This window comes from Tursiops truncatus, chromosome 1 (genome assembly GCF_011762595.2).
Source record: "Tursiops truncatus isolate mTurTru1 chromosome 1, mTurTru1.mat.Y, whole genome shotgun sequence".
NCBI classification, from domain to species: Eukaryota; Metazoa; Chordata; class Mammalia; order Artiodactyla; family Delphinidae; genus Tursiops; species Tursiops truncatus.
The window spans coordinates 32,173,197-32,241,469 of record NC_047034.1 but is presented as its reverse complement, the minus strand read 5'-3'; the positions used below and the strand labels follow the sequence as shown (position 1 = coordinate 32,241,469).

At 42.9% G+C, this 68,273-nt stretch overlaps 1 protein-coding gene across 1 annotated transcript; it reads left to right on the top strand.

The window, feature by feature from the left end:
* The first annotated feature begins 55,418 nt into the window (after positions 1-55,418).
* CHIT1 (chitinase 1) lies at positions 55,419-67,484 on the top strand. Its single transcript, XM_004330326.3, is given in 12 exon segments — positions 55,419-55,443; positions 56,706-56,735; positions 58,989-59,190; positions 59,772-59,828; positions 61,421-61,586; positions 61,793-61,917; positions 62,587-62,710; positions 64,681-64,866; positions 65,177-65,290; positions 66,588-66,714; positions 67,239-67,396; positions 67,398-67,484. Coding segments are annotated over 12 exon segments (1,401 nt in total).
* The last annotated feature ends 789 nt before the right edge of the window (positions 67,485-68,273 follow it).

The following is a 68,273-nucleotide window of genomic DNA, read 5'->3' as shown; positions in this document are numbered from 1 at the left end:
TGTATCCCTACTCTGTGCAAAGTGGTCCAACATTTAGGTCAGCAGGTGAAATGTGCATAGGCAGCTGAGGTGGAATTCTCAGGGCTGGCTCTGCCTGTGGCCTCTGGGGGTCTCCTGAGGGCAGGGGTAATCTTACTGTAAGAGGATTACTATCTCTGCCCTCCCCTCCCTCACTAAGGAGCTCTTATCATGGAGGGCTTTGGGTAAGGATTTACTCATTCAGCACTTACTATGTGTCAGGTGCTTTTCTACACATTGGGGATACAACAATGAATAAAACAGACAAAAAGTCCATTCCTGGTGTGGGCAAGGGGGTGGTGGAGGTCAGATAATAAACAGGATAAATAAGTAGACTATGTACATTCTATGTTGGATTGCACTGTGGTAAGTGCTAAGGAGGAAAATAAAGCAGGGGACGGGGTGAAATTTGAGACCAAGTGGCTGGGTTGTGACCTTGGGTGACCTCCCACCCCAAGGAGGTCACTCTCTGATGGGTGGCTCTCATTTGAGTATAAAGAAGAATTTCTTGGTAGACCCGCAGCTTGCAGCCCAGGCCCAGGCCCAACCTCAGAGAGTCTGATAGCAGGTCTGGGGCCAGGCGCAGAAAGGTGATGCCATGGGCCCACTCTGAGGGGTGTTGCTTTCTTGGGGACCAAGTCCAAGAAGGATGGCACTGATTTTTTTCCCTGAGGAAGTTCCTGTGGGAACCCCAAGAAAACTGGACAAAAGGCAGCTTCAGCAGTGTCACCCAGCCCTCAAGCTATGGGGCATCTCCTCATGCCACTCCTTCTTCCTGAGGCCTAGACGCCATCCCTGACTCTCCAGAGAAAAGGAGGAGCTTGGAGTTCCCAGCCAGACCCTCTACTGGGCAGGGCACAGCTGGGTTGGGCTGAAAAAGGGGGAAATCCAGTCTGAGGACAGAAGCATGTTTTGGGGTTCTGCCTCCTGTGTCAGTCCTAACTGCTCAGGACCAGTGAGCAGTGGCCCAAGCTCAGCCCAGATGCTGCTGTCCCGGTATTTTACAGCAATCTAAATTCTCATCTTTGCAGTCTCAGGGCACCCAACTCTTGCAACAGAAGGGAAATAGCCTAGTAAAACTTCTTGGAATGATCTATTTATTCAACAAAGTACTTACTGAGCACGTACTTTGTGCCAGACATAGTTCTAGGTGCTGGCAGTACAGCAGTGAGCAAAACAGACAAAATCTCTGCCCTCTTAGAGCTTATATTCTACTGGAGGCAACAGATGGTGAACAGATAATAAAAAATATATTTCTATTAATGATAAAGGCTAATAAAGAGGGAAGCGGGATAGAAAGTGTCAACAGCGAGCATAATGTTGAAGATTTAGATGGACTGGCCAGTGGAGGTCTCCTGGAGAAGGTGACTTTTGAATGAAGACTTTAAGTAAGCCAGGGAGGCATGAGGCTTTCTGGAGAAATAGAATTTCAGGCCAAGGAAATGGCAAGTGCAAAGGCACTGGGGCAGGGTGGTATGTGGCAGGTTTGAGTTATAGCACGGTGGCCAGTGTGGCTGAAGCTGGGAAAGCAAGGGGGAAAGTGAGGAGATCGAATCAGAGGTAGCAGCAACCTTGTTGGCCACAATGGGCACTTGGGCTTTTACTCTCACTGAGGTAGGGAAGCCAAAGGGGAATTGTGGCAGAACAGTGACCTGATTTGACTTATATTATTAAGGGATCGCCTCTGGCAGCCGTGTTGAAAATAGATAAGTGGGACAGGGATGGAGGCAGGGAGACCAGGGAAGAGGCCACCAAAATATGTCTGTGGGAAATGATGGTAGTTTGAATTCAGCTATTAGCAGTTGAAAGGTAAGAAGTGGCTAGATATTTTAAAGGAAGAGCCCGCAGGATTTGCTGATAGACAAAGCATGGGTTGTGAGAAGAAAAGTATGTGCCTATGCCAGGTACTATAGGAAATCCCTTATACGCAATATCATTAAAATTTCACAGTAATCATATAAATGAGGTTCTATTGTTATATTCTACCTTACAGATTAGGAAACTGACAGAGAGTCTAAGCAACTTGAAAAATCCTGTGGCTAGCAAGTGGTGGAGCTGGTATTTAAATCCAAACTTCCACCAAAAGCAGACCCTGAGCTCTTAGCAGCTACAATGTAAACATCTCAACCATTCATTCAACAGCTCTCCATTGCACATCTACTCTGCAGCAGGCACTGGCCTAGATGCTAGGGAGGCAGAAATGAGTAAGAGACAGTTCTTGACCTTGGAAATCATATGGTTTGGAGGAAGAGACAGATATGAATAGAAATACAACAGTGAGATAAGAGGGCAGAGTCTTAAGCCCTCAGAGGAACAGGTAACTCTGCCCACTGGGGACAGGTAAGAAAAGACACCCCAGAGGAGGTGATGTGTGGGCTGGTTCTGGATACCAAGTAAGACTCTGCCAGAAGAATAGGGGGTAGAAAAGCACTCCTGGCTGGGGGAACAGTGTGTGCCAAGGAGGGAAGTATAACGGGGTCTGGGGCACTCATAGGACTGGACGTAGAGTGCTTTGCTTTGGGGGGAGTTCAGGGAGGCAGGAGAGGAGCTGGAGTAGTTAGCTGGGCAGTCAGGCGTGCAGGAAAAAGCTTACCCTGAGGACAAGGGGAAATCCCTGTAATCTTCCAAAGGGGAGAGAAGGGCTCAGATCTGTTTTCCAAAGATCCCTCTTCATGTCCCAGGTGGATACCAGGGAGAAAAGGACATATTTTTCCCTGTTTCAGGATGACACGACCTGGGAAGTCGGGTAAGAATGTGAGAACGGGCACACGTTTCCAGGAAACAAACAATACTTTCCCATGCGTGTGTGTCTCTGTGTGTGTATCTATAAATATACCCAGCACTTGACTGGAATCTCACACAGGGTCATGACAGCATCCTGCCACACTCCCTGAGCTGCCTCTGCTGCTTTCTTTCCTCCTCCTGGCAAGGCTTACAAAGCACCAAATTTCACTACCCAGCAGGCAGGGCCAGGATCTGACCTCTGTCTTATCACTATTCCCCTAGGACACTAAAGTGAGTGTCCAAACTGCAGCACAAAGGATGTGAGTTTGGCCAAAGGAGGAAATATGGAAACTGTCAGATCCAAGCTAAGTGTGGACTGACTCCCTAGGGGTGAGAAGTGGGAGTTTATTTGAAAACCTGACCCACATCCAATGGTTAAAGGTCCATTCTGGTAGTGAATGTATAAGAAGACTCTTGTCCCATCCACCTTGTGATCCTTCAAGTCAGATTAGTGGTTAGAGACAGAGACAGAGAAAAACATTATATATATGTATATACATATGTGTGTGTGTGTGTATGTATATATATATAGATACACATATAGATACACATATATGTGTATGCATGTATGTATAGATACACATATATGTGTATTTATATATACGGGAAGAGGCAAAAACAGACATAAGAAACAGGGGCAGAGACAGAGAGATGGGGCAAGCAAATGTTCTCAACCATGACAATCTTCAAGGCCCCAGCTAGGGCAGACCTGTTAAATTGGTACACAGAATTAATATTGATATGCATTGGAGTCCAGCCCAGTTCCCCTTCCACATCCCCAGCTCAGAAATTTGTATCAGCTTCTCCCCCTTCTTGTCAGCCCTGGAGAAAAACAAAAAAACAGAGGGACAGTGAAACAAGGAAAACTCAGACTCACAGGGATTCTCAGAGTGAAGGTCCCTCCGCAAGAGCCTTCAAACCCCTTCTGTTCCAGGCCAAGGGGGAACCCAGGTTTCTGTCAGCGCCTCTCGATGCTGAGCCCTGTCCCACTGTTGGGGCCTGGGTGGGGGAGGACTGGCCACCTACCTGCCCTCTGGAGCACTAGGGCTTGGCATGTCTCACTGGGCAGCTAAGCTGAGCCACATGTCAGTCAAGCAGCCTTCCTTGGCTACCCGGCTCATTAGGACCCAGCAGAGACTGTGCCTGCCTTGGGAGACAGCTGAGTCCCATTCTCCACATGACTTTAGAGTGAGGGATATGGTCCCTTCCCTTTGGGCCACAATCTCCTGATCTATAAAATGGGAATAAAAACATCTGCCTCTGTGTGATCTCACTTATATGTGGAATGTAAAAAAACAAAACCAAGAACAAAGAACCACGCTCAAAGACACAGAGAACAGGCTGGTGGTTGTCAGAGGCAGGGGGAGGGGGCAAAGCGGGTGAAGGGGGTCAAACGGTTATAAAATTAATAAGTCATGGGGATTAATGTGCAGCGTGGAGACTACAGTTAATAACACTGTATTGCATATTTGAAAATTGCTAAGAGAGTAGATCTTAAGTATTCTCATCACAAGAAAAAAATGTTTTGTAACTATCTATGTATGGTGATGGATGTGGTAATCATTTCACAGTCTATACAAATACCAAATCATTATGTTGTGTACCTAAAACTAAAATGTTATATGTCAATTATACCTCAATAAAAATTTAAAATTAGAATTAAAAAAATCTGCTCCCTAGGGACTTCCCTGGTGGCGCAGTTGTTGAGAGTCCGCCTGCCGATGCAGGGGACACGGGTTCGTGCCCCGGTCCAGGAAGATCCCATGTGCTGCGGAGCGGCTGGGCCCGTGAGCCATGGCCGCTGAGCCTGAGTGTCCGGAGCCTGTGCTCCGCAACGGGAGAGGCCACAACAGTGAGAGGCCTGCGTACCGCCAAAAAAAAAAAAAAAAAAAAAAATCTGCTCCCCATTTTACAGATGCTGAATCCAAGGCACAGAGAGGTTAGGTAGCTGACCCAAGTCACTCTCCTACCCAGGATTTGGACCTAGGAGTGTGGCTCTAACCACACTTTTCTGCCTCTCTGCATTCCCAGCATCAATGAAGGGCTGCTGCAGTGTAATGAAAGCTTTTGATCAATGATGTGAGACTTTAATATCTGAATAAGGCCATCACTTTAACAATAAGCTTAAATTCCAATTCCTTCATTTGGGTTGGAAGACAGTTGCCTCCATGTGGAGGGTGGTATAGGGCAAATCTTTTTCTTTTTTAAAGATTTATTATTTTTAAAATTTATTTTATTTTAGTTTTGGCTGCATCAGGTCTTAGTTGCGGCACGTGGGCTCTTCGTTGCGGTGCTCAGTCACCTCTCTAGTTGAGGCGCCGAGCTCAGTAGTTGTGGCACGCGGGCTTAGTTGCCCTGTGGCATGTGGGATCTTAGTTCCCCAACAAGGAATCGACCCCGCGTCCCCTGCATTGTAAGGCGGATCCTTTATCTGGACCACCAGGGAAGTCCCAGGGCAAATCTTTGTGTTACCCAAATGTTCAAGTACAGAGTCTATACCATGGTATAGACTGCCCTTCCCCCAAGGAAGAGCACTGCACCGTGAAAACGAAGAAGGCAGTAAAACTCACAGCGTTAGGAAATTGAGATGGTTGAACACCGTCTAGAATCTGGTAGAACTTTAATTAAATGCTCAAGATATGTCATTATACGTTTAGTACTTTTCAAAAGAAAACCCTTTTGACTCTTGTGGTTTAGGGACTATTAATAAAAGTTTCTGAAATGAGAAAAAAAGCAAACAACTCCCCCCACCCCAAACATCTGCTCTGCCTGCCCCACAGGACTCTCTTGTCGGATGTGTGCAACCCAAGCACAGGGGCCACCATTGTCTAATCTGATCCATCCCCCCACAGGCTCCAAACCGCAGCAGGCTGGGGAGCAGGGGTGAGTGTGCTTTCTTGGAGGGCGTGCCTGAGTGGGTGTCCCTGAGAAGACCTGTTCTGGGACTGCCTGCCTCCCCCAGGGGTTTGTGTACAGAAAGTGTGGAGTGTGGGTAGAGGCAGGGAGGGGGCCATCGGGGAGAAGAAAAGCTCTTCAGAAAGGCCTCAGTCTCCCTGCCCAAGCCTCTTTTCCACCCACCTGACCCCAACTCTCCAGACGCCTGGAGAGCCCTCAGGTCTCCAGGCTAGAAACACTCTGGGGTGCGGTGGTGGTCAGAGAGCAGACCACTCTGCAGGGCGCCCTCCATCCTGTCCCCTTTCCTCAGATCACACTGTGTGTCGAGTGGATGCTCTGAAAGGGGGACGAGCAGGATCTTGGACACTGATGGGGGGAGGACATACGGGGGAGGGGCCTGAGCAGACCTGGTTCAAATGCCCACAGGAAACCTCCCCTATCATCCTGTTTGTGAAGTTCGCCTTTTCCACCCATGGGCTCTAACAGCAATTCACTTGTAAGGTCTTGTCATTAGTACACTCCAGTTACACCATGGCTACCTAGACAAGATCTCTGAACTCGAAGCTTGTAAAACCCGCATCACTATCAAAATGACAAAGCGGTTACCATTTATTAAGATCCCCCACATGCTGGACAAGGTGTCACATACATTTCAAGTTTAGTCCCCCTGACAACTCTGTTGGGGGATGTGCCCCAACTGACAGGTGAGGAAACGGGTCTCACAAGGGGAAGTTCACACATGGTAGCATCAACCAGGGCTTGGGCTTGGAAGCCTGTCTTCTTGGATAATGACCCTGTAAGAGAGGACGTAGGTTGAGGGAAGTGAACTACAGTGTTTCCAGATCTCCTCGAAGAATAGAGGATGTTTCCATCAAGCTGCGTGATTGGCATCCTCAGGAGAGGAGTGCCACGAGACAAAGTTGTAACCCAGTGACTTGCTCTGGCTCCTAACTGGAGAGACACTGTAAAAGAAGGGCTCGGTGAGAGAGCAAGAATTTGAGTGGATCCAGCGCTGACTGGGGTGAGGACGATCTGCTTCTACAGGGAAACTGTTGTGAATATACCTTCTGCAGGGACAGGGAAGTCGCCAGCCACCCTGAATAACAATTAATAAATAACTTTTATTTTGCATCATCATACACATATCATCTCTGTCGCTTCTCCCAGAAATTCTGGGTTGTTTTATGATTATCTCCATCTAGCAGATGAAGAAGCTGAGGCTTAAGTAATCTGCCAGGGACACACAGAGACTGGTAGAGCTGAGATTCCAATTCAGGTCGTTCCAGAGCCACCTTTCCTCACGTTTCCCGGAACGTCCTGCATCTCTCTCACCTGGTCTGATGGGTGAGAAGTCCTTCAGGATGGGCTGGCTCCCTTTGCTCAGGCTCTGCATTCATGGGCATCACCAGGGGGTAAAGGGTGGTTCCAGCAAATTCCCAGCACCAGCCTTAATGACAAACCCACACTCCCTGTAAATGAACATATTGGTTTTCTGCTTGCCCATCCACCTCCTGTGTGTTTGGTTGGCATGAGCTGGGCCTCCAGATGTGAATCAACTCTGGTGACCTGAAAAAAACAAAAAACCAAGTTCTAGACCTGTCAAGCTAAGACAGGCCCTGTTGTTTTCAACGAGGTTCTGCCTCTGGGAGTTGGAGTGGTGGTGAGACAGAGGCTACCTAAAGAACTAGTTAAGGCTTGGAATGTGGAATCAGAGCTCCTTGCTGTGTGTCCTGGGGTTAGTTATTTAACTTCTCTGACCTTCATTTTCTGATCTACCTCGCAGAATACACGTATGTGAAATAACTCAGCGAACTAAAGTGCTTTGTGCTCTTCCCTGAGTTATCACTGCCAGCTGTGTGTGCCTGCCTGGCCACTGGCCCTGGGACCCTTCAGGGCGGGAATTGCAGTGGGCCACACTCTACCTAGATTATTTTTCCACCTCCTTACGACTCAGTGTGAATGTCACTTCCTTCAGCCTCTGGGAGGGCAGGCTCAACACCTCTCCCTAGGCAGAGACTCCTTCAGAGCTTGTCACTGCGTGGGGATTGTCCAGCACCCATCCTGCTCTGCAAGCTCCTTGTCTATACCCTCGTCAGCTTGGAAAGGTTGGGCCCCGGTGGCCCTTCGGTAAGTGTTTAAAAGGGGATACCCTGGGCGGTCAGGAAACTAGAAGAGAACTGCTGACTGGGCCATGGGAAGGGACTCAACAATTTGTCTACCTTGTGGTTAAAATTCATCTTCTCTGCCCTGTATGGCCACAGGCCCCTCTGGAAACAGCCTGATTTATCCTTGGTGGAATATCATTCTGCAAGCTGTTCTCTCCTGTGGTTTCCAGAGGGGAGGACAGTATCTCTCCCTCAGGCCAGGAGCTCCAGGGTAGAGGCTATGCTCCCCCTGCCCCTGCCCCCATCAGACCACCCACCTGGGCAGGTCCGTTTCTGGGGCTCACTTTTCTGGGCTGGACCAGGAGGTGAGTGGTTCTGGACCCTTCCGCAGCACCAGTAGCACCCTCTCCAAGCATAGGAAATGTCCGGCCTGGCCACTGCATGGAGCCTGAGATGAGCTGACCAGAGAAGCCCCTTCCCACAGCTCAGGACAAAGCCCAGAGGCACACAGGGAATCCCCCACACTGCCAGTCACAGGCTTCTCTGCACTCAGCTACTTCCAAACGGACACGCCCAGAAGAAGTCAGATGATGGCTTGAAACAAACTCCATCAGCCATTTCAGACCTCTGGTAACCAGGTGCTTTACCTGGGCTGCAAAGGACATACCTCTCCTGGAGCAACACCTGTCTTTCCCAACTCCCAGCCCCTCCCAGCCAGGGCAGCTCAAGGACTAAAACAGAGGCCAGGCTCCCCCTGCTGATAAGCCTGGGCACCCACACCAGGTTTGGCGACATCAAATATCACCTCTGTACTGGATCCTATCTGGGATATAGAAACACCTAACAGTTTGTGTCTCCCTCCATCTTCTTTTCTTCCAGGGAACCAGAGTGATTTACTTCAGTTCATTCTCCCAAATGCAGGATTCACCTCACTGTAGTGTGGAAGGAAAGATGAGGCTCAGAGAGTTTAAGTGACTCTCCCAGGATCACACAGCAAGTTGGGCCTGGCACCGGAATTGGCCTCCTCCACTGCAGACCAGTGAGGAGGCAGATGTGCTCATTGACTGTCACGAGGACCACCAGACTCCCGCAGGGAGACATCGCTGTGTCCTCTCCTCTCCATTGGCCAAGGCCTCCTTCTCTTCACCTTACCTCCTTATCTCCTTGGCCAGACAGTGGCTAACTCTGGACTGCTGACACAGTTGAGCTACCTGTGACCCATATGAGCACGAGCCCCTCAGACTCTGTGGTAGGAACAGTCCTTAGGTGACGTGGAAAGTGCCCATCCTGTGGAATAAGTGCCTAGTGGGTAGGGGGTCCTGCTGTAGGAATGAGGAGCCCAGAAGAAGGGGCCTGCAGCACCCTTCCATTGGGGAGCTCCTACTTATGGGGGAGATAGGCCAGATGAGTCCATCAAGAAGTCACATCCCTGCCCCAAGCAGGGGGCAGCGCTGAATTCACACCATGGAGGCTGGAGGACTCCTGAAGCTGAGGCCAAGCTGGTGCCTCCAGCAGGGAGCGGGTACCCCGACCTAGATCGTTACCTCCTTATCTGGAATCCCCTATATCACTCTCCTCCACGCTCAACATCTCCAGGATTATACACGGCACTTGTGTGTCCTTCTAGTAGGGGGGTCCCTCTTTCTCTCTTCTGGAGAACACATGGATTGAGACAGTGTCCATGTCTTTCTTTTCTTCGGTCTGGGCCACCTTGGCCTCAGTTCTCCTGGGAACCCCTGGACTTGAGGCTGAAATCAGTGCTCATGACTGACTGCAGCTCACAAAGTAGCTTTCCCTTTTCAGGGTCATTGACCAGGGGTGAGGGGCTCTCTCCGCTTCTGTCTGGTCCTGGCTCCCTGCCCTTGAGGCCAGGGCAATATGAGAAGGATTCCCAAGCTAGTCCCAAGCCATTCCCATGCTATTTGTTGAAGCAACTCTCCAGCCTCCCAGCATCTTGCTAGGTTGATTCGGTGGTAACTCCTGATGTCAATGAGCCACAGTCTCCAAAGCGCCGTCTCCTCACCTAGGAGAGGGCTTCCTTCATCATGCCCCCTCCTTGCTCATTTCCCTGTGTGGTCAAGACCCCTTAGCAACAGGTGCCATCACTAGGTGGTGGGAAGCCCCTACTTACTTACATGATGATTACAGGGTAAGGATTTAGAGCCAGATGGACCAGGATCTGAATCCCAGTTCAACCAGTTACCTTGGGCAATCTGCGTAGCCGCTCAACCTCAGTTTCCAAATCTGCCAGTCCATATAATAGTTCGTATCACATGGGGTTGTACAGGAATGAAAGGGAATGATGCAGTGACTCCAAGGGACATGAACACTGGGCTGAGGACAAGTGAAGGTAAAGGACATAGTATAACATAGTATATCTTGCTGGGGTGTAAATTTTACTAGAAGCATTTAGGGAAATATATTCTGAAGTAAACTATAGTAAAATGTAAAATTTGAACAAATTTTAAAGAAGGAAGAGAAGACTGAAAGAAGTGGGTTTTTTTTTTTGTTTTTCTTGTTTTGTTTTGCGGTACGCAGGCCTCTCACAGTTGTGGCTTCTCCCGTTGCGGAGCACAGGCTCCGGACGCGCAGGCTCAGGGGCCATGGCTCACGGGCCCAGCCGCTCCGCAGCAGGTGGGATCTTCCCTGACCGGGGCACGAACCCGCGTCCCCTGCCTTGGCAGGCGGACTCTCAACCACTGCGCCACCAGGGAAGTCCTGAAAGAAGTGTTTTTATTTATAGTCACTTGCTCTGGGTTATACTGTAAACTTAGGAGTCAGGGGTTATCTGCTTAAGGGTCACTCTCACTGCCTTAGAGAGTCTTTTGATAGAAGAGTATGAAACTGATGTGTGTGAGGAGCTGGTTCCTGCCCAGCAAGCCCCCTTCAGTGGAGCTGTCTTAGCTTTTTCACAGGCTTTTGCACATCTGAGATCTTGCCTTGAATTAAGTCCCGGCTCTCCTGGGCTTCAGCCACCAGTACCGGGACAAGAATCAGAGCTGGGGCTCCATTGAGGGGCTGGGGCAGGTGTTGTCTTACAAAATTACTAGCAGTATCAGAAAGGTGAGTGGGGAGAATCTCTTTTCACAGATTCCAGGGTGGTAGGCATGGGGGTAAGACAAGTCCCTACAACCTACTCTAGTACTTGGAGGCCCAGCTCAAAGCCCTGGTAAGCTGCAGGCTGACTCTGAGAGTTTGGTTGGGGATAACGCTCAGACACTGGCTACAGGAGCTCTGGTCACATTTGAGAGGATGAAAGCTACTGTCACACATTCCAGAATACTGGAAATGGGAAGAAGGAAAAAGGGAGGTTGTACATAGTATGTTCCAGGCTCTGGTCTAGATGATTGGCATAGGAGGTTTCAGCTAAAACAACAATTTGCATACAATGAGATAGCATCATCCCCATGCCCAGAGAAGTCATGAGACTTCTGGTAGAAGCTACTAGTGGTTCCCAATAATTTTCTACTACGTTATCAACGTTCTAGCCTAGAAAGAAGACTAAATTTCCCAGCCTACCTGTGTGGTTAGATGTGGTCATGTGACTGGGTTCTGGCCAATGAAAAGTAAGTGGAGTGTCATGTAGTAGTTTCTAGGACTCTTCCTTAAGACATAGCCGGTGTTAATTCTCTCTGTCTCTTCTTCCTCGTTCCTCCCTCTATTTTGCTCTTTGGTAGGCGGGTGCTACCTTGAACCACGAGGACGAGGGCCACCCACTAGGAACAGCAGAATAGTGAGCTGCAAGGAGACTGGGACATCATACCAGTCCCAAACTCCTACCTCTGGGCTTTTATGTAAAAGGAAAATAAACTTCTACCTTGTTAAAGTCATTGTTGTTGTGGGTTTTCTGATACCTTCACTTGTACCTCATCCTGATTAGATTCCTAACCTAGTAAGTGATGGAGTGGGGGATTTGAACCTGAGTCAATAAGATCTTAAACCCACGCTTTCCTGCCACAATGTGATGTCTCTGGGGGCCCTACATGTGCTCCTGCTGTACCTCCATCAGCTCTTAGGTGTGAAGCATTACTCAGAATTGTGATGGGGTGGGAATTGGAGGAGGGGAGCTTGTCTGATGCAACTCTTCATACTCATTCATTCAAAAGACTGCTCAGGGGTCTTTGATGGATACAGGGGCAACTTGGGGGCCAAAGCCCAGGACCCTGAGAGGGTGGTGGAGATGACACCTCCCCTGAGATCCAGGAAGCCCCAGCTTTCTGCCACAGGACTTGCCATCCAGCCACCCCTTGTGGCAGATGAAGGCTGTAGTCAGGTAGCCCTGGGTCCCCCAGTGTGCTGACAGACTCTGGTCTACTGGGACACCTCTAATGAAACTTTGCTAAGGAAAACTGCTGAAACAGGTGAGCCATGCTCCAGGAGAATCCTCTTTCTACAGGAAAATTTTGCAGGACCTTTGTGAGCCCAGCAAAATGTCAGGTAGGCAAAGAAGGACCCCCTTCTGGTAAGCAGGTATATTTTCTCTTATCTGATCTCATAAGGGGTGTTTACCAGCTTCAGGGCTGAGTAGGAGTTTGAGTTAAAAGGGCTGTAAGGGAGATCAGCTCAGTGCTTTGTGACCACCTAGAGGGGTGGGGTAGGGAGGGTGGGACGGAGGGAGACGCAAGAGGGAAGAGATATGGGAACATATGTATATGTATAACTGATTCACTTTGTTATAAAGCAGAAACTAACACACCATTGTAAAGCAATTATACTCCAATAAAGATGTTAAAAAAAAAACCCAAAAAACCCAAAATAACAAGGGCTGTAAGATCCTACTGGTAAACTCTCAGAGCCTGCACATCACAGAGGAGAGTCTGAGCTAGGACTCACAACAGCTGGCTATGTATCTGGGAAGGTGCTATTCATAAACAGACAAGACACATTTAACTGGCTGATTGATCTTGCGGAAGTCTCCTATCTTATCACTCTCCTTGTTTGTGCAATGGGGATGATAATCACTATCTCTCAAGGTTATTGCAGCATTTAATGAGATACTGAACATGAAACCATTCCAAAATCTGTAAATCATCTACAAATGTGAAAGATTATGATTCTGCATTTGTATAGCAGAAATAAAAATACTGTTGACACGTTGTGCCCAACCAGACTCCCTTTCCCATGCATGGCATATAGCAAGTGTTCAATAAATGTTAAATAGATAACATGTACTGAAGTTTGATTTTAGGGAACCTGACCCAAGTGTTCTACTTCATAAAGTTTCTGTGAGGATTAAATGATATAATATAGGTAAAGAAATTAATCCCATGCCTGGCATATAGCAGATGTTCAATAAATGTTATAGATGGTTATCCAAGAGACTTCAGCATCAGAAACCTCTTAGTGTGATAGTAAAGGGTCGAAATCTGGTGAGTCTGTCAGTGGATTGAATTTTATCTGCTAAGGAAGTGAGATGAACAGAGAGGGACAGCTGAGTTTTCTTGGTTCTCTCAGCTTTGGGCAGTGAGGGTTCTTATATAGCTGATGAAAAAGAAATCCAGTCATATATACAGTTACCAAGAGAGGATGCCATTTCTATACAAATAAGTGAGTTTTTTCCCTCTGCTAATCTGAACCAGGTTTCATCAAGGCAGCCCATGTTGGTAGGGAAGATCAGTTATGTGGCAGAGCCAACTTAGGAAAGTGCCTTAAGACCTGCATAGATAATAGGAGAAGGCAGAATAGGGAGAATCACTTGAGTCAAGATGATGGGGAAGCTTTCCAGGAAGTGAGGTTTGAGTTGGACACTCAGGAACCTATGGAGTGAAGGGAGATAGCATATCCAAGGGAATTCTTAGGCTAGGTGATCAGATCCTGGATACAGCAATGGCAGTGAGGGTGGCTAAGGGAGCACATGAAGGACACCAAAGAGGGAAAGAGGACTGGGATTCCAGCCAAGGGGTATTAGGAGAACAGTGGACCTACTGACACAGGGCAGAAATCAGAAGGGTTTTTATGGAACACCAACAGCACTTTCTCCAATTGGTTTGACTGCCTGTTATATATGACTTCTTCTGCAGTGACCTCACCCTACATAGCACTTTTCCATCAAGCTATAATTCTGCAGCATTCCTGCTCTGTGCAGACTCCAGAAACAAGTGCAATATTGAGATGTTAATAGCGAAACGATTCCATTGGTTCTTTCCATTCTGAGTAGAGAAGGCAAGAAATTCCCCATAGCTTTCCCATGTCTCTGAACCAGTGATTGTGTTTCAGTCACAGTTGAATTAGGAGAGAGAAATCACATAGTCTTTTGAAAATGGAAGGTTTGATATAAAAATTTACTATTTTCAGGGAATTAACTACACAGTGGGAATAAAAGGGAATGTTAAAAAATTCCCTAAGGCTGATGGAGAGTAACAAAAGAAGGAACACACTTGGAAGGGGAGAGGGGCTCCCCAAGGTTGGGGTTCAGCCCTTGTTAGGGAAGGTGTGGTTGCAGCCTACCGGATGGCAGAGAAACTCTCTGGGTTGTCTTTGGACAGAACTGGTCCATAGTCAGAGATCCAAGGCTGGTGGGCTGACAACTGCAGGCTTGGGCTGCCAGCTGGAAGCTTCCTGTTGGGTGTCCACAAAATTCCCCAGGAAGCTGTTTTGGGGGGATGTTGCTGAACTCATGGCGAAGCCACCTAGTGCTGCCGCAGAACTCATTGAGAAACCTCTTTGGGAGGAAGCTGCATGCTGGACTTTCCAGGGAACTGGTTGAGTCACCCCTGCCTTTCACCAGGAATCCACCCATGAGGGTGCAGTTAAACTTGCCACTGGGAAACCAGATGAGACACCCACAAAACTAACCATAGAGACGCCATCAGCAGAAGTGCTGCTGAAACCTGCTAGGAGTTAGCTCCACCAGACTTCAGTCCTGGGGTCAAGTCAGAAGCAAAGCGCAAAGGAACCAGGAAGATGTTCTTTTTCTCCTGTCCCTCCAGCGCCCTCTACTGATAAAGCATAACATGTGCCAGGGAGAAGGTGTTCCAGACATCTATAAAGGTTGCATTTGGAGCTGAAAGGTAATAAATTGATAACTGGTACAGGATGTCTGTGGGCTCATTTGGGGGGTTGGGGGATTTTTCATAAAACCTTTTTGAAAAACATAGTTTTAGGAAATATTCCTATCAGCTGAGAAATGAATGAAAATGAAGAACCCAAAAGACAATATAGTGTAAAAGGCAAAGAATAATTAAATCAATAGAACTAATAAGACTATGTAAGCTAAATAATTGTGATTAATATGATATAAAACTCAAGAAAAATGAGGTGAAAATAATTCTTACAATTATCTATAATAAAGACTTCATAATTATGAACTGGGATTTTTGTATCACAAATTACCTTGATAAATACTGGATGGTAGCAAAGGAGAGTGGTTCAATTTTTCATCTATCATAAGAGATCCCAATAGCTATGGTTTTATTCTTGATGTTAATAAATTAAAGAGATTTTAAAAATAAGAAGTATCCATCTACAAGTAATCATAGTAAATATGAATGTTTTTGTAAGACACACTTAAAGCAAAATGTTTCTCATCGGGTAAGAAATAAGAGGATAGGCAAAAATATATGAAGTAAATGAAAATATTTTTTAAAAAACCAGAAGAAGTAGAATTTAAGGCAAAAAATCAGGGAGTGGGAAATAGAACACATAAAAATAGCCATCATTTGTATATAACAGTTAAGGCATTAAATAATATTATATTAAAATCTATAATATATTAAAATTCAGAAATTAATAACATCACAAATGGTATGGAAGAAGAGAAATTTTAAAACACTGCTCTTGGTTTTTGGAAGATTGAGTGAGGAATAAACTAAGATAGATATGGCATCTTCTGCTAGCGACAAATTAGGTAATTTAGGTCAACCATCCCACTGAGAATAACTAGAACTGTACAAAAGAATAAAACACCTGCTTGAGAGCATAGGAGCACTAATAAATTTCTAAAGAATCATGGGCCAAGATCTGGAAGAAAACGTATCTGCTGAGAGGTGAGCCCTGCATTTGGGCCACTTTTGCCCAATCAAGAAAACACAGATGAGAAGCTAAGTATTACTTTTTAAAAAAAATTTTTTATTATAGTATAGTTGCATTACAATGTTGTATTAGTTTCTACTGTACAGCAAAGTGAATCAGCTATATGTATACATATATCCCCTCTTTTTTGGATTTCCTTCCCATTTAGGTCATCACAGAACATTGAATAGAGTTCCCTGTGCTACACAGTAGGTTCTCATTAGTTATCTATTTTATACATAGTATCAATAGTTCGTATATGTCAATCTGAATCTCCCACCCGACCTTTTCCCTTTTAACAGCTTCATGGGTTTGGAAGAAGCAAATAAACTGGGAGCAGGAAAGGAGAACTGGAGTAAATTGCTCAAGAGCAGGCTGGTCTTTCACTGAATACACTGCCTCAGCACTCCAAGGCTAGGCGTGGGGAATCAGGATAAAGAGAGTTCTCCCGAAGCTCAGAAAGCCAGGGGTTAGAGTGCAGAGCAAAGAAAACTCTGTAGGGATGCAAAAGCTAGTGGCCATTTAAAAAAACAAAGTGATATATTCCCACAGTCAAAAAGGTATCAGCTGGACTATAAAGCACAAAGAAATTTCTGGAACCTCACTGGTACCTGCTGAAGGGAAGGCTCTGATTCTGCCTTCAAATCACTTGAAACCAGTGGTGAGCTGAATCAAACTAAAGCTACAACAAGCCCAGACCTACCTCAATTACATCTTAGATGAACTCAGTCCACCACTTTAATAGCCTGACAGAGAGGAAGGGGCATGCCCTTTTCTAAGTATATATTTTATTTATTCAAGGCTACTGTTCTTTTACACAAAATGTCTGTCATTTAAAAAGAATTATGAGCCTTTCAAAGAAGAAAAAATATGTGATGCAACATCAGGAGACAAAATAATCAATAGAAGCAGATCCAAAGATGGCCCAAGTGTTGGAATTATGAGATAGGAATTTTTAAATAACTATTTTAAGTATATTAAAGGGTCTAGAGGAAAATGTGGAAATTATATGTAAGCACACAGGGAATTTCAGCAGGGAGATAAAAACTATAGAAAAGAGCCCAAAGAAAATCCTAGAAATAATAAATATTATATCAGAGATGAAGAATTCATGTGATGGGCTTATCAGCAGACTAGAAACATTGGAAGAAACAAGCATGTGAATTTGAAGACAGGTCAATGGAAGTGGAACAGAATGGAACACAACAGAGTTCTGAAATAGACCCCTACACATATGGTCAAATAATGTCCCACATAGGATACAAAAAACACTAACCATGAAAGAAATTCTTCTTTTCTGAAGTTTTAATCAAAATGAAATATGACTTACTCAAAATTAAAAACTGCTATTCATCAAAAGACTCAAGATTATAAATAGACAAGACCACATACTGGTAGAAAACAGTTGTAATACACATATCTGAAAATGGACTTTTGTCCATAGTATATTAAAAATTCCTGTAACTCAGTAATAAAACCAAACAATTCAATAAAAATATGGATGACAAACTCAGACACTTTACAAAGGAAGACATATAAATGGACAATAAACACATGAAAAAGTGCTCAGCATCATTAGTCAGCAAGGAAAAGCAAAACCACAGTGAGATATCATTACATGCCCACCAGAATGTTTACAATTTGAAAAACTGAAAACAACATGTATTGGCAAGTATTTGGCATAATTGGAATGCTCATACATTGCTCTTAGATGTGTAACATGATACAACTACTTTGGGAAGCTGTTTGGTAGTTTCTTATGAAATTAAACATATATCTCCCCCATGACCCTGTAATTCCACATCTATGTATTTATCCAAATGTTGGGGACTAAATGTTTTGTGTCCCTCCCAAATTCATGTGTTGAAATCCTAGTCTCCAAATCATGGTATTAGGAAGTGGAGGCTTTGGGATGTGATTAAGTCATGAGGGTGGAAATTTTTTTGCAGAGAGCTGAAAACTACATAAAGTGAAGTAGCTTATTTTTTTTAATTTTATTTATTTATTTATTTACTTTTGGCTGTGTTGGCTCTTTGTTTCTGTGCGAGGGCTTTCTCTAGTTGTGGCAAACAGGGGCCACTCTTCATCATGGTGCGTGGGCCTCTCACTATCGCGGCCTCTCTTGTTGCGGAGCACAGGCTCCAGACACGCAGGCTCAGTAGTTGTGGCTCACGGGCCTAGCCGCTCTGCAGCATGTGGGATCTTCCCAGACCAGGGCTTGAACCCGTGTCCCCTGCATTAGCAGACAGATTCTCAACCACTGCACCACCAGGGAAGCCCAAAATAGCTTATTTTTAAAAGATTCAAATATAAATTATAAAACTAAAACAATAAAATAACTGAAAGTAAAACTCAAAAAAAGAATTTGGGCAGTAGTTGAGAGTCCGCCTGCCAATGCAGCGGACACGGGTTCATGCCCCAGTCTGGGAAGATCCCACATGCCATGAAGCAGCTAGTCCTGTGAGCCATGGCCACTGAGCCTGTGCATCCGGAGCCTGTGCTCCACAACGGGAGAGGCCACGACAGTGAGAGGCCCGCGTACTGCAAAAAAAAAAAAAAAAAAAAAAAAAAAGAATTTAACAGCAGATTAGATATAGCTGAAGAGAGAATTAGTGAGTTGTAAGATAGATCAGAAGAAAATATCCAGAATAAAGGATAGAGAGGCAAAAAAGCTGAGATAAAACAGAAGATAATGTAAGAGACATAGAGAACATAGTGAGTGAGAAGTTTTAACATATATTTCAGTGGATATTTAGAGGGAAAAGAGAAAAAGAATGGGGGAAAATATATGAAGAGATAATGAATGTGAAACTTCCAAAAATAGTTGAAAGATATGATCCATAGATTTAAGAAGCCCAATAAATATCAAGAAGGGTAAATAAAAGGAATTTCACTATTAGGTATATGTCAGAGTAAATTGCTGAAAAGCAAAAAGAAAGAAATAATCTTGAAATCATCCAAAGAAGTAAGAAATAGAATGGCAGTCATAGTCTCAACAGGAACATGGAAGCTAGAACAACAATGGAATTATGTACTCAGTGTTCTAAAGAAAATAACTGCTAACATAGAATTCTATTCTCAGCAAAAGTATGCTTCAAGAATAAATATGAAATAAAGACATTTTCAGATAAAGAGAAAATGAGAAGATATTTCACTGGCATGCTTGTACTAAAGAAAATACTCATGGCCATTCTTGAGACAGAAGGAGAATAATCCCAGATGGACACTCAGAGATAGTGAAAGGATTTAAAAGCAACAAAAAGTCTAAATTCATTGGTAAATCTAAACTAATATTGTATATATAAGACAACAACAACAATTTTTTAGGGTATAAAATATAGAGAGAATTAAAATTCATTACGTTGTGAAGGGGTTTAATGGAGTTAAATAGTTATCCATATGTTACTGGGAAGAGGATAAAAGCACCAACTAACTTCAGGATGTAATATTGTAATTTCTAAGAATTATAAAAGAGCATATAACTTCTAAACTAACAGAAGAAAAATGAAATAATACAAATGTTCAATCCAAAAGAAGGAAAAAAGGAACATAGAATATATGAGGCAGAAAGAAAGCACATTGTAAAATGGTAAATATAAATCCACATATATAATTATATTACATGTAAGGGGCGTGTTGGACTAGATTTTAAAATAACAATTTTCTGTTTATAAGTACATCTAAAACATAAGAATATAGTAAAATTGAAAGAAAAAGAATGGATCAAATATACTAGGCAAACACTAACCTCCCCAAAACTTGTGTCATTGCATTAACATCAAACAAAATAAGCTTTAAAGCAAATATATTTCTAGAGATAAAGAAGAATGCTTCATAATGATAAACTGTTTAATTCACTGGGAATATATAGTAATTCTAAGTTTTTGTGTTTTTCTTATTTCTTCATGGTCTCAAAATATATAAAGCCCAAACTGACTGAACTTGTGGTCAATATACATACATATGTGCTCTCCACTGAGAGGGCCTAGAAGCAAGGATGTTCAAGAACATGATATGATGTGATGAGAATGGCACTTCACCTTCACAAGTTCACCTGTGTGTTCTACCTTCCCCAAGTCCATAGCCCCTGTCTAACTGAGGTAGGAGATATACAGGCCTCTGGGCAGAGCAGCTGGAGTTTGCCAAGCAGAGTAAAATTGGAGCTTTGTTTTCCCTGACACTCCAAGGACAAAGTTAATGGCAGAAGCTGAGCTCTGCTGGAGGAAAGAGATAAGATGACCACTCCTGAGGTCAAGGAGAACTCCCCAACTGCACAGGTGCAGAAACATTCCTTGGGGTCAAAAAGGAGAGGGTGTCACCCCATAATAGGTGATGCCAAGCCTCCCACAGGCCTCTGTGCTGGAATCCATCTTGGCAAAAAGATGTTGCGGAGTGTCTTAGAACAGGTTAGATGTGGGAAAAGAAATGAGATTATTGGCCAAAGGTAAACAAAGACCTGGAAGAACTGCCCTATATAAATGATTTAACCGCCTCTTTACTGCACTCCTACTCATTAGGGAGAACACCCACATCCTTTCTCTCCGGGTGTGTATCTCTGCCTTGCTTCTGTCTTAAATAAACTGTTTCTCTGTGTGCTCTTCCACATGTTGTGCTGTATCTCTAATAATAAACTTTTTACCTGTTTTTACAGTTTTTGCCTCCTTGTGAAATTCATTTTTAAAATTTGCCTCTAGCCTCTAGCCCCTGGCAGACTAGCAGCTAGGATTCCTGGTTTTTCACCCAGGCTAGCCAGGTTCAATTCCTGGGCAGAAAACTAAGATCTTGCTTCGAGCCACTGCTCACTGCTGTCTCTCCAAGATCATAACCATGAGAAAAACATCAGACATACCCAAGTTGAAGGACATTCTAAAAAATACCTGGCCAGTACTCCTCAAAACTATTAAGGTCATCACACACAAAAAAGTCTGAGAAACTAAGTATCATAAATCAGAGAAGGCTAAGGAGACAATTAAAACAGAAAAGTAACTTTAAGGAAAAATCAGATGTCCAAATAAAGTACGGAATTTAGTTAATTTTTAAAAATAGAGGACTTCCCTGGTGGCACAGTGGTTAAGAAGCCACCTGCCAGTGCAGGGGACATGGGCTCGAGCCCTGGTCTGGGAAGACCCCACATGCCGCAGAGCAACTAAGCCTGTGCACCACAACTACTGAGCCTGCACTCTATAGCCTGTGTGTCACAACTACTGAAGCCTGCATGCCTAGAGCCCGTGTTCCACAAGAAGAGAAGCCACTGCAGTGAGAAGCCTGAGCACTGCAACAAAGAGTAGTCCCTGCTCGCCACAACTAGAGATAACCCATGTGCAGCAATGAAGACCCAACGCAGCCAAAATAAATAAATAAGTAAACAAACAAATAAATAAATAAAATTTAAAAAAAATTTAAAAATAAAAATAACTGAACTGCAAGGAAAAATAGGTTAACCTACAATCATAATTGAAAATTTAAACACACCCTCTTTGGTAAAAGATTTAGGCAAACAAAAAAAATCAGGAAGAATTACAAAATACTGAAGAATGCAATTAACAAACTTGACCTAACTGACATATACAGGACATTACACCCAATAACAGAATGTACATTGTTTCAAACATCCACAAAGCATTTACAAAAATTAACTATACCCTGAGCCATAAAGCAAGGATTGAAATCACACAGAGAATGTTTCTAACCACAATGCAATTAAGCCAAGAGTTACTAACAACAACAACAAAAGATAAGAAAATTCCAGATTTTTAGAAAATAAGAACTACAATTCTAAAAAAAACTTTTGGAGCAAAGAAGAAATCATAGCGCAAATTAGAAAATATTTTTAAGTGAGGCATAACAAAAAACTATACATCAAAACCTGTGAGGTCAGTGTTGCCCAGAACCTGAGGTGTGTGTTCAGGAGCTGCCAGCCCACTGGGGAAAAAAAAAAACAAAAACAAAAGCAAACCAAACTTGTGGGATGGAGCTAAACAAGGCTTAGAGAGATATTAACAATGTATGCTTTATATAAGAAGGGCTGAAAATTAATGATCTTGTATCCAGCTCAAGAAGTTATAGAACAGTTAAATAAACCTAAAGTGGAAGAAACTAATAAAGAGCTGAAAATTATAAAATAGAAAACATAAATAAAGATAATCAACAAGGCCAAAAGTTGGCTCTTTGTAAAGGCTAATAAAATTAATAAACCTCTGGCAAAACTAAGCAAGATTAAAAAGGGAAATGACACAAAATAATACAAGTCAGCAGTGTAAAGGGCACATCATTACAGATCATAAAACCACTAAAAAGATAAGAAGATATTACATTTGAAAATTTAGGTGAAATTCCTTGATAAAATATAACTTACCACAACTGACATAGAAAGAAATAAGAATGATGAATAGTTCTATAACTAACAGAAAAATAAAAATTCTGTAATGAAAAATTTTTCCTCAAAAAAGTACAAGTGGCGGGCTTCCCTGGTGGCGCAGCGGTTGGGAGTCCGCCTGCCAATGCAGGGGACACGAGTTCGTGCCCGGTCCAGGAAGACCCCACATGCCACAGAGCGGCTGGGCCCGTGAGCCATGGCCGCTGAGCCTGCGCGTCCGGAGACTGTGCTCCGCAGCGGGAGAGGCCACAAGAGTGAGAGGCCCGTGTACCGGAAAAAAAAAAAAAAAAGTACAAGTGGCTTAACAGGCAAATGCTACCAAATGCCAAACTTTCTTAATTTCTCCCAAGGAAGAGACAATGGGAAACTCATCCCAACTCATTTTATGAGGCTAGCATGATCTTGCTAGTATAACCTGGCAAGATACTATGAGAAAAGAAAATTACAGGAACACAGAAGCAAAAGTCTTAAAGAAACTACCAATAAATTCACCCTGCAACATATGTTAAGAACCCTCCTGCCCAGGGTGGTATATTGCAGTGATGTGAGCTCAGCTAAACAGTAGAAATTGATCAGTATAATGCACCACAGTTACAGAGTAGAGAGGAAACATAAAGTATAATCATCTCAGTAGATTAGAAAATGCATTTGATAGAATTTAGTATCTGTTATTTGAAAAAAAAGTTTTGACAAACTATGAAAATAGGGAAACATCTTTAATCTCATAAGGGTGTCTACAAAACATCATTCTCAATAGTGAAATGTTGAAAGATTTAAGATTTAAGATTGTGAGAACAACCAGGATGCCCTATACGACCACTTCTATTCCCACTGATTTTTTAAAATTAATAAATTTTATTTTTTAGAATAATTTTATTTTTTATTGAAGTATAGTTGATTTACAATATTATATTAGTTTCAGGTGTACAACAGTGATTCAATATTTTTATAGATTATACTCCATTTAAAGTTATTGTAAAAAATTTGCAATATTCCCTGTGCTGTACATGATATCCTTATATTTATTTGTTTTATACATAGTAGTTTGAGAACAATTTTAGATTTATAGAAAAAGCTAACAGTACAAAAGAATCCTCATATCCCCTCTCCTGCCACAGATTCCCCTATTATTAATATCTTGCATTTGCATGATACATTTGTTATAATTCAAGATATACTACTATTGATAATATTGATAATATCGGTGTATTACTATTAAATAAAGTACATAGTTTGTATTAATAGTTCAGTTCTATGGGTTTCGACAAATGTATAATGTCATGTATCCACTGTTACAGTATTGTACAAAATAGTTTTGCCCCCTAAAAATCCTCTGTGCTTCACTTATTCATCCTTCCCTCTCTTCCTCCTGAATCCCTGGCAACCATTAATCTTTTAACTGTCTCTATAGTTTTGCCTTTTCCAGAATGCCATATAATTGGAATTATACCATATTTAGCATTTCAGACTGTTTTTAGGCTTATTTCATTTATTAATATGAACTTAAGTTTCCTTCATGTCTTTTTGTTGCTTGATAGCTCAATTCTGTTTATCCCACTTTATGGATGTACACTGTACCACAGCTTACTGATTCACCTATTGAAGAACAACTTGACTGCTTCCAGTTTGGGGCAGTTATGAATAAAGCTGCTGTAAACATTCAGGTTTTTTTGTTGTTGTTGTTGGTTTTTTTTTGTGGTACACGGGCTTCTCACTGTTGCGGCCTCTCCCATTGCGGAGCACAGGCTCTGGATGCGCAGGCTCAGTGGCCATGGCTCACGGGCCCAGCCGCTCCGCGGCATGTGGTATCCTCCCGGACCGGGGCACGAACCCGTGTCCCCTGCATCGGCAAGCGGACTCTCAACCACTGCGCCACAGGGAAGCCCTTCATTCAGGTTTCTAACATCCAGGTGTTAAGTTTTCATCTTAATTGGGTAAATACCTAAGAGCATGATTAGTATGTTAAGCCTGTTTTCCTTGTAAGAAACTACCAAACTCTCTCCACAGTGACTGTACTGTTTTGCATTCTCACCAGCAATGAGAGTTCTTTTAGCTCTGCAACCTCACCAGCATTTCATATTGTCAATTATTTTTTTGTTTATGTTGGTTTAGCCATTCTAATATGCATGTATTGTTACCTTTTTTTGGAAATCACTTCATATCTTTACTTTTATTATTTTTTAAAAAATTTTTATTTTATATTGGAGTATAGTTGATTGACAATGGTGTGTTGGTTGTACAACAAAGTGATTCAGTTATACATAAATACGTCTCTATTCTTTTTCAAATTCTTTTCCCATTTAGGTTACTACAGAATACTGAGCAGTGTTCCCTGTGCTATACAGTAGGTCCTTGTTGGTTGTCTATTTTGAATATAGCAGTGTGTACCTGTCAATCCCAAACTCCCAATCTATCCTTCCTCCCCACCTCTCCCCACTAGTAACCATAAGTTCTTCTTTATGTCTGTGAGTCTGTTTCTGTTTTGTAAATAAATTCATTTCTATCATTTTTTTAAGATTCCACATATGAGCAATATCATATGATATTTGTCTCTGTCTGACTTACTTCACTTAGTGTGATAATCTCTAGGTCCATCCATGTTGTTGCAAATGGCATTATTTCATTCTTTTTAATGGCTGAATAATATTTCATTGTATATGTGTACCACATCTTTATCCATTCATCTGTTGATGGACATTTAGGTTGCTTCCATGTCTTGTCTATTGTAAACTGTGCTGCAATGAACACTGGGGTGCATGTAACCTTTTGAACCATGTTTTTCTCCAGATATATGCACAGGATGGGAATGCTGGATTGTATGGTAACTCTTATTTTAGTTTTTTAAGGAGCTTCCATAATGTTTTCCATAGTGGCTGTACCAATTTACATTCCCGCCAACAGTGTAGGAGGGTTCTCTTTTCTCCACACCCTCTCCAGAACTTATTGTTTGTAGATTTTCTTACGATGGCCATTCTGACTGGTGTGAGGTGACATCTCATTGTAGTTACGAACTGCATTTCGCTAATAATTAGTGATGTTGACCATCTTTTCATGTGCCTCTTGGCCATCTCTATGTCTTCTTTGGAGAAATTTCTATTTAGACCTTATGCCCATTTTTTGATTGGGTTGTTTGTTTTTTCGATATTGAGCTGCATGATGTATTTGTAAAATTTGGAGATTAATCCCTTGTCAGTCACATTGTCTACAAATATTTTCTCCCATTATGTGGGTTGTCTTTTCATTTTGTTTATGAGTTCCTTTGCTGTGCAAAAGATTTTGAGTTTAATTAGGACCATTTTTCTTAATTTTTAAATTTTATTTTATATATATATTTAATACAGCAGGTTCTTATTAGTCATCAATTTTATACACATCAGTGTATACATGTCAATCCCAAACGCCCAATTCATCACACCACAACTCCCACCCCACCACCACTTTCCCCCATTGGTGTCCATACGTTTGTTCTCTACATCTGTGTCTCAGTTTCTGCCCTGCAAACTGGATCATCTGTACTGTTTTTCTAGGTTCCATAAATATGTGTTAATATATGATATTTGTTTTTCTCTTTCTGACTTACTTCACTCTGTATGACAGTCTCTAGATCCATCCACGTCTCAACAAATGACCCAATTTCGTTCCTTTTTATGGCTGAGTAATATTCCATTGTATACATGTACCACATCTTCTTTATCCCTTTGTCTGTCGATGGGCATTTAGGTTGCTTCCATGACCTGGCTATTGTAAATAGTGCTGCAATGAACATTGGAGTGTGTGTGTCTTTTTGAATTATGGTTTTCTCTGGGTATATGCCCAGTAATGGGATTGTTGGATCATATGGTAATTCTATTTTTAGTTTTTTAAGGAACCTCCATACTGTTCTCCATAGTGGCGGTATCAATTTACATTCCCACCAACAGTGCAAGAGGGTTCTCTTTTCCCCACACCCTCTCCAGCATTTGTTGTTTGTAGCTTTTCTGATGCTGCCAATTCTAACTGGTGTGAGGTGATACCTCACTGTAGTTTTGATTTGCATTTCTCTAATAATTAGTGATGTTGAGAAACTATTCATGTGCTTCTTGGCCATCTGTATGTCTTCTTTGGAGAAATGTCTCTTTAGGTCTTTTGCCCATTTTTGGTCTGGGTTATTTGTTTTTTTAATATTGAGCTGCATGAGCTGTTTTTATATTTTGGAGATTAATCCTTTGTTGATTCATTTGCAAATATTTTCTCCCATTCAGAGGGTTGTCTTTTGATCTTGTTTATGGTTTCCTTTGCTGGGCAAAAGCTTTGAAGTTTCATTAGGCCCCATTTGTTTATTTTAGTTTTTATTTCCTTTACTCTAGGAGGTGGATCAAAAAAGATCTTGCTGTGATTGATGTCAAAGAGTGCTCTTCATATGTTTTCCTCTAAGAGTTTTATAGTGTCCGGTCTTACATTTAGGTCTCTAATTCATTTTGAGTTTATATTTGTGTATGGTGTTAGGGAGTGTTCTAATTTTATTCTTTTACATGTAGCTGTCCAGTTTTCCCAGCACCACTTATTGAAGAGACTGTCTTTTCTCCATTGTATATCCTTGCCTTCTTTGTCATAGATTAGTTGACCATAGGTACGTGGGTTTATCTCTGGGCTTTCTATCTTGTTCCATTGATCTATGTTTCTGTTTTGTGCCAGTACAATATTGTCTTGATTACTGTAGCTTTGTAGTATAGTCTGAAGTCAGGGAGTCTGATTCCTCCAGCTCCGATTTTTTCCCTCAAGACTGCTTTGGCTATTCGGGGTCTTTTGTGTCGCCATACAAATTTTAAGATTTTTTGTTCTAGTTCCATAAAAAATGCCATTGGGAATTTGATAGGGATTGCATTGGATCTGTAGATTGCTTTGGGTAGTATAGTCATTTTCACAATATTGATTCTTCCAATCCAAGAACATGGTATATCTCTCCATCTGTTGGTATCATCTTTAATATCTTTCATCAGTGTCTTATAGTTTTCTGCACACAGGTCTTGTGTCTCCCTAGGTAGGTTTCTTCCTAGGTATTTTATTCTTTTTGTTGCAGTGGTAAGTGGGAGTGTTTCCTTAATTTCTCTTTCAGATTTTTCATCATTAGTGTATAGGAATGCAAGAGATTTCTGTGCATTAAATATGTATCCTGCAACTTTACCAAATTCATTGATTAGCTCTAGGAGTTTTCTGGTGGCATCTTTAGGATTCTCTACGTATAGTATCATGTCATCTGCAAACAGTGACAGTTTTACTTCTTCACTGCCAATTTGTATTCCTTTTATTTCTTTTTCTTCACTGATTGCCATGGCTAGGGCTTCTAAAACTGTGTTGAATAATAGTGGTGAGAGTGGACATCCTTATCTCGTTCCTGATCTTAGAGGAAATGCTTTCAGTTTTTCACCATTGAGAATGATGTCATATAAGGCTTTTATTATGTTGTGGTAGGTTCCCTCTATGCCCACTTTCTGGAGAGTTTTTATCTTAAATGGGTGTTGAATTTTGTCAAAAGTTTTTAATGCATGTATTGAGATGATCATATGGTTTTTATTCTTCAGATTGTTAGTATGGTATATCACATTGACTGATTTGTGTATATTGAAGAATCCTTGCATCTCTGGGGTAAATCCTGCTTGAGCATGGTGTATGATCCTTTTAATGTGTTGTTGGATTCTATTTGCTAGTATTTTATTGAGGATTTTTGCATCTATATTCATCAGTGATATTGGTCTGTAATTTTCTTTTTTTGTAGTATCTTTGTCTGGTTTTGGTATCAGGGTGATGGTGGCCTCATAGAATGAGTTTGGGAGTCTTCCTCCCTCTGCAATTTTTTGGAAGAGTTTTAGAAGGATGGGTGTTAGCTCTTCTCTAAATGTTTGATAGAATTCACCTGTGAAGCCCTCTGGTCCTGAACTTTTGTTTGTTGGAGGATTTTTAATCACAGTTTCAATTTCATTATGTGTGATTGGTCTGTTCATATTTTCTATTTCGTCCTGGTTCAGTCTTGGAAGGTTATACCTTTCTAAGCATTTGTCCATTTCTTCCAGGTTGTCCAATTTATTGGCATAGAGTTGCTTGTAGTAGTCTCTTAGGATGCTTTGTATTTCTGTGGTGTGTGTTGTAACTTCTCCTTTTACATTTCTAATTTTATTGATTTGAGTCTTCTCCCTCTTTTTCTTGATGAGTCTGGCTAATGGTTTATCAATTTTTTGTTTATCTTCTCAATGAACCAGCTTTTAGTTTTATTGATCTTTGCTACTGTTTTCTTTGTTTCTATTTCATTTATTTCTGCTCTGGTCTTTATGGTTTCTTTCCTTCTGCTAACTTTGGGTTTTGTTTGTTCTTCTTTCTCTATTTCCTTTAGGTGTAAGGTTAGATTGTTTATTTGAGATTTGTCTTGTTTCTTGAGGTAGGCTTGTATAGCTATAAACTTCCCTCTTAGAAATGCTTTTGCTGCATCCCACAGGTTTTGGATTGTCGTGTTTTCATTGTCATTTGTCTCTAGGTATTTTTTGATTTCCTCTTTGATTTCTTCAGTGAGCTCTTGGTTATTTAGTAACGTATTCTTTAGCCTCCATGTGGGTGTGCTTTTTACGTTTTTTTCCCTGTAATTCATTTCTATACTCATAGCGTTGTGGTGAGACAAGATGCTTTATATGATTTCAATTTTCTTAAATTTACTGAGGCTTGACTTGTGACCCAAGATGTGATCTATCCTGGAGAATGTTCCGTGCACACTGGAGAAGAAAGTGTAATCTGCTGTATTTGGATGGAATGTCCTATAAATATCAATTAAGTCTATCTGGTCTATTGTGTCATTTAAAGCTTGTGTTTCCTTATTTATTTTCATTTTGGATGATCTGTCCATTGGTGTAAGTGAGGTGTTAACATCCCCCACTATTATTGTGTTACTGTCGATTTCCTCTTTTATAGCTGTTAGCAGTTGCCTTATGTATTGAGGTGCCCCTACATTGGGTGCATATATATTTATAATTGTTATATCTTCTTCTTGGATTGATCCCTTGATCATTAGGTAGTGTCCTTCCTTGTCTCTTGTAACATTCTTTATTTTAAAGTCTATTTTACCTTATATGAGTATTGCTACCCCATGTTTCTTTTGATTTCCATTTGCATGGAATATCTTTTTCCATCCCCTCACCTTCAGTCTGTATGTGTTCCTAGATCTGAAGTGGGTTTCTTGTAGACAGTATATATATGGGTCTTGTTTCTGTATCCATTCAGCAAGCCTGTGTCTTTTGGTTGGAACATTTAATCCATTCACGTTTAAGGTAATTATTGATATGTATGTTCCTATGATCATTTTCTCAATTGTTTTGGGTTTGTTTTTGCAGGTCTTTTTCTTCTCTTGTGTTTCCCACTTAGAGAAGTTCCTTTAGCATTTGTTGTAGAGCTGGTATGGTGGTGCTGAATTCTCTTAGGTTTTGCTTGTCTGTAAAGCTTTTGATTTCTCCATCTACTCTGAATGAGATCCTTGCCAGCTAGAGTAATCTTGGTTGTAGGTTCTTCCTTTTCATCACTTTAAGTATATCATGCCACTCCCTTCTGGCTTGTAGAGTTTCTGCTGAGAAATCAGCTGTTAACCTTATGGGAGTTCCCTTGTATGTTATTTGTCATTTTTTCCTTGCTACTTTCAATAAGTTTTCTTTGTCTTTAATTTTTTCCAATTTGATTACTATGTGTCTCAGCGTGTTTCTCCTTGGGTTTATCCTGTATGGGACTATCTGTGCTTCCTGAACTTGGGTGGCTATTTCCTTTCCCATGTTAGGGAAGTTTTCGACTATAATCTCTTCAAATATTTTCTTGGGTCCTTTCTCTCTCTCTCTTCTCCTCTGAGACCCCTATAATGCGAATGTTGTTGCCTTTGATGTTGTTCCAGATGTCTCTTAGGCTGTCTTCATTTCTCTTCATTCTTTTTTCTCCATTCTGTTCTGCAGCAGTGAATTCCACCATTCTGTCTTCCAGGTCACTTATCTGTTCTTCTGCCTGAGTTATTGTGCTATTGATCCCTTCTAGTGTAGTTTTCATTTCAGTAATTGTACTGTTCATCTCTGTTTGTTTGTTAATTCTTCTGGGTCTTTGTTAAACATTTCTTGCATCTTCTCGATCTTTGCCTCCATTCTTTTTCCGAGGTCCTGGATCATATTCACTATCATTATTCTGAAATCTTTTTCTGGAAGGTTGCCTATCTCCACTTCATTTAGTTGTTTCTCTGGGGTTTTATCTTGTTCCTTCATCTGGTACATAGCCCTCTGCCTTTTCATCCTGTCTCTCTTTCTGTGAATGTGGCTTTTGTTCCACAGGCTGCAGGATTGTAGTTCTTCTTGCTTCTGCTGTCTGCCCTCTGGTGGATGAGGCTATCTAAGAGGCTGTGCAAATTTCCTGATGAGAGGGACTGGTGGTGGGTAGAGCTGACTGTTGCTCTGGTGGGCAGAGCTCAGTAAAACTTTAATCCACTTGACTGCTGCTGGGTAGGCTGTGTTTCCTCCCAGGGTTGTTCCCTCCCAGGGTTGCTGGTTGTTTGGCCTGAGACAACCCAACACTGGACCCTATCTGGGCTCCTTGGTGGGGCTATGGGCAGACTCTGGGGAGCCTCATGCCAAGGTGTACTTCCCAGAACTTCTGCTGCCAGTGTCCTTGTCCCCACAGTGAGCCACAGCCACCCCCTGCCTCTGCAGGAGACCCTCCAACACTAGAGGGTAGGTCTGGTTCAGTCTCCCCTGGGGTCACTGCTCCTTCCCCTGGGTCCTGATGCGCACACTACTTTTTGTGTGCCCTCCAAAGGTGGAGTCTCTGTTTCCCCCTGTCCTGTCAAAGTCCTGCAATCAAATCCCACTAGTCTTCAAAGTCTGATTATCTAGGAATTCTTCCTCCCATTGCCAGACCCCCAGGTTGAGAAGCCTGACATGGGGCTCAGAACCTACACTCCAGTGGGTGGACCTCTGTGGTATAAGTGTTCTCCAGTCTGTGAATCACTCACCCAGCAGTTATGGGATTTGATTTTACTGTGATTGCGCCTTTCCTACCATCTCATTATGGCTTCTCCTTTGTCTTTGGATGTGGGTTATCTTTTTTGGTGAATTCCAGTGTTTTCCTGTTGATGATTGTCCAGCAGCTAGTTTTGATTCTGGTGTTCTCACAAGAGGGAGTGAGAGCACGTCCTTCTACTCCACCATCTTGGTTCAGGGCCACCCCCATTTGTTTATCTTTGTTTGTGTTTCCATTACTCTAGGAGACAATTGGAAAAAGATATTGCTTCAATTTTTGTCAAAGAGTGTCTGTCTATGTTTTCCTCTAAGAATTTTATAGTAGCTTGTCTTACTTTTAGTTTTTTTTATGCATTGTGTAGTCTTGCCTCCTTGTCATAGATTACCTGACCACAGATGAGTGGGTTTATTTCTGGCACTCTCTATCCAGTTCCATTGATCTATATTTCTGTTTCTGTGCTGGTACTATACTGTTTTGATGACTGTAGCTTTGTAGTATAGTCTGAAGTCAGGGAGTCTGATTCCTCCAGGTCTGTTTTTTTTTTTTTTTTTGGCGGTATGTGGGCCTCTCACTCTTGTGGGCTCTCCCGTTGCGGAGCACAGGCTCCGGACGTGCAGGCTCAGTGGCCATGGCTCACAGGCCCAGCTGCTCCGTGGCATGTGGGATCTTCCCGGACCAGGGCATGAACCCGTGTCCCCTGCATCAGCAGGCGGACTCTCAACCACTGTGCCACCAGGGAAGCCCGAGCTCTGTTTCTCTTTCTCAAGATTGCTTTGGCTCTTTGGGGTCTTTTGTGTCTCCATACAAATTTTAAGATTTCTTTTTTGTTCTAGTTCAGTGAAAAATGCCACTGGTAATTTGATAGGGATTGCATTGAATCTGTAGATTGTCTTTGGTAGTATAGTCATTTTGACAATATTGATTCTTCCAATCCAAGAACATGGTATATCTTTCCATCTGTTTGTGTCATCTTCAATTTCTTTCACGAGCATCTTATAGTTTTTGGAGTACAGGTCTTTTGTTTTCTTTGGTAGGTTTATTCCTAGGTATTTTATTCTTTTTGATGCAATGGTAAATGGGATTGTTTCTTTAATTTCTCTTCTGATGTTTTGTTGTTAGTGTATAGAAATATGACAGATTTCTGTGTATTAATTTTGTATCCTGCAACTTTACTGAATTCATTGATGAGCCCTAGTAGTTTTCTGATAGCATCTTCAGGATTTTCTTTGTATAGTATGTACTCTGCAAACAGTGACAGTTTTACTTCTTCTTTTCCAAGTTGGATTCCTTTTATTTCTTTTTCTTCTCTGATTGCCATGGCTAGAACTTCCACAACTATGTTGAATAAAAGTGGTGAGAGTGGACAACCTTGTCTTGTTCCTTACCTTACAGGAAATGCTTTCAGCTTTTCACCATTGAGTATGATGTTAGCTGTAGGTTTGTCATATATGGCCTTTATTATTTTGAGGTAGGTTCCCTCTAAGCCCACCTTCTAGAGAGTTTTTATAATAAATATGTATTGAATTTTGTCAAAAGGTTTTTCTGCATCTATTGAGATGATCATATTGTTTTTATTCTTCAGTTTGTTGATGTGGTGAATCACACTGATTGATTTGTGGATATTGAAGAATCCTTGCATCCATGGGATAAATCCCACTTGATCATGGTGTATGATCCTTTTAATGTATTGTTGAATTCTGTTTGCTAGTATTTTGTTGAGGATTTTTGCATCTATGTTCATCAGTGATATTGGCCTGTAATTTTCTTCTTTTGTAATACCTTTGTCTGGTTTTGGTATCAGGGTGGTGGTGGCCTCATAGAATGAGTTTGGGAGTATTCCTTCCTCTGCAATTTTTTGGAATAGTTTCAGAAGGATAGGTGTTAACTCCTCTCTAATTGTTTGATAGAATTTACCTGTGAAGACATCTGGTCCTGGACTTTTGTTTGTTGGGAGTTTTGAAATCACAGTTTCAATTTCAGTGCTTGTGATTGGTCTGTTCATAGTTTCTATTTCTTCTTGGTTCAATCTTGGGAGATTGTACCTTTCTAAGAATTTGTTGATTTCTTCCATGTTGTCCATTTTACTGGCATAGTGTTGCTTGTAGTAGTCTCTTATGATCCTTTGTATTTCTGTGGTGTCCATTGAAATGTCTCCTTTTACATTTGTAATTTTATTGATTTGAGCCCTTCTCTCTTTTTTTCTTGATGAGTCTGGTTAAAGGTTTATCAATTTTGTTTATCTTTTCAAAGAAACAGCTTTCAGTTTCATTGATTTCTTTCTTTTCTTTTCTTTTTTTTTTTTTTTACACACTGTGCAGATTGTGGGATTTTATTTCCCTGACCAGGGATTGAACCCAGGCCCTTGAAAGTGCAAGTTAACCACTGGACTTCCAGTAAATTCCCTGATCTTTTCTATTGTTTTCTTCATTTCTATTTCATTTATTTTTGTTTTGAATTTTATGATTTCTTTCCTTCTTCTAACTTTGGGTTTTGTTTTGTTCTTCTTTCTCTAGTTGCTTTAGGTGCAAGGTTAGGTTGTTTATTTGTGATTTTTTTTGTTTGTTTCCTGAGTTAAGATTGTATTGCTATAAACTTCTCTCTTAGAACTGCTTTTGCTGTTTCCAATAGGTTTTGGATAGTTGTGCTTTTGTTTTCATTTGTCTCTAGATATTTTTTGATTTCCTCTTTGATTTCTTCAGTGATCCATTGGTTGTTTAGTAGCATATTGTTTAACCTCCATATGTTTGTGTTTTTTACAGTTTTTTCTTGTAGTTTATTTCTAATCTTAGAGTGTTGTGGTCAGAAAAGATGCTTGATATGATCTAAATTTTCTTAAATTTACTGAGGCTTGCTTTGTGGCTCAGCATGTGATCAATCCTGGAGAATGTTCCATGTGCACTTGAGAAGAATGTATATTCCACTGCTTTTGGATGGAATGCTCTATAAATATTAATTAAGTCCATCTGGTCTAATGTGTCATTGAATGCCTGTGTTTCCTTATTGATTTTCTGTCTGGATGATCTCTCCATTGATGAAAGTGGGGTGTTAAAGTCCACCACTATTATTGTGCTACTGTCAGTTTCTCCTCTTATGGTTGTTAGCATTTGCCTTATCTATTGATGTACTCCTGTGTTTCGTGCATATATATTTACAATTGTTATATCTTCTTCTTGGATTGATTTCTAATCATTGTGTAGTGTCCTTCCTTGTCTCTTGTAACAGTCTTTATTTTAAAGTCTATTTTGTCTGATATGAGTATTGCTACTCCTTGTTTCTCTTGATTTCCACTTGCATGGAATATCTTTTTCCATCCCCTCACTTTCAGTCTATATGTGTCCCTAGATCTGAAGTGGGTCTCTCATAAACAGCATATATACAGGTCTTGTTTTTGCATCCATTCAGCCAGTCTATATGTTTTGATTGGAGCATTTAATACATTTATGTATGTTCTTATTGCCATTTTGTTAATTGTTTTGTATTTGTAGGTCTTTTTTCTTCCCTTCCTCTTTTGTTCTCTTCTCTTGTTGACTAACTTTAGTGTTGTGTTTGGATTCCTTTTTATTTTTTTGTGTTTATATCTATTGTAGATTTTAGGTTTGTGGTTACCATGAGGTTTTTTTTTTTTAAGGAATTTTGTTTTTTTAAAAAATATTTATTTGTTTATTTGGCTGCACTGGGTCTTAGTTGCAGCACATGAGATCTTCTTTGCCATGTGAGGGATCTTCGTTGTGGCATGTGGGATTTTTTATTTGTGGCATGTGGGATCTTTTAGTTGTGGCATGCAGGCTCTTAGTTGTGGCATGTGGGATCTATTTCCCTGACCAGGGGTTGAACCAAGGCCCCCTGCATTGGGACCATGGAGTCTTAACCACTGGATCACCAGGGAAGTTCTACCATGAGGCTTTGATATAGCAGTCTATATATTAAAAAGATTGTTTTAAGTTACCGGTCTTTTAATTTCAAATGCATTTCCAATATCCTGCATTTGTGCTCTACTCTTCTCACAATTGCTTGTTTTGATATCATATTTGTGTGTGAATGACTTCCTACCTTTACTGTATGTTTACCTTTACCAGTGAGCTTTTCCATTTGCAATTTTCTTGTTTCTAGCTGTGGACTTTTCTTTTCCACTTAGAGAAGTTCCTTTAGCATTCTTGTGAAGCTGGTCTGGTTGTGCTGAATTCTCTTCGCTTTTGCTTGTCTGGAAATCTTTTGATTTCTCCATTGAATCTGAATGAGATCTTCGCTGGGTAGAGTATTCTTGGTTGTAGGTTCTTTCCTTTCATCCCTTCCGGCCTGCAGAGTCTCTGCTGAGAAATCTGCTGATAACCTTATGGGAGTTCCCTTGCATATTATTTGTTGGGTTTCCCTTGTTGCCTTTAATATTTTTTCTTTGTCTTCTTTGTCTTTTATTTTTGTCAGTTTGATTACTATGTGTCTTGGCATGTTCCTCCTTGGGTTTATTCTGCCTGGGACTCTCTGTGCTTCCTGGACTTTGATGATTGTTTCCTTTCCCATGTTAGGGAACTTTTCAGCTATTATCTCTTCAAATATTTTCCCAGGTGTTTTCTCTCCTTCTGCAACCCCTATAATGCAAATATTGATGTGTTTATGTTGTCCCAGATGTTTCTTAGACTCTTCATTTCTTTTCATTCTTTTTTCTTTGTTCTGTTCTGTGGCAGTGATTTCCACCATTCTGTCTTCCAGGTCACTTATCCATTCTTCTGCCTCTGTTATTCTGCTACTGATCCCTTCTAGTGTATTTTTCATTTCAGTTATTGAATTGTTCATCTCTGTTTGTTTCTTCTTTAGTTCTTTGTTAAACATTTCTTGTATCTTCTTGATCTGTTCCTCCATTCTTTTTCCGACATCTTGGATCATCTTCACTATCATTATTCTAAATTCTTTTTCTGGTAGGTTGTCTATCTCCACTTCACTTAGTTTTTCTTCTGGGGTTTTATCTTGTTCCTTCACCTGGGACATATTCCTCTGCTGTCTCATTTTGTCTAACTTTCTGTGTTTGTGGTTTCTGTTCTGCAGACTGCAAGATTGTAGTTCTTCTTGATTCTGCTATCTGCCCTCTGGTGGATGAGGCTGTCTAAGAGGCTTGTGCAGGCTTCCTGATGGGAGGAACTGGCTCCTGCCCACTGGTGGGTGGAGCTGGGTCTTGTCCCTCTGGCAGGCAAGGCCATGCTCAGGAAGACGTTAAGCAGTCTGTCTGCTGATGGGTGGGGTTGTGTCCCCCCTGCACTGTTGGTTGTTTGGCCTGAGACATCAGAGTCCTGGAGCATACAGGCTGTTGGCTGGGGATAATGGTGGCCTCTAAGAGGGCTCACACCAATGAGTACTCCCCAGAACTGCTACTGCCAGTGTCCTTGTCCCCGCAGTTAGCCACAGCCATCCCCACCTCTGCAGGAGACCCTCCAATACTAGCAGGTAGATCTGTCCCAGTCCCTTATGAGGTCACTGCTTTTTTTCTCTGGGTCCTGGTGCACATGAGAGCTTGTGTGTGCCCTCCAAGAATGGAGTTTCTGTTTCCCCCAGTCCTGTGGAATTCTTGCAATCAAAGACCATTGGCCTTCAAAGTCAGATTCTCTGGAGGCTCCTCCTCCTATTGCTGGACCCCTACACTGGGAAGCCTGACATTGGGCCGAGGATTTTCACTCCTGTGGGAACTTCTGCCGTATAATTATTTTCCAGTTTGTGGGTTGCCCACCCAGGGGTATGGGATTTGATTTTATTGCAGTTGCATCCCTCCTACCATCTCATTGTGGCTTCTTCTTTGTCTTTGGACATAGGGCATTTGTTTTCATAGGTTCCAGCATTTTTTCATCAATGATTGTTCAGCAGTTAGTTGTGATTTTGGTGTTTTCATGAGAAGGGGTTAGCTTATGTCCTTCTACTCAGCCATCTTGAGCTAATCTCCATATCTTTAAAGCTTAATGTGCTCAGAGTATTTGTAGGTCAATTTATCTGCTGGCTACTTTTAGTGTGCTTGTACAGTGTATGATGAGGATTTCTTCTCTCTCTTTAGCATTAGGTAAAATCCTCAAAGGGAGCAGAACCTCAATTTTTTGATGTGTGATAATGGCTGGGTTATTACTTTATTTTTTTTCAAGTACTCATCAAAGGAAATTTAACTGGGAAACAATGTGCTCTAAAATGTGGTACCAGCCAGGGGGTCCATTCCACATAATGGCTGCCTCATGGACCAGTCATGTCCTGCTCACTTGCTGGTTCCTCCTTGTATGTGGTGTTGTCTTAATTTGCAATTACCTAAGGAAATAGGATGTGAACATCTTTGTATGTGCTTATTTGCCATCTATATGTCTTCTTTTGTAAAGTGTCTGTTCAGATCTTTTGCCCATTTTTAATTGGGTTGTTTGTTTTCTTGCTGTTGAGTTTTAGGGTTCTGTGTATATTTTGGATACTAAACACATATCAAATATGTAAATCATATCAGATGTGCAAATATTTTATCCCAGTCTGTGGCTTGTATTTTCATTCTGTTAACAGTGTCACAGAGAAGTTTTTGATTTTAATAGAGTCCAACTTAGCAATTTTTTTCTTTCATGCATTGTGCTTTTGGCATTTGTCTAAAAACTTATCAGCAAACTCGAGGTCACCTAGATTTTCTCCTATGCTACTTTCTAAAACTTTTACAGTTTTGTGTTTTGCATTTAGATATATGATCCATATTGAGTTAATTTTGTGAAAGGTGTTAGGTTTGTGTCTGGATTCATTTTATTTTATTCGTTTGCATATGGATGTCTCTTCAGCAAAGGTTTAACTCAGAAGCCTTGGGATGTTCAAACCCTGCACATTCTAAAGAAGGGACTGGCTCCTGAACTGCTTCTTGGAAATAACCTTTAAGTTCATGAAATATCCTGCCTGTCTTTTCATACTTGGGGTCTTGGATCATGCCAGATAGTTTATTCTAACAATGTGATTTATTTTGGGGGTCTTGTGTGATGCTGTATTAATTTGACCTCTGGAGGGGCTGGAAAAGGAGCAACTAAGGTTAATCACCCTAATGTTCCATGCCTATGTGACTGACACCAAAGCTCAGGTGAACTCCCCTGGTTAGCAATACTTTGTACATGTTGTCACATATTGTTGCTGGGAGAATTAAGCACTGTCTGTACAGCTCCACTGGGAGAAAACAACTAGAAACTTGCTCCTGGTCTTTCCAGTGTGTGTTTTTCCTTTGCTGATTTTAATCTGTGTTCTTTCACGTAGTAGACCATAACCATGAGCATAACATGTTTTCAGGGTTCTTTGAGACCTAGTGAATCATTAAATCTGAGGGTGATTTGGGGAACACCAGACATGGTATCCAATTGCTTCAGTATCATTTTCTGGAAAAACCATTTTTCTCCATTGACCCCTTTGTCAAAGATCAGTCGACTCTATTTGGGTGGGTTTATTTCTGTGCTCTCTATTCTGTTAAATTAATGTATTTACCTATTCTTTCACTAATACCAATGCTGTCTTGTTTACTGTAGCTTCACAGTAAGTGTTGAATTCATATAAAGTCAGCCTTCTGACTTGGTTCTTTTTCTTCAGTATTGGCCTCTTTTTTTCCATGTAAATCTTGGAATCAACTTGTCAATATTCACAAAATAACTTGCTGGGATTTTTATTGGGATTATGTGAATTGATAGTCAAGTTGGTAAGAATTGACATCTTAACAATATTGAATCTTCCTATTTATTAACATGGACTATCTCTCCATTTATTTAGATCTTTTAAATTTTCTTTCATTGGAGTTTTGTAGTTTTCCTCATGAACACCCTGTACATATTTTGTTAGATTTAAAGCTCAGTATTTATCTGTGTGTGTGTGTGTGTGTGTGTGTGTGTGTGTGTGCGTGCAGTAATGTAATATGGTATTGTGTTTGAAATTTCAGATTCCAATTGTTCATTGCTTGTGTATGTGAAAGGAATTGACTTTGCATATTAACATATCCTGAAACCTTTCTACAATTCCTCATTAGTTCCAAGATAGTTTTTGTTGTTGTTGATTCTGTGAGATTTTCTACGTAGGCAATCATATCACCTGTGAACAAAGACAATTTTAGTTATTCCTTCTAAAGCTATATGCCTTTAATTTCCTTTTTTTCTTGTGTTAATGCATTAGCTAGGAAATCCAATACAATGTGGAAAAGGAATAGTGAGAGGGGACATCCTTGCCTTGTTCCCAATTTATCTCCCTTTGTAACAGGAAAAGCATCTAGTTTCTCACAACTAATAATGATGTTAGCTATAGGTTCTTTGTAGATGTTCTTTATAAAGTTGAAGAAGTTTCCCTCCATTCCTGGTTTGCTAAAATTTTTTTGTCATAAATGAGTGATGGATTTTGTCAAATGCTTTTTCTACATCTATCTGATAATGTAATTTTTCTTCTTAAGCCTATTGATGTGATAAATAACATTAATTGATTTTCAAATGTTGAACCAGGCTTGCAGGCCTGGAATAAATCTCATTTGGTCATGTTGTATAATTCTTTACATTGTTGGATTTGATTTGCTAATATTTTGTTGAGGATTTTTCCATCTATGTTCATGAGAGATATTGGCCTGTAGCTTTCCTGCTGTAATATCTTTATCTGGTTTCAGTATCAGGGTAACACTAACCTCATGGAATGATTTAGGAAGTATTACTCTGCTTCTATTTTATGAAAGAGATTGTAGAGAATTGGTATCATTTCTTCCTTAAATGTTTAGTAGAATTCACTAGTGAACCCATCTGGGCCTGGTGCTTTCTTTTTTGGAAAGCTATTAATTATTGATTCAATTTCTTTAATCATTTAAAGGCCTATTCAGATTATCTATTTTTCCTTATGTGAGTTTTGATAGTTTGTGTCTCTCAAGGAACTGATCCACTTAGTCTAAGTCATCAAATTTATGGGCATAACATTGTTCATAATATTCCTCTATTATCCTTTTTTTAAAAAAAAATTTTGGCTGCATCACACAGCATGTGGGATCTTAGTTCCCAGGCCAGGGATCGAACCTGCACCCCTTGTGTTGGAAGCGTGCAGACTTAACCACTGGACTGTCAACTAAGTCCCCCTCTATTATCCTTTTAATGTCCATGAGATTAGTAATGATGAGCCCCCTTTCACATATTTCTGATATTAGTAATTATTGTCTTCTCTTTTTCTTTTCTTGGTTGGCCTGGCTAAAGGTTTATCAATTTTATTGATCTTTTCAAAGAACCAGCTTTTGGTTTTTATTGGCTTCCTTTATTGATTTCTTGTTTTCAGTTGTTTTGATTTCTGCCCTAATTTTTCAATTTATTTTCTTCTACTTGCTTTAGGTTTGTCTTACCATTATTTACCTAGTCTCCTAAGGTGAACACTTAAAGTAGTGATTTTAGAGTTTTCTTTTTTACTAATAAATACATTCAATGTTATAAAATTTCCTCTTAATCACTGTTTTCATGGTGTCACACAAATTTTGATGTATTTTCATTTTCATATAGGTCAAACTATTTTTTCATCTCTCTTGAGACTTCTTTGACCTATGTATTATTTATAAGTTTAATCTCCAAATGTTTTTTTTATTTTCCAGCTATCTTTCTGTTATTGATTTCTAGTTTAAGTGCATTGTGGTCTAAGAGCATAGTTTACATGATAAATATTCTTTCAAATATGTTAAGATGTGTTTTATGGCCTAGAATATGCTCTATCTTGGTGAATGTTCCATGTAAGCTTGAGGAGAACGTGGATTATATTGCTGTTGGATGAAGTAATCTATAAATGTCAATTAGATCCAGTTGGTTAGTGGTGCTGTTCAATTCAATTGTATTCTTACTGATTTTATGCCTGATTTTGACAGACTGGGTCTGTCAAATACTGATAGGGGTGTTGCGGTCTCCAACTATAACAGTGGATTTGTCTATTTCTCCTCGATGTTCTCAGTTTTTGCCTCACTGTTTTGATGCTCTGTTGTTAGGTGTATACACATTAAGAATTGCTATGTATTCTTGGAGAATTGATTATTTTATCATTATGCAGTGCCCCTCTTTATCTCTGATAATTTTCCTTGGTCTGAAGTCTGCTTTGTCTGAAATTGATATGTCTACTCCAGCTTTCTTTGATTAGTATTGGCATGGTATATCTTTCTCCATCATTTTACTTTTAATATATTTGTGTCTTTATATTTAAAGTGGATTTCTTATAAACGAGTTGTGTTTTTTAATCAATTACGACAGTTTCTGTCTTTTAATTTGTATATTTAGACCATTCACATTTAAAATGATTATTGATACAGTTGGGTTAATTTCTACCATGTTTGTAAATGTGCTCTATTGGTCACACTTTTCCTTTTTTATCTTCCCCTCTTTTTCTGCCTTCTCTAGTTATAACTGAATGTTTTACAGGATTGCCTTTTCCCTTTTCTTTCAGTATATCAGTTGTACTTCTTTTTAAATATTTTTAGTGGTTGTCTTAGAGTTTGCAACATACATTTACAACTAACATAAATCCAGATTCAAAAGACATTATACAATTTCATGAGTGGTACAGGTGCTTTATAACAGATTATTCCCAATTCCTCCCTCATGTCTCTTATAGCCTTGCTGTCATTTATTTCACTCATCCATATGCTATAACCACCCAATACATTGTTGCTATTATTATTTTGAACAGTTATCTATTAGATTCATTAAGAATAAGAAAAATAAAGGACTTTAATTAAAGATACTCTTCCTTTTGTTAGGTAGATCTGAGTTTTTGACCTATATCATTTTCCATCCCTCTAAAAAACTTCTTTAAATTTTCTTACAAGCAATAGATTTCCTCAATTTTTCTTTGTCTGAAAAAGTGTTTATTGTTTCTTTATTTTTGAAGGGCAATTTTTTGCTAGATCCAGAACTATAAGTTGATTTTTTTTCTTTTAACACATTAATATTTCACTCCATTCTCTTCTTCCTTGTGTGGATTCTGATAATAAGCCTCATGTATTTCTTATCCTTGCTCTTTTAAAGGTAAGGCATATTTTCCTTCTGACTTCTTTCAAGATTTGCTCTTTGTCTTTGGTGTCCTGTAGTTTGAATATGATATGCCTAAGCATAGTTTTGTGGGGTTTTTTTTCATATTTATACTGCTTGGTGTTCACTGAGTTTGCTGGATCAGTGATTTTGGTGTCTGTCATTAATTTTGGAATTTTTAAAACATTTTATTTATTTTATTTTTGGCTTCAAATATTTCTTCTACTTCTTTCTTTCTTCTCATTCTTATATTCCCATTACATGTATGTTATATCTTTTGCAATTGTTCCACATTTCTTGGGTGTTCTTTTATTTTTAATTCTATTTTTCTTTTAAAATTTCAGTTTGGGTAGTTTCTTATTTTTTTAATTAATTAATTTATTTATTTATTTATTTATTTTTGGCTGTGTTGGGTCTTCATTGTTGCACGTGGGCTTTCTCTCGTGGCAAGCAGGGGCTACTCTTCGTTGCGGTGCGCGGGTTTCTCATTGCGGTGTCCTTTCTTGTTGCAAAGCGCAGGGTCTAGGCATGTGGGCTTCAGTAGTTGTGGTGCACAGGCTCATTAGTTGTGGCTTGCAGGCTTAGTTGCTCTGCAGCATGTGGGATTCTCCTGGACCAGGGCTCGAAGCTGTATCCCCTGCACTGGCAGGTGAATTCTTTTTTTAAAAAAATAAATTTATTTTTATTTTTGGCTGTGTTGGGTCTTCGTTGCTGCACACGGACTTTCTCTAGTTGCAGCCAGTGGGGGCTACTCTTCATTGCAGTACATGGGCTTCTCATTGCAGTGGCTTCTCTTGTTGCAGAGCACGGGCTCTAGATACATGGGCTTCAGTAGTTGTGGCACGCAGGTTCAGTAGTTTTGGCTTGCAGGCTCTAGAGCACAGGCTCAGTAGTTGTGGTGTACGGGTTTAGTTGCTCCACGGCATGTGAGATCTTCCCAGACTAGGACTTGAACCCATGTCCCTTGCATTAGCAGGCAGATTCTTAACCACTGCACCACTAGGGAAGCCTTGGGTAGCTTCTATTGATATCTTCAAGACCACTGATTCTTTCCTTGGCTGATTCCAGTCTACTGATGAGACTACCAAAGACATTCTTCTTATCTTTTACAATGCTCTTGATTTCTGGCATTTTCTTTTGACTCTTTCTTAGAATTTCCACCTCTCTGCTTACATTACCCACCTGTTCTTGCATGTTGTCTACTCTTTCATTAGAGCCTTTAACATATTAATCATAGTAATTTTAACTTCCATATCTGCTCATTCAAAAATCTGTGTCTTATCTGAGTTTGGTTCTTTTCAAACTGTGTTTTTACTTGCCTTTTATCATGGCTTGTAATTTTTTGTTGAAAGCTGGACATGATGTATCAAGAAATAGAAACTGAAATAATTAAGCTTTTAGTATGAGATTTTATATTAATGGGGCAAGGAATGGGACTGAGTTTCATGTTTAATGTAGCTGTAAGTGTCAGAGGCTTCAGTATCCCCTACTTTCCTTGTTTGTTTGTTTGTTTCCTCTCTTGTTGTCCTTGGGTTTCCCTTAGAATTCCTTCTTAAATAGAGTTTGTGTCTTGCAGCTCTCTCATTTGTAATTCACTGTTATAGGTAATCCACTAGAACTTTGTTGATTTGCGGGCAAATTCTTGGGGACGGGATGCATTCTATAATCTTATATAAATCTCAGCTTTTTAGTTGGACCCAGTCTCTGGGCTGTGCCCTTCAAGGAATTTCTTAGCCTTTGTGTTTACTTCTCTTACATGAGACAGGAAGGCTAAAGGGGGCCAGAGTTGGCTAACTGATTTTCCGCAGCTCAGATAAAACTCTGGTAAAGTAGTTTCCCTTAGAGGACAAGTCTTTGTTATGGACAATGCTCCAGGCCTATTTCCAAATAATTGCTTTTCCTCTCCCTTTGCAAGGAACATGAGATTTTCCCCCAATCTTTAATGTGAGAACTGGGTGGAGCTTCTGGAGGTAAAACACACAAAGTGTACCCTAACTTAGACTGAGCCCTGAGGAGTTTTTAACTCTCAAGCTAGTTCATGCTGAGTCTCCAATAATTCATCACAATCACTAAAGGGTTCCTACCATTTTATTAAGAAACATAGAATCAGTTAGGAAACATATGAGTTTATTTCCTTTAAAAAATGAGCTAGAGATAGCCTCATCCACCAGAGCGCAGACAGCAGAAGCAAGAAGAACTACAATCCTGCAGCCTGTGGAACAAAAGCCACATTCACAGAAAGAGAGACAGGAAGAAAAGGCAGAGGGCTATGTGCCAGATGAAGGAACAAGATAAAACCCCAGAGAAACAACTAAATGAAGTGGAGATAGGCAACCTTCCAGAAAAAGATTTCAGAATAATGATAGTGAATATGATCCAGGACCTTGGAAAAAGAATGGAGGCAAAGATCGAGAAGATGCAAGAAATGTTTAACAAAGACCCAGAAGAATTAACAAACAAACAGAGATGAACAGTACAATTACTGAAATGAAAACTACACTAGAAGGGATCAATAGCACAATAACTGAGGCAGAAGAACGGATAAGTGACCTGGAAGACAGAATGGTGGAATTCACTGCTGCAGAACAGAATGGAGAAAAAAGAATGAAGAGAAATGAAGACAGCCTAAGAGACATCTGGAACAACATCAAAGGCAACAACATTTGCATTATAGGGGTCTCAGAGGAGAAGAGAGAGAGAGAAAGGACCCAAGAAAATATTTGAAGAGATTATAGTCGAAAACTTCCCTAACATGGGAAAGGAAATAGCCACCCAAGTTCAGGAAGCACAGATAGTCCCATACAGGATAAACCCAAGGAGAAACACGCTGAGACACACAGTAATTAAATTGGAAAAAATTAAAGACAAAGAAAACTTATTGAAAGCAGCAAGGGAAAAATGACAAATAACATACAAGGGAACTCCCATAAGGTTAACAGCTGATTTCTCAGCAGAAACTCTACAAGCCAGAAGGGAGTGGCATGATATACTTATAGTGATGAAAGGGAAGAACCTACAACCAAGATTACTCTAGCTGGCAAGGATCTCATTCAGAGTAGATGGAGAAATCAAAAGCTTGACAAGCAAAACCTTGCTTGTCAAGGTCAGCACCACCAAACCAGCTCTACACAAATGCTAAAGGAACTTCTCTAAGTGGGAAACACAAGAGAAGAAAAAGACCTGCAAAAACAAACCCAAAACAATTGAGAAAATGGTCATAGGAACATACATATCAATAATTACCTTAAACGTGAATGGATTAAATGTTCCAACCAAAAGACACAGGCTTGCTGAATGGATACAGAAACAAGACCCATATATATGCTGTCTACAAGAGAACCACTTCAGACCTAGTGACACATACAGACTGAAGGTGAGGGGATGGGAAAAGGTATTCCATGGAAATGGAAATCAAAAGAAAGCTGGAGTAGCAATACACATATCAGGTAAAATAGACTTTAAAATAAAGAATGTTACAAGAGACAAGGAAGGACATTACTTAATGATCAAGGGATCAATCCAAGAAGAAGATATAACAATTATAAATATATATGCACCCAATGTAGGAGCACCTCAATACATAAGGCAACTGCTAACAGCTATAAAAGAGGAAATCGACAGTAACACAATAATAGTGGGGGATGTTAACACCTCACTTACACCAATGGACAGATCATCCAAAATGAAAATAAATAAGGAAACACAAGCTTTAAATGACACAATAGACCAGATAGATTTAATTGACATTTATAGGACATTCCATCCAAATACAGCAGATTACACTTTCTTCTCCAGTGTGCACGGAACATTCTCCAGGATAGATCACATCTTGGGTCACAAGTCAAGCCTCAGTAAATTTAAGAAAAATGAAATCATATCAAGCATCTTGTCTGATCACAACGCTATGAGATTAGAAATGAATTACAGGGAAAAAACCATAAAAAGCACAAACAAATGGAGGCTAAAGAATACGTTACTAAATAACCAAGAGCTCACTGAAGAAATCAAAGAGGAAATCAAAAAATACCTAGAGACAAATGACAATGAAAACACGACAATCCAAAACCTGTGGGATGCAGCAAAAGCATTTCTAAGAGGGAAGTTTATAGCTATACAAGCCTACCTCAAGAAACAAGACAAATCTCAAATAAACAATCTAACCTTACACCTAAAGGAAATAGAGAAAGAAGAACAAACAAAACCCAAAGTTAGCAGAAGGAAAGAAACCATAAAGACCAGAGCAGAAATAAATGAAATAGAAACAAAGAAAACAGTAGCAAAGATCAATAAAACTAAAAGCTGGTTCTTTGGGCTTCCCTGGTGGTGCAGTGGTTGAGAGTCCGCCTGCCGATGCAGGGGACACGGGTGCATGCCCCGGTCCGGGAAGTTTCCACATGCCGCAGAGTGGCTGGGCCCGTGAGCCATGGCCGCTGAGCCTGCGCATCGGGAGCCTGTGCTGCGCAACGGGAGAGGCCACAACAGTGAGAGGCCCGCGTACCGCAAAAAAAAAAAAAAAAAAAAGCTGGTTCTTTGAGAAGATAAACAAAAAATTGATAAACCATTAGCCAGGCTCATCACAAAAAAGAGGGAGAGGACTCAAATCAATAAAATTAGAAATGTAAAAGGAGAAGTTACAACACACACCGCAGAAATACAAAGCATCCTAAGAGACTACTACAATCAACTCTATGCCAATAAAATGGACAACCTGGAAGAAATGGACAAATGCTTAGAAAGGTATAACCTCCCCAGACTAAACCAGGAAGAAATAGCAAATATGAACAGACCAATCACACGTAATGAAATTGAAACTGTGATTAAAAATCCTCCAACAAACAAAAATCCAGGACCAGGTGGCTTCACAGGTGAATTCTAGCAAACATTTAGAGAAGAGCTAACACCCATCCTTCTAAAACTCTTCCAAAAAATTGCAGAGGGAGGAAGACTCCCAAACTCATTCTATGAGGCCACCATCACCCTGATACCAAAACCAGACAAAGATACTACAAAAAAAGAAAATTACAGACCTTCACTGATGAATATAGATGCAAAATTACAGACCTTCACTGAGGAATATAGATGCAAAAATCCTCAACAAAATGCTAGCCAACAGAATCCAACAACACATTAAAAGGATCATACACCATGATCAAGCAGAATTTATCCCAGAGATGCAAGGATTCTTCAATATACACAAATCAGTCAATGTGATACATCATACTAACAATCTGAAGAATAAAAACCATATGATCATCTCAATGGATGCAGAAAAAGTTTTGACAAAATTCAACACCCATTTATGATAAAAACTCTCCAGAAAGTGGGCATAGAGGGAACCTACCATAACATAATAAAGGCCATATATGACATCATTCTCAATGGTGAAAAACTGAAAGCATTTCCTCTAAGATCAGGAACGAGATAATATTATAATCTCACCACTATTATTCAACACAGTTTTGGAATCCCTAGCCATGGCAATCAGTGAGTAAAAGGAATAAAAGGAATACAAATTGGCAGTGAAGAAGTAAAACTGTCACTGTTTGCAGATGACATGATACTATACATAGAGAATCCTAAAGATGCCACCAGAAAACTCCTAGAGCTAATCAATGAATTTGGTAAAGTTTCAGGATACATATTTAATGCACAGAAATCTCTTGCATTCCTATACACTAATGATTAAAAATCTGAAAGAGAAATTAAGGAAACACTCCCATTTACCATTGCAACAAAAAGAATAAAATACCTAGGAAGAAACCTACCTAGGGAGACAAAAGACCTGTATGCAGAAAACTATAAGACACTGATGAAAGATATTAAAGATGATACCAACAGATGGAGAGATATACCATGTTCTTGGATTGGAAGAATCAATATTGTGAAAATGACTATACTACCCAAAGCAATCTACAGATCCAATGCAATCCCTATCAAATTACCAATGGCATTTTTTATGGAACTAGAACAAAAAATCTTAAAATTTGTATGGAGACAAAAAAGACCCCGAATAGCCAAAGCAGTCTTGAGGGAAAAAATCGGAGCTGGAGGAATCAGACTCCCTGACTTCAGACTATACTACAAAGCTACAGTAATCAAGACAATATTGTACTGGCACAAAACAGAAACATAGATCAATGGAACAAGATAGAAGGCCCAGAGATAAACCCACGTACCTATGGTCAACTAATCTATGACAAAGAAGGCAAGGATATACAATGGAGAAAAGACAGTCTCTTCAATAAGTGGTGCTAGGAAAACTCGACAGCTACATGTGAAAGAAGGAAATTAGAACACTTCCTAACACCATACACAATAATAAACTCAAAATGGATTCGAGACCTAAATGTAAGACCAGACACCATAAAACTCTTAGAGGAAAACATAGGAAGGACACTCTTTGACATCAATCACAGCAAGATTTTTTTTTTTTTTTTTGCGGTACACGGGCCTCTCCCTGTTGTGGCCTCTCCCGTTGTGGAGCACACGCTCCGGACACGCAGGCTCAGCAGCCATGGCTCACAGGCCCAGCAGCTCCGTAGCATGTGGGATCTTCCCTGACTGGGGCATGAACCTGTGTCCCCTGCATCGGCAGATGGACTCTCAACCACTGTGCCACCAGGGAAGCCCAGCAAGATCTTTTTTGATCCACCTCCTAGAGTAAAGGAAATAAAGACAAAAATAAACAAATGGGACCTAATGAAACAAAAACTTCCTTTGCACAGCAAAGGAAACCATAAGCAAGACGAAAAGACAACCCTCTGAATGGGAGAAAATATTTGCAAATGAATCAACGGACAAAGGATTAATCTCCAAAATATATAAACAGCTCATGCAGCTCAATATCAAAAAAGCAAACAACCCAATCCAAAAATGGTCGGAAGACCTAACGGACATTTCTCCAAAGAAGACATACAGATGGCCAAGAAGCACATGAATAGCTGCTCAACATCACTACTTATTAGAGAAATGCAAATCAAAACTACAATGAGGTATCACCTCACACCAGTTAGAATTGGCAGCATCAGAAAATCTACAAACGACAAATGCTGGAGAGCATGTGGAAAAAAGGGAACCCTCTTGCACTGTTGGTGGGAATGTAAATTGATACCGCCACTATGGGGAACAGTATGGAGGTTCCTTAAAAAACTAAAAATAGAATTACCATATGATCCAACAATCGCACTACTGGGCATATACCCAGAGAAAACCATAATTCAAAAAGACACACACACACCTGAATGTTCATTGCAGCACTATTTGCAATAGCCAGGTCATGGAAGCAACCTAAATGTCCATCGACAGATGAAGGGATAAAGAAAATGTGGTACATATATACAATGGAATATTACTCAGCCATAAAAAGGAATGAAATTGGGTCATTTGTTGAGATGTGGATGGAGCTAGAGACTGTCATACAGAGTGAAGTAAGTCAGAAAGAGAAAAACAAATATTATATATTAACGCATATATGTGGAACCTGGGAAAATGGTACAGATGAACCGGTTTGCAGGTCAGAAATTGAGACACAGATGTAGAGAACAAACGTATGGACACCAAGAGGGGCCAGCGGCGGGGTGGGGTGGGTGGTGGTGTGATGAATTGGGCGTTTGGGATTGACATGTATACACTGATGTGTATAAAATTGATGACTAATAAGAACCTGCTGTATAAAAAAATAAATAAAATAAAATTCAAAAATTCAAAAAAATGAGATATATACACAAAGCTTTGGCAATGCTAATTAAAAAAAAAGGAAAACTCAAATGCCTAGAAATGGGAGGGAGAATTATAGACAGGTATACATGGGTACAATGTACAATGAGTCCTGCCAGGCCAAGCCCAGCTCAGTTCGGAGCCTGTGATAGCGCATCCCATGATGATATGGGGAGCTCACGGGAGAGGAAGCTGATACTTATAGAGTTCCCCAGTCAGCAGGCAGTGAGTGGGTGGAAGCACCTGAAACAGAAGGCTGTGCACCACCCTGATTGAGAGATGAGATTTCATATTAATGGGGCAATGGGCCAGAACCATGATGCTCCCACACGGAGCCTTTTTGGACCAGCCTTCCTTGCCAGAGGGAACCCATCACAGGGGGACCAGCAGACCTTGGCCCAAGGCCCCATGCTAAACCACTGCCCTTGCACATTTAAAGCCTTGACTAATGAGGAATCTCAGCTTCAACAAGTTTGGTGGAAGATAGAAAAGGCTCAGGGCCCATTGTGGGGATGGAAAATTCTCCCCACCCTCTCCAGCATTTATTATTTCCAGATTATGGAGGTTCCTTAAAAAACTACAAATAGAACTACCATATGACTCAGCAATCCCACTACTGGGCATATACCCTGAGAAAACCATAATTCAAAAAGAGTCATGTACCAAAATGTTCATTGCAGCTCTATTTACAATAGCCCGGAGATGGAAACAACCTAAGTGTCCATCATCGGATGAATGGATAAAGAAGATGTGACACATATATACAATGGAATATTACTCAGCCATAAAAAGAAATGAAATTGATCTATTTGTAATGAGGTGATGGACCTAGAGTCTGTCATACAGAGTGAAGTAAGTCAGAAAGAGAAAGACAAATACCGTATGCTAACACGTATATATGGAATTTAAGAAAAAAAATGTCATGAAGAACCTAGGCGTAAGACAGGAATAAAGACACAGACCTACTAGAGAATGGACTTGAGGATATGGGGAGGGGGAAGGGTAAGCTGTGACAAAGTGAGAGAGTGGCATGGACATATATACACTACCAAACGCAAAATAGATAGCTAGTGGGAAGCAGCCACATAGCACAGGGAGATCAGCTCGGGTGCTTTGTGACCACCTAGAGGGGTGGGATAGGGAGGGTAGGAGGGAGGGAAACGCAAGAGGGAAGAGATATGGGAACATATGTATATGTGTTATTGATTCACTTTGTTATAAAGCAGAAACTAACACACCATTGTAAAGCAATTATACTCCAATAAAGATGTAAAAGAAAAAAAAGATGTAAAAAAAAAAAAGAAAATTCTCCCTACCAGTGAGAAAAGGCTGAAGTGTGAGTGATTCTCAAGGGGATTTGCATTTTGAGAAATGACCCCAGTGAGAAGCAGTACTTAACCTTGTAGGCTGCAAGCTCCACAGGCACAGGGACTGTGAATTCATCTCAGGGTCCCCAGTGCCTGGCACAGTGCTTGTTATCTAAAAGGTGTACAGCAAACAGGTAGACTAAATTTTTTAAAATAATAAAACAGTAAAAGTAACGTGTGCTCATCATTAAGAGTCAGAACATAATTGTTTGAGGTTAGAAAATCAGAAGCCCTCACTGCCACTCACTCTGATTTCTCCAAGTTCCTTTTTTTTTCTGTTTGTTTGATCTACCTTTCATGTAGGGACTCTTTCCTCAAATGTCTGGTGATCCTTCATTTCTTCCATATGCAATAGTGAGTCATCACTACTGGAAGCTCCAGGGGCTTGGTGGCTTTTTATCTAAGGGCTCCCACTTTGGGGTGATGGGATAGGGGCATGGCTATTCCATTCAAGATGTCATTTGAGTTTTGGTAGTCTGAGTTTTGGTAGCTTTTCTCTTAGGCTGGTTTGTTTTCCTGAGAGGAGTTAATGCTCTGCTTGGGGCTCTAGTGGAGGGAAGGGTTGGTTGGTCTGAGCAATCCAGAGACTTTCAGAGACCTTCATTTAATTCCCCTGTCATCAGTCTCAGTCTTCAGTCTGGTATCCCCCTTACCCCATTCCCCTCCACTCTCTGCTGGGCAACGTGTTCCCAAATGTACAGTCACTCTGGTTCATCTTGTATTTTATGGGGATGGAGAAGAAGATCTGGGGGTCTAAACAGTTCACTCATACCTACTGTTGTCAGCTTCACTCCACTTCACAATATTCTGCTAACTCCTGTGCCTTTCCAGGGTACCTTGGCATGAATCCCCTGCTTCCTGTGCATTCCCCACCTGGTGGCTGAGGTTTCAGCTTTTTCAGGTCTGCTGAGTGAGTTCCACTTGTTCATTCTGTTTCATCTTCCAAACAGCTGTTGATATCTCTCATCTATTTTGGTCCCCTCTTCCATTTACTTCATCCTAGTTGATTTATACCATTTTAATCCTTTAACTGCTATTTTGAGGGGGTTTCAGAAGAGAGTGGAGATAAACACCTGTGTTCAATCTGCCATGTGCAATGGGTACACTGTGCTTTTTCCTTTTAACAATATATTGAGAAAGTGTTTATTTCTTTGTAATTGGGTATAGAATTCCAGGCTCCAATAGGCAACACATAAATCTATTTTAAGTTTATGTTGCTTAATGCTGCGAAGTATACAAAGAACATTATTTTACACTAATAATTATGTGTAGAAATAAAGGAGAGAAGAATAGAAGGAGAGAGAGAAAGAGAGTGAGAAAGAGAGAAGGAAGGAGGAAGAGGAAAGGGGTCTACATGGAACGTCAGGCTCTGAAGGAGGGAGTGGGGGAGAAGGTCAGGGAAATGAATGGGCTGTAGTTCTAGCCTTGGCCCATATACTACCTAGATCCAATCCTCGCCTCTCGTTTCTGGTAGCCACTGAATGCCAACTGCCTCATACTCAAACGTGTTGTTATTTGTGAGAAAAGCAGCTTCCACTGGGATGTGGTCTACCAGGATCAGGAAACAAGCTGACGTTTGGACAGGCAAGGCCACAACCTGCACGGCCAGAGAGGGCTCAGTGTGCCCTTTCTTGCCAGAGGGTGGGTGAGGGGGCTCCCAGATGTGCGTTTCAGCATGACTGAAGGCCACAGTGGCCAGCATCCACGAGGTCCACCCCTGCCTGGGGCTCAGGCCCATCAGAAGATGCCCAGATAGAAAAGGGAAGAGCCTGGGAACCTTCACTCCGGCTCTGGTTCCTCTTTTATCCAGCTTTGGGCAAGTTTGCAAGAAACAGAAGCTTTGGCTTCTGGTTCTTCAACTGCAATATGGGAGAATAGCTTCTGCTAATAGTTAAGAGGTTTCATGGGGAGGTTAGCACTTCTCACATCAACCAGATACTTTCTGAGCACTTGACATTGAATGGTGAGAGGACTGAGGAAACAGCATTCAATAATAAACTCAATATTTTCAGATATTTGTTGAGGACTATTCTTTGTGCTGGCCACTGGGGTTTCAGTGCACAGTAGTGGACAAACAGACATGGTTCCCACTCTTGGGGCTTCCAGTCTAGTGAGAAAGACACACATTCAATTCATAAACTCACAAAGTAAGTACATAATTTCAAATTAGGATAAGGGCTAGGAAGGAAAAGAGCATTCTGCTTCAGGAGAGAGTAGCAGGAATGAGGTAGTCAGGGGGAAAGAAAAGAAACAGCTACATAAACCAAGGTAGAGATGTTAATGGCGGGGCTACTGGGCACAGTGGAGACCCCAGATGATTGGGGGCAGGTCAGCACTTAGAGTGACTCAGAATCCTAGGCACCACAATGCAGGGTCCTTTTGGTGACATGAAGCCAAGTCAGGAAAGCTCAAAGCTGACAGGTCAGCTATATGTACGGGAAAATGGGGCAAGATAAGGAGGCCACCTGTCTCTCTGGAGAAGCCTCTCAAAGTCTCCTGGCTTTCACTTTCCACCTTCTCCCTTCCCCTTCTGCCCACGTTCCAAGACCTGAGGCAGCTCTATAGACCTCAGGTGATTCTGAACAGGCTCCTTGGCAGGATCCCTAAGTGAAAGAGAAGGCAAGGACACAGGGACCGTCCATCTGGGCACAGAGCTCTGACCGCCTCAGAGACCTCACAGAGGTTACCAGAGCCCTGATCTCTGACACCAACAGAGACTGGGCAGAAGTGTCAGGGCCGGGCAGCCCCAGGAATAAGAGCAGGCAGTGCATTAATAACCATCCTCTGAGGACTTCTCCTTACAGATGAAGAAACTGGAGTTCAAAGAAATCAAGGAATGTGCTCGAGGTTACACAGATAGTAAATGACAGAGCTGGGATTCAAACCCAGGCAACTTGACTCCAGAGCCTGCTGCCACTGGACGTTCCCACTCAGCCATTCAGGCCACTCACATTAAGGCCTAGGACCAAAGAGCAGGTCCCCTAGAAGCTCAGAGTTTTGCCAGGACCTTGGAGTTCATGTACGCACCGGCCATTGTCTGCAGACAGAATAAGTAACATGTCCCAGTAGGTCCTGCAGTGGCTGAATGCTGCCCCCTCCCCCAATATCTCCACCCAGCACCTCAGAATGTGACCTTACTTGAATAAGGGTCTATGCAGATGTAACTAAGTTGGGAATCTCAAGATGAGATCACCCTGGGTGGTCCCTAAATCCAATGACAAGGGTCTTTACATGAGGCAGAAAAGAAGACATGCAAAGACATAGAGGAAAAAGCCTTGTGAGAATGGAGACAGACATCGGAGTGATGCTGCCACAAACCAAGGAACACCAGAAGCCATCAGAAGATGGAAGAGGCAAGGAAACATTCTTCCCTAGAAATTCTGGAGGAAGCATGGCCCTGCCAATACCTCGATTTCAGACTTCCGGCCTCCTGAACTGAGAGGTAATAAATCCTGCTGCTTCAAGCCGCCTAGTTTGAGGTTATTTGTTACAGCAGCCACAGGGCACTGATAGATGTCCCTCTGATTCTTCATAAGAAACACAGGCATTTAAAAATATTACTAAGCTCATAGTTGCTATTTATCATTATGTATTTTTCTCAATGGATATAAATTACTATCACATGGATAGTAATAAAAATATTACTATTGTAAAATATAGATTATACGTGCAACACTATCATCTTACAGAGAGATTACCTAAATTCCAGAGAGGGCCCTGGTAAAGCAAGCAGGCAGGCTGGTCTGGAAGCCTGCTCCCCTCATTCATGAGGTGTTTCTCTTCCTCCAAAGCCTGGGGCTACTGGTGGTCCTCACCAGCCCACACAGAGAAAATCAGAATCAAGCTTGCCCAGCAGAACATTTAGAAACACTTCCCTCTTCCCTTCCTTTGCCTCCTGGCTTGGCAATGATGAGAGCCCAGGTTACACCCTGTGATTGTTCCAGAAAACCAAGCATTGCTAAAGGGCATTATGTCAGGTGTCCCCAGTCCGTGCTACTTGGCACCCTAGACCTCCATACCACATCCCCTGCCCTTGTCTGACTTCAACACCCCTGGCTGTGGTGGGACAGGGAGGCCTGATAAAAGGAGGGCAGGACCTGGATAGCTGGTTGTGTGGGCTGGAGTCTGTCACTGAGCCAGCACCATGGTGTGGTCTGTAGCCTGGGCAGGTGAGTGGGTGCTGTCGGGGAGCATGGGCTGCGCCTTGGGAGCTGTGGGGAAGTGGGGATGTGTATGTGAAATGGCTCCTTGGTGCTGTGTGTAAGGAAGCAGAAGCTTCCAGGAGAACTTTGGAGGATCATTCCATTTCTCCCCCTGCTGCCAGGCTTGCAGTCCCTGTGGGCTCCCCCCTGAGGTCTTTCAGCCCAAGAGGCTTTGTGTTGCAAGGAAAAGCTTTTCTCAACAGGCTGAAAATGACTTTTCCTCCTGTTTTGGAAGCCTAGAGTCAGTGAACCCCTCGGCATTGGGTGGTTTTGTCTTTCCTGTGTTCTGAGGCCCCCTACTCTCCAGGGGTGCCCTGGAATTCACTGCCAAGGAATTCTTCCCCACCCTGATGCTGGTTGCCCTGCAAAAGGCAGCCTGGGAGCCATGACCCTGGGTGCCCTTACAAATTTTCATGCAGGTTTTATTAGGTTAATGGGAAGATCCAAGGTCTCCAGAGAGGTGAAATAAATACTTTTAAAGGAGTCCCACTGAGCCCTACGTCTCCAAGGATATTGGTAACTCAGCCAACCTCTTATGCAGTGTGGCAGGAAAGCAGCAAAAAGTAGTCAATTGTGGCTGTGAGCAGAGGTACAGAGACCTCACCTAGAGATGAGCTCTCTGGCCTAGCCCTTCCAAATTGGCTCTTTTCATCCTGAGGACAGGTTTTCTACTTATTTCAAAAGAGAAACCTTCTCTCTAAAAAGCTTAAAAGTCAGGCTTCCCTGGTGGCTCAGTGGTTGAGAGTCCACCTGCCGATGCAGGGGACACGGGTTCGTGCCCCGGTCTGGGAAGATCCCACATGACATGGAGCGGCTGCACCCGTGAGCCATGTGCTCTGCAATCGGAGAGGCCACAACAGTGACAGGCCCGCGTACCGCAAAAAAAAAAAAAAAGCTTGAAAGTCAGTGGTTTTCCTAGAATCTTCCTAAATCCACACTGCCCTCTACTAATGTTCTAGAGAGGGGGCAGTCTCAGCTCATGGAGACTTCCATCAGCTCTGGGACTAGCCCAGGCCAGGTAGGGCCCCCTGCTGTCTGGCCTGGGTGAAGGGATGGACACAGTGCCCTCCTGGGTCCCTTGTGGGCAGAGGAAGCTGGATTTGTAGGAAACTGTCCTGAGCCCACCCCCATCCCGGACCACTTCTCGCTCCTGCCCTTCAATAGCCATAGAGGGCCTGGGAAAGTAAGAATGACATCTTAATCTCTGCCTTCTCTTTTGTGCTGTTCAGGTTTGATGGTTCTGCTGGCGATCCAGTGGGGTAAGTGGCGCCTTTCTTGAAGCTAGCCCTGGGTTCCCTCAGCCCCATTCCCTGGGCCCTGCTACCCTCTCCCATTCACTCCCCCAACACTTATGTCCACCCCAAGAGCTCTTGCCAGATTTCAGTGGGTTCTCGCCTCCAAAGCTCCGGCCCCTGCAAGTGTCCTTGTCTCCATAATGACCTTGCCATTCCTTCTTCTGGGAAGGTTCTAGCCTCCTAACCCACTAGCCGAACTCCTGTGTGTCCGTAGGGACAGCTTAAATGTCAGCCTCTCTCTGGTGTTTCCTGAGGTCACTTGCTCCAACCTCTGTGCTCTCATCGTACTGGAACCCATTTTACAGTATATATCACAGTGTTTCTAATTACTGGCTTAGGCGTCTCCCCTACCACCAGTAGGGGAGCTCTGAGCTACTGGAAGTAAGAAACCTAAGTCTTCCCCAGCTCCACGTCCTAGCCCCTTGGCTCAGGCAAGGACAGCACACTCTTTCCGTGTCTGTTGAACTGATTGCATGTGGAGCTTGGGAGAGCCAGGAGGGCTCCTTCTTGTGCAGGGGGGAACTCTCTGGGTGATGTTTAGCCACTTGGACTCCTGGGTTCCCTTCCTATCCCACACCACTCCCTGTACTCAGACCCTCATCCTGAGCCTGGGCTGTGGCACAGGACACACATTTCCCCTCTTCATCTCACAGGAGGGGACAGCCAGTTCCAGAGAAATAGCAAACATCGGGAAGAGAGAAAAGTTGAAGATTTCCTCAAAAGCTTTAATCCAAGCTACTTCTGGGCATATGGTGTGCTATGGTATGGGATGGTATATATTTCTAATAATAGAGTTTTGTGTGGGCTAAGGGTTAATGTATGCAAAGCACTTAGAACAGAGCTTACTTTCTGCCAGCACTGTTCTGAGTGTTTCACATACATTAACTCTTCATTCACACAGTAGTCCTTAAGATAGGAGCAATCATCATTCCCATTTTATGAAGGAGAAAGTTGAATTATCTGGCTAAAAAGTTGCAGAGTGGGGATTTCAACCCAGGCATGAAATTCCAAAGTCCCTGCTGTTAACCACCAGACTTTGTTGCCTCTATAGTACAAATATTCATGCACAATATTCAATATGCTATGGCAGGATATGATACAAAACAAAAAGAGCCTCCTGGGTCCTTTCTAGATGGTCCCAGGGATGTGTTCGCTGGGTTAATCCCCTGCTTCCTTCTTTTGCTTTGGGGAGTTCACCAATCCTCCTTCTATGTCACTCAGGCAACGCCCCAGTCCCATCGGCAAACTTCACTCCCGGGTGACCTCTAGTTAGGGCCAGTGACTACCCAGGAGCCAGTGACTACCCAGGAGCTTTGACTCCTCTCCTTCTGAGAGCCATCCATGGGCGCAGGGGTGTCTCAGCCAGCCCTTCATGCTCTGGGTTCCTACACACCCTCCTATAGCCACTTTGCACTGCTCTCCCTCCTCGTCCTCTCACTGGCCACATGGGGGCTGCAGGAGGGTGCAGAGAGACCCTGTCTGTGCAAAAGGAAATCCTAGGGTCTAGACCGTGACCACAGACATACTCCAGTCCAAACTCATCATTCTGCCAAGTCCCTGGCATAAAATGCTGGCGTGTACAAACCACACGATCATAGTCTGCAAGGCTGGAAGAGCCCTCAGAGACCACACTGTCATTTTCAGATGTGGACCCCTAAGCCAAGGCTAAAGAGATCGGCCCAAAGTACACTTCTGGCAGCTGCAGGGATGAAGACGAGCATCTTTGCGTTCCGGTGTTCTGGTCAACTTTGCACAGTGCTGCCCTTGGTGGGAGCCATCACTGCTAGACAAGCCCCCATCTGGGAGGAGAGGCCCTATACACAAAGCCATTCTACAGGGTATGGGGATGACAGAAACAAGCTGCCTTTTCCTAGAGAAAATATTCTCTTTGTTAGAACCTTGTCAGTGATATTAAACCAATTCTCTACAAGGGATAATAGTATGTAAATGCAAACCTCTTTAAAGCAAGACTAAAGAAACATAAACCCAGGCCTGTAACTGGGGCCTCCTCTCTGCCACTTTATATGTTTGTATTTTAATTAACATTCTGAAGTATTCCAAGCCGTGATTTGAAAGTTCTGCCTCCCTGCCTCCAGCAGATGAAGGGCCATGTTTAACGTCTTCTGGCATGACATAAGTTCTGCCTCTGGGCAGAGGGTGCCAGTCCATAGCAGGCCCTTCTGATTGCCATTTCTTTGCTTTGCCCCAACTGGCCAGGCTCTGCGGCAAAACTGGTCTGCGACTTCACTAACTGGGCCCAGTACAGACAGGGGGCTGCTCGCTTCTTGCCCAAGGATGTGGACCCCAAGCTGTGCACCCACCTCATATATGCCTTTGCTGGCATGAACAGTCACCAGCTCAGCCCCATAGCGTGGAATGCTGAGACACTCTGCAAGGAATTCAACAGCTTGAGGAAGATGTGAGCTGCAGTGGAGGAGGTGGGGATGGGAGGTGGAGAAGACAGGCGCCTCCTCTCAAAGCCAGAAACCTTCTCCATTACTGCAGTCTGGCTGCAGACCCGCTGTGTGGCTTTGGGCAAGTCTCATCACTTCTCTGGGCTTTCCCGTGCTTATGTGGAAGAGGTGGGGGTAGATAGTGACTCCTTAAGTGCCCTTCCAGTTTAGGTCTAAGTGGAATCTGGACTGTGAAACTGTTTCCCTCCACTGGGAATGAGTGCCCTTCTATCTCCTAAAATCTATCTATCCTTCAGCTCAAGTGTTATCACTACCTTAATACAGCCTCTCTGAAGATCTGTCCTGATCTCTTGCTTTCTAAATTCCTTGAGTGTACGGCTCCCCAGCCAGATAAGAGGTCCTCAAAGGCAGGAATGTGTCTTTTCTTTCCCAATCTAGAGCTTCCCTGGTACAGAATATGACCATAGGGATTTATATATCCCCTACCTCATTCCACCAGCCCTGCCAGGCTCCTTGCTTCCTTGTTAGTGAGGTGAGCCCCAGGACCTGGCTGGATAAATTCTGGTGCTTCTCTTGTCTTTTCCAGGAATCCCAAGCTGAAGACGCTGCTGGCCACTGGGGGCTGGAACTTCGGCACTCAGAAGTGAGTTGTCTGTGGGCACCAATGTGGCAGGGCCCCTAGTGTGGAACTGGCTCACTGGCCAGAGAGATCCCCAGTCGGGGAATCAGCCAGGTAGAGGTGTAGCCAGGGTGAGGGAGAGTGGGAGAGAAGAGTGGACTCTGGGGGCTGACCTTCCTTCTGACTTCTTGGTACCTCCTCAGGAGGCAGTGGAGTGGGCTTAGCTCCAGGCCGTTATACATCCAGTCTTTTTTTTTTTTTTTTTTTTTTTCGGTACGCGGGCCTCTCACTGTTGTGGCCTCTCCCGTTGCGGAGCACAGGCTCCGGACGCGCAGGCTCAGCGGCCATGGCCCACGGGCCTAGCCGCTCCACGGCATGTGGGATCCTCCCGGACCGGGGCACGAACCCGTGTCCCCTGCATCGGCAGGCGGACTCCCAACCACTGCGCCACCAGGGAAGCCCATCCAGTCTTGCTTTACATGAAGCACAGAGTCCGACCTCTTTCCAGGCCTCAGTCTCTTCCTCCATGAAATGTGTAAAGGGAGGGTCTCAACTAATCCCAGACAACATATAATGTCTATATTTTCTGAGCTCTGGAACAGTATGTCTGAGAATTTTTGTTCCCTTTCTGGGTGTCAAAAGCAGTCTGTGAGATTGAGCTTGGATGCCAGAATATTGACATTTCCAGGACATTTTTGATGATTTATGGAGATAATGGAATGGTATATTTGGAACCATACTTTTCCTAGAAAGTGCTAACTGTAAGGTCCCCAAAATTCTAAACCAGTCTTTCTAATACTTTTTTGGATCATGAGTCCTTTTGAGAACCTGATGAAATTTATGACTCCCCTTCCCCAAACACTGCTTATACACAGATTTTTCACTGAAATTCAGGATTCTCAGCCTGGGGTTCCCAGGCACACAAACCTCACTTAAGAACTGATGCTATTAGCTAATTTAAAAAAATAAATTAAAATAGAAACGGTCTATAAAACTCAAGACCCCCAAGAAGTCCAGGGACTTGTTGAGAAAGTAAGATGTGGGGAGGTTGTTCTTGGGGCACCTCAGGAATTGTAAAGAACTCTGGACTAGTAATGGTAATAGCAAGAGCACGAAGCACTCTACAAACGTGAGTTAGAAGAATAGTAACCATGTTAACCTGCCAGGGAAGTAGAAGAGCAGCCCCCCAGGGTTACCCAGATCCTCACTGGCCTGCTGGGCTTCTCTTCCTCCTCATCTTAGAAACTGATTCCTCTTCTTTTTTCAATCTCCATGCTGGGTTGACAGCCAGCTCTGATTCAGGTTAGAGCAAATCCCTGGGCAGGGATGTGGCAGTAAGCTTCTGGAGGGAATTTTGGGAAGCAGAGCTCCTAGTGAGTCAGTGTGCCCCTGGTGATGTCAATGTTTTGGGGCACTTCTACATTGTCCCTTTCCCTTAGCCAGGCCCATAACCCACCTGCAAATATCCCGGCAGCCTCTGAAGCAGCCCTTCCGGTGCCCTTCTGGCCTAGACAGCTGAGCACCAATATCTTGAGTAGTTTCTCACTTGCCTCTGAGGGAGCATGACCCACTGTCCTGTGTAAGACAGGCCCACACTTCCCTTTATCAACCCACAGGTTCGTGGATATGGTGGCTATAGCCAATTACCGACAGACCTTTGTCAACTCAGCCATCAGGTTTCTGTGCTAATATGGCGTTGATGGTCTCGACCTTGACTGGGGATACACAGGAAGCCGGGGGAGCCCTCCATCAGATAAGCAGTGCTTCAAAGCTCTGGTGCAGGTACAGCTGGGTGAGATAGGGAAGACCTAGTTGGCCAGGGGGCCACATAGGTGCTGCTCTGCCCCCAGGCTCAGCTGCTTCATGTGTCTGCATAGCACAGACCAGCCCTGTGGTCAGTTTTCAGGCTCCTGTGCGGGAACATCTGCTTGGGGCTCACAGGGCTACCTGTTCCCTGCCTGTGTGTTCACTCTGAGCTGCCCCTGCAGGCCCTGGCCAATGCCTTTCAGCAGGAAGCCCAGGCCTCAGGGAAGGCACACCTCCTGCCGAGCACAGCTGTCCCAGGAGGACCACACTGCACAAAAGCTGGATACGAGGGGGACAACATTGCTCTGTGAGTCTCAGGCAGATGGCATGGACCCTGTGTTCTCTGCGGGGGAAAGAGACCAAGGGTAGTCTGAGCTTCCCCCAGAATGGAGCAGGGGCTCGCCTGCACCACCAGCAGACCCAGGGAGGGTTTCCTTACCACATCTGCTGCTCCATCACTCCGGAGTCCCTCTCTTTGGAGCCTGGCCCTCAGTCTTAAAGTGAAATATCCCTGGGGGAGGAAAGAGGGAAGCACTTAGCATCTCCAAGAGGATGAGTTCCCACGCCAGGCCTACTGAATAAGAGCCTGCACCTGAATGAGATTCCCAGGTGATTTATGTGCACAACTAAAGTTTGAGAAATGCTAAGCTAGATTTCCCTTCAAAATAGCAAAATAGCAAGAGGTGTCCTTGAGTGGACTGTGTCCTGAGGGTGCTGAGGGGACAGCTGGGAGGAGGATGCTGAAGACATGAGCCGCCAAGAATGAGAATGGCCTGGATGACGGTGTGCGGGGCGGGGGCGACCGGAGGGGCTGCCTATGCTGCTGCGTCTCCCAGAGCCAGAAGGGAGCCCGCCCCCACCATGCAGGTCTCTCCCCAGGCCACACACTGCGTGAGAGGGAAGGGAGGAGCAAGGAAGGGGGAGGGCTCCACCCTGCGCACTAGCCCCTCACTCTTTCTTCCCACGCCTCATGCAGGAACCTGGAGTTCCTCAGCTTCGTGGCCTATGACTTCCGTGGCTCTTGGGAGAAGAACACAGGGCATAACCGCTCCCCCGACGAGAGACAAGGAGAAAGCGGGGCCGTGGCCGAATTCAATGTGGTAAGTGGGAGGACGCCCCTGGCACAGGCCCTTGCCGGTGGCCCCTTTTGAGCGTCGAAGAACCAAATGGAAGGGAAAAGCAGGATACCAAGCAGGGCATGGAGAAGCCAGGATATTTTTGTTTCTTTTGTGTGTGTTTGTTTGTTTGTTTTATTTTCCTGTTCCATGCCGCTGCTGAGGAGAAACCTCACTTCTGTATAGCATGTCGACTGATATTAGACACAAATCTAGTTTGGGGACACATCAAACAAACCAGTGACTAACTGGGAGGCTGTCTTTGAGCTCAAGTTTCCAGCCAAAATGGCTTCCACTCCCTTCATACACCCTCAGCCCCATTTCCTTCAAGATAATGGGTAGCTTTTGCTCCTTGGCACTGAATGTCCTTCTGGAAGGTGTTTTCTGGAAAGAGGTGAGAGCTTTCCCAAGTTGATAACATCTCAGGGCAGAACCACCCCTACGCCACCCCAGTCCCGGGAAAGGGAAGGCTTGGTTGTAGACTGGAGTGGGTGGAGGTTTCCTGCCCAGCTCTTCCTCATTCAGTAGGCTAGACATTGTTTTACAAGCCCATTCTAATTTTAAAAGTCAAGATTGACCGTATCATTTCTCCTTCTTAACAAACAACAATAACAAAAAGCCCTAAATTAAAATGTTTGTTAATTTTGGGAGCCCACATCTTTGTGTGTCAGCTGGGTGGAACATCTAGGACTTCCATGGCTCTTTCACAAATAAAGTGCACTTCTTCAGGCACTTGAGCTGAGCATCTAGACCTCACATTGCACCTGGCTCCTCCACCCTCATCTGGGAAACTGTGTGGGTCCCAGGAGAAGCCAGCCCAGTCAAGTGGGGAGACATACAAAGACATTCAGCTGAGAGGTGAGGGGGTTGAACTCCCGCTGGCACGGTGCTCTCCAAGCTGTGTGCCCTGGATCCATGTGGGGGAAGGGAGGCCTTTATCCTCCTACAAAGAGGCCTTCTACTCTCCATACTATGTGCCCTGCATGTTGCTTCTGGCCAGAGGGGTGACTTTTCCAAATTTGCACAAAAATACCACAGAACTTAGCAGGGTGCTCTGCCCTCTGCCCTCAGAAAGCTCCAGTCTGACCAAAGATAAATCATATGGACCAGCAAAACCAAATACACGTAAATCAATACAGTGAAAATACCTAAGTGCTAAGAGGTTGCAGGGTAACTAGAAAACCTGGACTCAAACAGGGTGGCTTCTTGGGGAAAGTGAGCCTACCGTCCTGGTTTGAGGGAAGAGTCTTCATTATTTGTTTAATCCACAGAGTTATGTTGGGTACCTCCTCATGTCACAGGCCTGGGGGTGTCATGTCAAGTAATACATGATGGGGGAAGGTCTTGTGCAGAGGCGGTGAAGAAGCCCTGTGCTCATTTGTTCTTTCTATTTGCGCATCTTAGTGCCAAGCATTGTTCTAGGCACTGGGGATACAGAGATAAATAAAATTCCCTGCTCTTGTACTGAGGGTGAAACAACAGTGATGGTAATGATCACAATCATAGCTCCCCTTTATTGCACTATGTTAGACTTATACATGCATTATATCTTTTAATTCTCACAATGCCCTTAGTGACAAATATTTTTATCATTTCCATTTTATAGACAGGAAGCTCGAGGCTCGGCAAGATCAAATAAGCTGCTGGGTAAGGCAGAGATCGTTGTTTACTGAGGTATCCCAAGCATCTAGGACAGCGCCTGGCACACAGCTGGCCTTCAGTAAATATTTACTGAGTCAATGACTGTTTGAATCCAGAGCCCATGCTCTTGGCTATAGGGCCATGCAGCTTCAATCACTGTGGTTCAGGGTCTAAGACGGGATCTAAAGAAGATGGGGAAGGGTTGGAACACTAGTAAATGCTCATGAAACTCCTCTGGAGCCCCCAGGCTTGGATGATCTGAACCAGTCTAAAGGCAAAGAAAATTAACCCTGACATTCCTCCTTCACCACCAGGACTCTGCCATGCAATGGTGGCTGCAGAAAGGGACCCCTGCCAGCAAACTGATCCTTGGCATGCCCACCTATGGGTGATCCTTTACCCTGGCCTCTTTGTTGGACACCGGAGTGGGGGCCCAAGCCACGGGGCCTGGAACTCCTGGCCCCTTCACCAAAGACGGAGGACTCCTGGCTTACTGTGAAGTAGGAAAACCCACAGCCACCCCGAGTATTGTGCAGAGCAGGGGCTTCTTCTCCCATAATTTCTGGATGAGGATGCTAGGCACAGTGAATTCTGGTTGGGTAAATTCCATCCCATGCCTGTCATCTTGGATTTATCCCTAACCCCAGGTGCCTCATTGAATCGACAGTTCTAGGTCACTCAGTCTAGAGCTTCCTAGATTCTCCAAGCTTCTCAGACGTGAATATTTCAGTCTCTAGTCTCCTCATGACAGGGAGAAGATGCTTGCAGTGCCTCCCACCTCCTTCCCAGCTCTGCCCTCTGCTCCTACAGGTCTGCTCTTGGAAGGGGGCTGATGAGCACAGAATCAAGGACCAGAAGGTGCCCTATGCCTTTCAGAGCAACCAGTGGGTCGGTTTTGACGATGTGGAGAGCTTCAAAATCAAGGTGAGGCTTGGCCCTGCTGGGAAGGTGTGGTCCTGTGTGGGCCCAAGGCCTGTCAATAACATTCAATGACAGCATTCAGAACTTCTTCAAGGAGAAATATCCCAGCATTTCACAGATCTCCATGTGATAGCATTTGGTACCATTATCACCTATTGATTAAGAAAAGACACAATGGCAAAAAAATTGCTCTACATTGGAATCTCTCTTGAAAGTATTTGCATTTTATTAAACACAAATTCTACAGATATATAAAAGGAGAAATACACACAGTAAGGCATATCATTTTATTCAGTCCATTGACAATATTTGGTGCATGTTCAAATTATAGATCCTTTGATTTACTTATATGAAACCCCCTCCACTCCTGCCTCAAAACTTGAGTGCGTTTACCTGTTTCCATGTCTCTCTCTCCAGTGAGGTCATTGGCACCTGCAGAGGGACCTGCATTTGCTCATCTGCTTATCTTTTGTCAGTTATGCAGTGGCAGGTTCTTCTGGTGGTGTAGACAAAGTGCTCTGGAGAATTGAGGAGGCAGCTGGGGGAGATGAGAGAAGGCATCATGGTGGAAGGGATTTTGAGAAAGTCTTAAAGCAGAGAAGGTGGGCCTTCTGGGGAGGAAAGCGCAGGAGAAAGACTTGATGGAGAGGAAAGGGGAAGCTGGCCTCTGAGAGCAAGTTGTACCATAGCTGGAACCCTGAGTGGGGACTGGTGTAGAAAGGGAGGTAGCTGGGAGGGACATTGGGGCCATCAAGGGTTCCAACCACCCCTACCCTGTAACCCCAGCCTCACGCCAGAGGTAAGCCATGGCCCCCTGGCAGGGCTAGGGCCAGGGAAGCCCACTTGGAGGGGACACACAGCCATACCCTAAAGAAGCCTCAGGGAACTGGTGGAGGTGAGAAGGCCCTCAGCGTGGACAAAAAGACATGAAGACAGGGAATGGATTCAGATCTTTGGGGAAGTTTAGTCATTCCCTATGGTAAACTGAACTCATCACAATCAGCAGACAGTACCCCAAACACAACAGCTCAGCCCAGAAAATGCTGGGAAGTTAAGGCTGCCAACCTAAGGAAAGTCACACATCTATGTACTCCTCACACCTCCACCCTCATGTCCACCCCTGGCCATGTTTATGTCAGGGCAGGGAGATTCCAGAATGAATCATGCCCGGCAAGGATAAGGACTAATGGACCTGGGGGTGCTGGAGAAAGGAGGTCCCTGCCTGGATGAGGAAACCGGCTCTGGGGCTGCTGGCCGGGCTTCCCTGTTCTCCTCCACCCCCATCTCGCTCCTCACACAGGTCAGCTATCTGAAGCAGACGGGACTGGGTGGGGTCATGGTTTGGACACTGAACATGGACAACTTTGCTGGTTTCTTCTGCAACCAGGGCCGTTACCCCCTCATCAAGATGCTGCTGCTGGAGCTGAGTGAGTATGGGGTCAGGGCACCTCAGGAACTGGCTTCTTCTGAGGAAATGACTTTGCCCCACTACCGTGATTTCCCAAATTTCACCCCCAGGAGCTGAGGAAGCTGTAGAAATGATTCTCTTTTCACACTCTTCTTCCTCTTTCTGATTGTACCAATGCCTGCCCAGGGTGTCGGTAACCAGGGCTTCCCTCCAGAGGGCCCTCAGCCTCTCTTCTCAAGGCCTGCACTCAGCCTTCATTGTGAGAGCCCGCTGGCCCTCACCATTACTTGGTTGGGCTTTGCAGATGGTAGATAGCCACTGACTGCCTATGACACTTGTAGCTCCGGTGTTTTCTCTTGAGCTGTGCTCCAGCTGTAGGTGTGCTTGCTGTCTGGCTGTTCTCTGCCTTGGGTGTCTGACTATGCCCTGCCTGTAAGGTACGGGGTGTTGAGCTGCTGCTGCCTATGTTGCTGCCCGTGTGCTTGGCCTATGGGTTTGGGATCTTTTGGAGGAGCCTTGGTTGAATCATCACTGTTTTCCCAGGTCGTCCATATATGTCTTCAGGCCCCCCAGAACCTGAAGCTCCTGCACCAGGTCAGTTCTCTGAACCTAAGTATGGCTCCAGCCTCAGACAAGACACCTTCTGCCAGGGCAAAGCTGACGGGCTCTACCCCAACCCTCTGGACTGGTCCAGCTACTACAAGTTGTACAGGGGGGCGGTTGTTCCAGAAAAGCTGCCCGAGGAGCCTGGTGTTCAACTCCTCTTGCAAATGCTGCACCTGGAGTTGAGTCTCCAAGGCCCCTTCGGCCCCAGCACCTGGGCGAGGACCCAGGACCACTCCATAGCCCACCTCCCCAGCTCTCCCTGGCAGTTGCAATCTAGCTTCCTGTGTCTTTCCATATCCAAGCTTTCTGTTCTCAGCCTTGGTTTCCTCTTGTTCTGCTCTTCCTGGGCTGCCTATTTTACTTGAAAAATAAATCTTTGGTTTGCACCCCACTGCCCCCAGATGTGGTGACTTACAGAGGCTCTCTAAGCACTCTGTTAGTTCAAACTCTACCCTGAGGAAGGTAGGGAGACAAGAGGGGAGGGTGACATAAGGCATGACTAGGTCAGAGCCAGGTGAGAAGGCGATCCATTCAGGGTGTCATGCTCTGCACCAGGTCTCACCTTGAAGACTCCACTTTCTAGTGGGCAGCTTCCAGGACACAGATGATCACATCTGGGGCATGGCCCTGGATCTGACACATTCTTCATTGGCTCAGAACCCCTTGGAGAGAGAACTATTCCTGGTGACCTCCATTCAGGTGTTATTCCCAAGATGCTCACTAGATGGCAGCAGAGAAGAGTTGTTCCCTGCCTTAAGGGCTCAGCACACGGCCACTCTGCATTAAAACGAGAATCCAGACCCCCTGCTACTAAGCGCTCATTTGACAGATGAGGCAGGGATACTCATTACCCTCCTTTAACAGGTATTTAAACTGAAGACCTATTCTAACCCAGTTCTGAGACCAAAACCAAGGCCAGAAGGGCATGCACATACAGTACCCTGGACAAATAGAGTAATCCAAATAGTCCTT